This window comes from Pleurodeles waltl, chromosome 7 (genome assembly GCF_031143425.1).
Source record: "Pleurodeles waltl isolate 20211129_DDA chromosome 7, aPleWal1.hap1.20221129, whole genome shotgun sequence".
Taxonomy (NCBI): domain Eukaryota; kingdom Metazoa; phylum Chordata; class Amphibia; order Caudata; family Salamandridae; genus Pleurodeles; species Pleurodeles waltl.
This window is the reverse complement of record NC_090446.1, coordinates 178480896-178552984: the sequence shown is the minus strand read 5'-3', so window position 1 is coordinate 178552984 and position 72089 is coordinate 178480896. Positions and strand designations below refer to the sequence as shown.

The following is a 72089-nucleotide window of genomic DNA, read 5'->3' as shown; positions in this document are numbered from 1 at the left end:
AGGGCATCAAAGTTTAAATATGGGGCAAGGTTTGCGCCGAATGTGCGTCAAAATCTTTGATGCACATTCGGCGCAGACAAAGTATAAATATGCCCCTAATTGCTTCTTCTTCCACCTCACTCCATTATCTGCTTTGGGAAATGTTAGGGAACCGCCTTATCATGTGTGCATAGCATATGAATCTGCAGTAGATTTATGCTGTAATCAGAGAGTGTTACTTACCTGTAACAATCAGTTTGCAGCTTGTTCGTCTTGCAGATTTACATTGAACGTTCCTACCTCCTTGGGCTGAAATCTAAGAGAGGATGTACTTTTTAGCCTGGGCATACAGATCACAAAGTGGAACAAATGAACATAGCCTGAAGTGGGTCTGTGTCTCAGTGTGCTGTGGGTTTCAGGGGACTTGATCTCAAGGTTCTAGTCAGAAGCAAAAAAGCACTCAAAACCAATTACTAATATTCCAGGCCCAACACTATATGGCAAGAGAGTACATAGCATTTGAATCTACAGTAGAACAAGTTGCAAATCACTTCAATTACATTGTCCCGATTTGGCATGGATGATGCTTCAATTAGGAGGTTCCATGTTTGGCTCAATAAACGAAACAGAATCGGAATTTTATGGTTACAAATATAAACAGCTTCTTTGACCTCCCCAATTAACAGAAGTATAGCATGTTACACTGTTCTGGTCAGTATACTACAGATTAGGTAGTTACTCCAAATCCGTGGGAACTATACTAAAAAGTTGATTTCAACAAGTTTGATCAACAATGATGTCCAATTAACTGTAATGGGGAGGCACCTATGAATTGGACTGTCTGTGCCCCAACTTAATTCAAGTTTCGGAATAAGCAAACATTTCACTGGCGAGGATACATTACAAACTCTGGATTTTTGCACATGTAGCTCCCACTTTTTCTTTCTTTAAAATAGAGAAATTGGGACGACTGCTCTTGTTGTCAAATGGCATAAATAAACAAACTAATATTGCCACAATATCAATCACTCAGATCTAGAAATATGGCCATTATTGTAGGACATCACACATTGGACACCTGCTCTTGTTGAAAAGAAAAGGCAAAGATTATGAATTTTGGATCTAAAAAATATGTACTGTATTTTTTTAAGGCTGCCTATGTAATATGATTATATTGAGACAGGTACTCATATAAAAAAAAGAAAGGTGACTGGGCATTAACATTCCAGGGCCAAACACCAAAAGCAACACTTGTAAACTAGATCCAAGCAGCTGGTCATTCTTATGAGCTTACTGTTGAACACTATAAATGACTGAAAACGTGACTTTAAAGGTGAAAGAAATAAGCTCTACAGAAGGAATCCAAAAGGATTAACCTCTGTGAGGCAATGTTATCTAGGTGTAATTAAGCATAAGTGCCATATTGAGGACAACTTCCTGTATGCTGTTAAATTTCGGATTTAAATATTTGTCTCCCATCATTCCGAGATCACAAAGTAATTTGATTTTTCAACACCTCAATATTTAGGCCCATATTTATACTTTTTTACGCAAACCAGCGGCAAAAATTTTACCGCCGGCTAACGCCATTCCTACACGCCTTGCGGGCGCCTTATTTAAGGAATGACATTAGCCGGCTCTGCCTCAACCGGACTTGCGCCATTTTTTGACGCACAACCCCCACTGAAATTACTCCTGTCTTAGCAAAGACAGGAGTCATGCCCCCTTGCCCAATGGCCATGCCCAGGGGACTTCTGTCCCCTGGGCATGGCCATTGGGCACAGTGGCATGTAGGGGGGCCCAAATTAGGCCCCCCTATGCCACTTTAAAATAATACAAAAAAATACTTACCTCAACTTCCCTGTACTTACCTGGGATGGGTCCCCCCCCATCCATGGGTGTCCTCCAGGGGTGGGCGAGGGTGGCAGGAGGTGTCCCTGGGGGACGGGAAGGGCACCTCTTGACTCCTTCCATGGTCAGAGACCATGGACATGAGCCCACAGGTCGCTTAACGCCTGCCCTGACCCAGGCCTTAAAAAACGGCGCACATCAGGCTGTGCGCCGTTTTTTAAGGCCCGCCCCCTCCTGTGCATCAAAATGACGCTGGAGTACAAATAAGGCGCACAGGCCTTAAAGTCATTTTTTGGGCGGGAACGCCTACCTTACATGTCATTAACGCAAGGCAGTTTCCCACATCCAAAAAATGACGCACACTGAGGAATTTTGACGTCTGCGGGCTCGGGTGTCAAAGTTTAAATAAGGTGCACGGTTTGCGCCGAATGTGCGTCAAAATGTTTGACGCACATTCGGCGCAAACAGAGTATGAATATGCCCCTTAGATTTTGCGACCACTCCTATGTGTAGAACCTGCTTAGTCAACAGACACAGCCACAAGCATCATGGGAACAATGAGGCAGCCCATTTCACTGAACTTCTTGCAGACAGTTGTCCAATACAGTGAAAGGACTGTTCCAGTACTGCAAAGTGCTGATCCAAATTAATTTCCAATTGGAAGTGATCCATCTGAAACATGTCCTCCCTTCAGAATAGAAATTAGGTATCCTTTTGCAATGGAAAGAATTCAATGACAGGTAGGTAACTTATAGCACACTTTGAGATGGGGTCCACACAGAAGTCTCTAACCACTTGTGGAGCTGAGAACCAACGCCAATATAGGTCAGCCGAGCTGTTCTTGGTTCACTTTAGGAAGTGTGTGGGTCTCCACTTGGTTTGAGTGGTGGGATGCAAGCAGGAATGTAAGGACCCAGACTTTACTCTGAAATAGCCACGTGTGGTATCCGATGCTCCAAAATAAAACGATATACTCCTAAAAAATAAAGTAGACAAGCCTATAATTGTAAACGTAACACTATTAAAACAGGAGGATGCCAATCCTCGAGTGTCCTTGTCACTTTCTTGCAAAGCACTGGTGACCAGATGACTGGCCACTGGTGACCATTAGAAATAAATGTTCAAGTTATGGGTTTCGCATGTTCCACTGGCTGCTAGCTAGGCACACTTGGGAAACGAGTAGGCCCATCGTGCTAGCAGTTCGTTGAAAAACATGTTTTCCCCGGGCTCCAGTAATGATAAAGTGGGGGTCCACAGAAGTCAAAAGATTGGGAACCACTGTTCTAGGAAATAACAAGAGACAATTTCCTGCTACCAAGGAATACTAATAGAAGTTCTTTATCTACCCATCCGAGCTAGAGACCGGGGCCTACTGCCACACAACTGATATGCAGTACTGAGCTAAACTAGAATTCTAGTATTGAGATCCACTTCGGAGATATAACTAGCATTGGCAAAGTCAACAGGTCTAACCTTTGAAAAGTGTTAGCTATTTGGCTTTTCTATGTCTTGTTGCACATGCTGTAAATACAGCATCATCACGCATGTACTTTCATATGTTTTGATGAGCAGGCAATTTTGGCCCCAGTGTGATAACAAGTTCATGCATGTATCACTATGCCACACACACATAGGTAATGATGTGGTGGGCTTTTTTTAATAAATTTTAATTTACAGTTGCAAGATGGTAGATGCCCATCTTCGAACGGTAAACGTAAAAATATAGTACACAAAGGCCCTCATTACAACCCTGGTGGTCGGAGATAAAATGGCGGTAATACCACCAACAGGCTGGCGGTAATTACCACCAAACTATGACCATGGCGGTGAGAACTCAGATAGACAGCCACTTTACCACACCAAAAGTCAATGTTCCGCCCACCGAATTAACACCCTGCAATCCGCCACCTTTTCCAGGGTGGTACCAACGACATCAAAAGCCTGGCGGAAACACTGCACAGAAGTGAAATGACTCACCATTTGAGACACAGGTAACAACCACATCGCCATGGAGTCTGAGGTGCATGTCTTCCCAATGCTCTTCTACGTGCTGCTCAACCACAAACACCAACGATGGTGAAGACAACGATGGTGAGTACAGCCACCAAGCACGCAATGGAAGGAGGGAGGAAAACAAGAGTGACACACACACACACGCACGCAACACCCCCCCACCCCCAACACCATACACACAATCAGCTGCAGTAATAAAACATATATACCCTGTACCTCGGATGAAAAATACAAGGACAAAATGAATTTACCAAAGTGAGTGTAATAAGATCAACACAGTAGCAATAAGAAATATGCAAGGTAACTTGTATATACAAATGTACAGTTCAAGGGACACTGCCCAGTCCTCAGTGTGTGTGGGTCACAGGCCAAAGTCCAAGGCTCCACTTGTCACCTGCACCAACACGGAGAGAACACTGCAGGGGCATCAGTTGGTAAATAGGCAGGCAACTCAGGGGGGACGGGGAACGGGGGTACCTCACCTGGTAGATGGAACAAGACCACTGGTTCTGGAGGGGGCAACATGCCCTGTGCATGGTCCTGGGGACTGCAAGGCCATAGTCTCTCAAGTGGGTGACTTGCTCTGGAGAGGGCAAAATGCCCTGTACTTGGTGGGTGTCTCCCCCACTGGTTCTGGAGGGGGCATCGTACCCTGTGTTCTTGATCCTGGGGAGGCTGGGGCTGGTGAGTGTCTTCCCCACTGGTTCTGGAGGGGGCATCGTGCCCTGTGCTCTTGATCCTGGCATCCCTTGCAGCCTCGGGCGGCTGCCCACTGGTGGTGGTGTTGGGGGGGAATCTCCTGCCCATCCCCTGCAGCATCAGACGGCTGCACAACCATGGTTGGTGGTGGGGGCTCCGTCTGAGTCCCTGCCCCTGGCTCCTTGCCCTTCCTGGCAGCAGCTGGGGCTAGCTCCTTGCCCTTCTGGCCAGCAGCTGGGGCTGGCTCCTTGCCCTTCCGGCCAGCAGCTGGGGCTGGCTCCTTGCCCTTCTGGCCAGCAGCTGGGGCTGGGGCTGGCTCCTTGCCCTTCCGGCCAGCAGCTGGGGCTGGCTCCTTGCCCTTCCGGCCAGCAGCTGGGGCTGGCTCCTTGCCCTTCCGGCCAGCAGCTGGGGCTGGCTCCTTGTCCTTCCGGGCAGCAGCTGGGGCTGGCTCCTTGCCCTTCCGGGCAGCAGCTGGGGCTGGCTCCTTGCCCTTCCGGGCAGCAGCTGGGGCTGGCTCCTTGCCCTTCCGGGCAGCAGCTGGGGCTGGCTCCTTGCCCTTCCGGGCAGCAGCTGGGGCTGGCTCCTTGCCCTTCCGGGCAGCAGCCTTTCCTTGAGGCTACCTGGTGCAGGCTCCTTCACCCTCTGCACAAGTGCCCTGGATCATTTCCCACCACAAGTGGGTGTGGAGACTACTGGGCCAGTGGACTGGGTGGCTAAGGTGCTTGCCTGGGTTTTTGCCACCCTGGCCAGATATGAAAGACGGGGAGGGGTAGGGAAGTGGTCAATGGTGGAGAGGAAAAGCTTAGGGACACTGGGGAGGGAAGAGGGAGAAGGTTGGGGAGTAGAGAAAGAGGGGGTGATTGTAGGAGGTGTCTGCTGATTTTGGGTGCAGGTGCATGGGCTGGATGCTGTTGTGAGGTGAATGGCTGTTGGGTGTCTGATTGCTTGCATTTGTGTACTTTAGGAGGGGGACAGACAGTGGGAGAGGACACAGGGGATGTGTGCATGGCTGTTGTGGAGGTGTCTGCCAGTGGGGTGTGTGTGTTCTGCTAGGTGTGGTGGTGATGCTGGTAGTGGATGAGGATGTAGTGCATGCAGGTGTGAGTGTAGACGCAACTGGGTGGGAGGTGGAGGAGGGGGAGACAGTGGAAATGGTGGATGTTGGTATGTCTGCATGTGGATGGTGTTTGTGTGAGTGCCTATGGGATGATGTTTGGTGCTTGTGTTTGCCTGTGCCACTCTTGTGTGTTGTCTTGTGCTTGGGATAGGTTGGGGTTGAGGGGAATGGGATTAGGAAGAGGAAGTTGGAGGGGGAGTGTGGAAACGGGGACAATGGCTACCATCAGAGAGAGGACCAGAGCCTGGATCGATCTCCGTTGGGCCGTCGAGCCAGTGTGAATGCCCTCCAGAAATGCATTTGTTTGTTGCACTTGGGCTGCCGGCCCCTGGATGGCATTCACAATGGTTGACTGCCCTACAGAGATGGATCTCAGGAGTTCAATAGCCTCCTCACTCAGGGCAGCAGGGCTAACTGGGGCAAGGCCTGAGGTGCCTGGGGCGAATGAGATGCCCACCCTCCTGGGTGAGCGGGCACGGGCAACTCGATGAGGGGCTGCTGGGAGGGCGGCGCTGGTACAGGGGGTGGCGGATGTACCTGTAGCTGGGGTAGTCACAGAGGTGTCTGCCACCACCAGGAAGCTTCCATCGGAGGAGGTATCAGAGTCTAAACCATCCCCTCCAGTCTCCGCCGTGGTGTTCCCCTCACCCTTCGTCCCAATGGTGACCTCACCGTCGGTGGACTCTGCCTCCTGGGTCCTGTGGGATGCAGCTCCCATCCCTCACCGGTCCCTCTGCTCCTCTGACAGATAATGCTAATGCACATACACATAAGGACACGAAGACAAAACAAGAAGGGGGGAGAGACAAAGGATACACCTGGCCAATGGCTGCACCAACACCACCGTTGGCGTATACACCACTCTCACACACAGGGAACAGCCCTAGGCACACATCCCCCACCCGGATACCACCCTACCATGCGTAAGTTGTAATGATGGGCACTGTACTCACCCCCTTGTGGTTGTTGTGATGCCCTCAAGCGCCAATCCAGCTCAGGATAGGCCAACACCAGTATGTGGGCCATCAGGGGGCTCAGGGTTCAACGGGCACTCCTTCCTCATTGGGAGGCCATCCCCAGCTGGGCCTCCACCATCTTCCTTGTCCAACGTCTCAGGTCCTCCCACCGTTTCCAACAGTGAGTGCTCCGCCTGCTGTAGACCCCCAGGGTCTGCATGTCCTTGACGATGGCACACCATATACCCTTCTTTTGAGGGGCACTGACCTACAGAGGTAATACACACAGGAAAATAGTATCAGTCAGACAGTCTTGCCTGTTACAATTATGGCCCACCATACCCCTTCACATCCCCACTGCACACACATGGCCCAGCACACAACCAATATGCCGCCCAGAAGACATCCACCTACCCCATTACACGAGGCCTTCACACACACCACTCCACGCATTCATGCCACATGCATCGTGCTCAGTGTACTCACCAGTTCGTCTGGAGGCCCATACAGCAGTCCGTAATGGGGTAGGAAACCATCCACCAGTCACTCTAACTCCGCCGAAGTGAAGGCAGGGGCCCTTTCCCCAGTCACACGGGCCATGGTAGGTTCCAGACACAGGTCAGAGGCACATGCAGTGGAGGTCCTCTCCTGTTGGAGGTCAGGTAGCAAGTGATGAATATGATAGAAAATAGCAGTCATGTCCCCGGCGGTGCATACTGTCACCGCCGGCGTACATCTCCATTGGCCACTGTACCCCATAGGGCCCAATGTTAACCAATGAGGAGTTGCACGGCGGTTCCCGACCGCCTCCCGTAAGGGTGCACAACTTCAGCGAAATTACCTCACTTCCATCTGTCCCTCCATACAGGACAGGCGGACGCCATTTCAGAGGGGGGCAGGCCCTGGATAATAACTGCATCACAGTAAAAATTTGGACATACTGGAGAAATCCCACTTACCCAATACAAATTGACATAATGCATTGTACTGTTGTGGCTCCAATGCTCAGTTTGTGACCGGCTCCTCACTCTTTTGCCCCATAGATTGCTACCACTACGGATGAATAGGAGATGGAGACATACCCCCGTGTACAGACCCCTGGTGGACTTGGCAACACTGGAGGACAGGGACATTATCCTCACCTATAGACTTGACAGGGACACAATCACAGAGCTGTGTTCCCAATTGGAGCCTGAGCTGATATTTGCTATCCGTCACCCGGAGGTTTCCTCCCTCTTGTGCAAGTTCTACCAGTGCTCCATTTCCTGGCAACTGGTTCTTTCCAAGTGACAGTGGGTGTGGCAGCAGGAATGTCACGGCCAAAGTTCTCAATAATGCTGACCAGAGTGTTGTCTGCCCTGATTAAACACGTGCAGCTATATTGTATTACACCAGGTGGAGAATTTGGCCACAGTGAAGGCTGAATTCTATGCAATGGGACATATCCCCAACATAACTGGGGCGACTGATGGAACTCATATTGCATTTGTGCCCCCGTCACAATGTACAGGTGTACCGAAATCGTAAGAGTTTTCACTCCATGAATGTACAGATGGTGTGCTTGGCGGACCAGTACAACGCCCATGTCAATGCTAAGTATCCTGGGTCAGTGCATGATGCCTTTATCCTGAGGAATAGCAGCATCCCAAATGTGATATCCCAACTACAGAGGCACAGGGTGTGGCTAATAGGTGAGCCCTGGTTCCCACCCAGTTGGTGTTGGTGTATGGGTATGGTGTGGGCCATACGGTATAGTGTGTGGCTAAATGTTGTCCCTCGATATTTGCAGGTGACTCTGGTTACCCCAACCTATCAAGGCTACTGACCCCTGTGAGGAATGCCAGGACGAGGGCAGAAGAACGTTAAAATGAGGCACATGGGCGAACAAGAAGGATAATCGAAAGAACCTTTGGCCTCCTGAAGGCCAGGTTCCTGTGCCTCCATCTCACAGGTGGATCCCTGTGCTACTCCCCCAAGAAGGTCTGCCAGATAATCGTGGCATGCTGCATGTTGCACAACCTTGCCTTGAGACGCCATGTACCTTTTCTGCAGGAGGAGGAGGCTGGAGATTGCCGTGTGGTATCAGTGGACCCTGTGGACAGTGATGATGAGGAGGCAGAAAATGAGGACAACAGAACAGCAATGATACGACAATACTTCCAATGACACACAGGTAAGAGAGTTACTTCACATTTCATTGTCAATAATTTGTATATCTTTGGCACTGGCATGCTGTTATTTCCCAGTTCTATGACCACTTACTGTACCCTTTGGCAATTTATTTGACAGATTCTGGTGCCCCCCCTATCGCTCCTGCTGTGATCACTGCAGCCAAGTACAGGTCTTTCCTATGTGCACAATAACTGTACAGTTGAATTGAAATGTTTGAACCTGGTTAAGCGAATACATACTTTAAAAATGTAACATACTCCATACTTGTTTTTTTTCCAGGGGTGTTTATTGAAGTGCTAAGAAGAAGGGGGCAAGTTCAAGGGGATGGGGTGATGATGGAGGAAAGTCCAGGGTATTGTTCCAGTCTATTTGTAGCACAGGTGCATTGTCCATGGGGACATAGGAAGGGGAATAATGGCAGTTCAAAGTGGACAGGGTGACTGAGTGGGACACAAGGGTGACAATCAGGAGAGTCTAATTTCCTGGCAGGGGTCTTGGCAATGGTCTCTGGAATCTGCCTGGATCGCAGGGAATGTTTGCAGGGTGGTTCTCCTTCCGCAGGGGGGAAGGGTGCTGGTGGCCTGTGAGCCCTGTGGCGGGGCCTCCTGTCCACTGGCAGCAGTGGAGGTAAAAGGCAGTTCAGATGTCTGGCTTGTGGCAGGGGCCCGCTGTTGTGAGACTGCCTCCCGCATGATGTTGGCCATGTCTGCCAGCACCCCTGCTATGGAGACCAGGGTGGTGATGATGGCCTGCAAGTCCTCCCTGATCCCCTGGCACGGTCCCTCCTGCAGCCGCCTGTTCTCCTGCATGTTGTCCAGGATCTGGCCCATCGTGTCCTGGGAATGTTGGTAGGCTCCCAGGATCTTGGTGAGTACCTCCTGGAGAGTCGGTTTCCTGGGCCTGTCCTGCCCCTGGCGCACAGCACTCCTCCCAGTTTCCCTGTTGGCCTGTGCCTCTGTCCTCTGAACCGTGTGCCCACTGCCACTGACCCCAGGTCCACGATTGTCTTGGGTATGAGATGTGCCCTGGGGTCCCTGTAGAGGCGGACACACTGCTGATTGACATGTCCTGGGGACAGAGGTATGGGTACGCTGGGTGGGTGCTGTGGTGGTGTATCCTGATGGGGGAGGCTCTGTGGGGGTGTGTGACTGGGCTTTTGTAACCAACTGTCCAGAGGTACCTGATGGGCCAAGTTGGTCATCCAAATCCAGGCGACCAAAGTTGCTGTCATCACTTGCGGCCTCTTCAGGTGGGGGACTGGATAGTGCTGGTACCTCTTCTCCAGTGACATTGGCTGGGATACCTGTGGGGATGTAAATGAAGTGTTATTATTTCTGTGTGTGACATATTGTGCATCGGTAGGTTGCCCTCTTTGGTTGTATTTGCCCTGGCAGCTTTCACTTGTGTAAGTTGGTATGTGGTGGGCTAGCTGATTCTCTCTAGTGTGCATGCTTTAGTGATAGGTGTCCATGCAGGGCTGTGAGTGGTGTCCATGCATTGGTATGGCATGCAGGGCTTGGCATTGGGATGAGTGAGATGCGATGGTGGGAGGTGGTGGAGTGATGGGAGTGAGGGGGAGAGTGGGGGTATATGATGGCATGCAGGTAGTGGGGTAGTAGTAGAATAGAGTTGACCTACCAAAGTCCAGTCCTCCTCCTACTCCGGCCAGGCCCTTAGGATGCATGATTGCCAAGACTTGCTCCTCCCATGTTGTTACTTGTCGGGCGGAGGTGGGGGTCCACCGCCAGTCCTCTGTACAGCTAGTTGATGTCTTGCTGGAATGGAACGTATCTTCCCCTGTAGGTCGTTCCACCTCTTCCTGATGTCATCCCTGGTTCTTGGGTGCTGTCCCATGGCGTTGACCCTGTCCACCATTCTCCGCCAAAGCTCCATCTTCCTAGCTATAGATATCTGCTGCACCTGTGCTCCAAATAGCGGAGGTTCTACCCTGATGATTTCCTCCACCATGACCCTTAGCTCCTCCTCTGAGAATCTGGGGTGTCTTTGTGGTGCCATGGTTGTTGTGTAAGGTGTGTAGGGAAATGTGTTGGGGTGTGTGATGTGGGGTGTGTGAGTGGTGTATAGGTGTGAGTGGTATGTGGCTCTGGTTGTGTGAGTGGTCTTGCTTGTCTCCCTCTGGTGGCAATTATTTGTAGTCATAAAGGGTTGTGGGTAGTGTGGGTGTGTTTTATACTGCTGTGGGTGTGGTGTGTGTATGGATGTCAAGTGAGTGTGATTTAAATTAACCAATGTGGTGCTGTTTTGTATGTGTGTATTTTGAGCGCAGCGGTATGTACCGCCAATGGTTTACCGCAATTGAATGTCCGCCGTGGGGATTCGTGGGTCATAATGTGGTGGGCGTTGTTCTGCTGGCGTAATGGTGTGGGTTTGGATACTGCCAGTTTATCACTGACCTTTGGTGTGGCGGACTTGTGTCTGTGGCTGAATAGTGACGGATTGGTGTGTGTATATGTCATAATATGGTGAACGAATATCCGCTGTGGCAGTGGAATTTACCGCCAATGGCATAATGAGGGCCAAAGTGTGAAAAAAAAATGTTTGTGAAAGTAGTGAAACAGAAGCTAATTGAAGCTTCAGGGCGCTTGTTAAAATAAAAAAAAAGTACAAGTAAAAATAAAAATAAAAAAGATTGGAGAAAGGCGGGGGGACAACGGAGCATCTTTTGGGGTGACTTGGAAAGTCAAGTGAATGGTGCCAATGAGCAGCAGCGAGGAATGGGGGAGCTGAGGAGGTTGCACTTAAAACAGATCCAAACACAAAGTGCCAAAAAGTGTTGTTACAAAATATCTACTCACAAAAGTTAGCAATACCAGGACAGTCTGAAGCCTTGTGAGAGAAAGTGGCATCAGAGATGACCCCTCTAAGGCACGCAGAAGACAACTGCAGGCCTCTCTGGAACATTTGTCTGGGAGTGTAGTATATTCTTGGGAATGTACTAAAATCTGAATAAGCTGGTTGGCAAGTTTAACTTTCCATACGAGGGAGGGGAGAGAAGTGAGGTGGGGCAGCACCATGCACCATTTCTGGGAAGAGATGGGATGGCCAGAGAATCGTGGGGTTTATCTTGGTCTTCGAGAGTCTGTTTCTTACGGTCGCGACAACGGGTGGCCTTTAGTACCAGGGTTTCTGAATTGTATTGGTCCCTTTCACCCGAAGCCCTGCAGGATGCATGGTGGAGATCATGGGATGTCTCTGCTTTATAGGTTCCGGCATCTGGGGCCTCATTGAGCAGTGAACACCTACCTGAGCTCTCCAAGTTTCAGGGCCTTTTCATCTGCGCATAAATGTTATGACCTTCATCGAGAAGGAGGCAAAGGGATGCAGACAGCATGATTTTAGATGGGTGAACTATGCTGTGTGGATGTGTGGGCATGGATCACGGGAAGAAGAGTGGTGGAATTGGTCTAGAATAGGAATTGGGTCTTCAGAAACCCCAGTTGTGGGCTGGACTGCTTGCAGGTTTCTTTTAAATCAGGTTGCTCCTGAGTTTCCATCATGATGTGTTCATGCGCCTGTATCAAAATAAGAGGAGCTCAATTGCTCATGAGGTTCGATTGAACCTCCTGAACCAGAATCAGGTGACCACCTGAGTTTTCTAAGTTGGCATTGAAGTTTTATGGTTTGAAAACTTGGACTTTGCCAGGCCAGGGGTGCTTTTTTGAGCCATGGTCAACCGGAAGTGCTGGCATCAGCAAGGTTTCCGGGGCAGCCAATTATGAAGGCTAGCGCGAAGTCTGCCGTCCACCTATAGATTTTACAGAAAGCTCAGAATATGAAAACGTTTTGTTCTGCTGTGTTTGGTTACCACACGGATGATCTGATTCTCCACCAGAATAACTTATCTGAATTTTCCAATACGTGCATGTAATACATGTACTTTAACGCCTTGTTCATCCAAGGCATATTTGCATTTACCAGACTCAGGACAACAACAATGGAAGACTTGTTGGATTTAGCTGTGGCAGTGCAAGGAGTACAACCGAAAATGTGAAATGGATCAAAATTGAGCTGTCTTCGCTAATTAGCTCATATAGCTAAAGGCGTAATTTGAGGTTTGGAGGGTGTGGTGTCTATACACACATCCTTACAATACAAGGGGGGGGATGAGAATCAGCCTGGAATCGGGATGAAACAGAAGCAACCAAACAGGATAATAAAAATGGATTGTGTTCAGTTACATTTATTGCTTTTAAAGTACATATCTATGCATTTGGTACTTGGGTCTCAATAACAATGCTCGAAGCATCCAGGAGAGAACACACCTGGGAAAAGAAAATATATTTTTAGTTTAAAAAAATAGGCCATTAGACAAATAACTGGCTAACGCTGAAGCTGGCAATCTGATGCCAGTTACAGAAAAGTGGCAAATGGGACATTAACGGCAATATACATCACAGAACTCGCACCACTCAAATAAATAACACGGTAGTGTGAAAAGTGAACATTTCTCAATTATTTCACCAAAAGACACTACATTTAACTCCTTCAGACAGCAACGCTTTCTTCAGAGGTGCAGTGTTAAGAGATCTTTTCCATTCAAGTTGATTCTGGAACAGGTCCCAACAAGAATTTTTTTAACAAACACAAGAAAACGTAAAAATATAGATTTTAACAGTCACTTGATACATGAAGTCCCTTTTACTCCTAATCCCTTTATACATTTTTTGTGGGTTAGATCGATGCCAGCGCTATATGGAGATGGCAGGGCAAATGCTACAGGTGTGCTACAAGTGCTGACCCCGGCGTCCCAGCGGCATCACTGCCGCTTTCACTAGGGAGTATAATGCCAGGGACCCGAGACTACAACCAGTAACAGCCTCGGAAACCTTAGTGCAAAGAACATTTGGGATCAGTGTGTCGCGGAGCCACTTGATAACAGTGACACGAATGCCAGAGGCTAATGATTTCAGCCTCACATTCACCTTAATGTAGCGGTTCTAAAATACTTTATATGAGGAAAGCACAAGTGAGAATAGGCTGAGTAACCAATGTGTGGATCCAACGAGTGAGAGCGGAGCCAGGGGGGTCATGAGTCAGTCATTGAACCAGGGCTTACATATGGTCAAGCGATATCTGTTCAACTAGAGCAGGGGTTACTGGTGTCACAAACACTAAGCATTGTACCATGAGATCCCCTTGGTGCAACAGATGCTTTGGTAACCATGCAAACAATGCCAAAATGTATGTGTTGTCAGGACTGGGATAAGTGCTACCATTGACAGTGCCAGAAGATATCAGGCCGAGGAAGTGTTAAGGCAACCAGTGCAACGAGGTATCATTAACATCATGGCCATTGGTTGAAGTGTAACAAAGGTATCAGGAAAACCAGTGCAGGGCAGAGGTCAGCCAGGGGGAGGGATTACCATAACTAGCCTTAAGTGGACCCGCAGGGCATAATGCGGTGAGATATAGGGCTCTTAACATCTGGTGTCAATTAGTGCAACCAGCACCGAGGATTTTAGTTGAACAAGAGTAAAGCAATTAGGGTCATTCTGGTGAATCCATCACTACAGCTTATCGAGTGCCACAAAGGCATTTTTCTACCCATGGCAGGGGCGACTCAAAGAAGGCTGCCCACCATCAGTGGAGTGCAAGACCAGCAAGTCATCTAGCCAACTTGCACCAGAACAAAAATATTTGATCTAGTTACCATTTCTGAAGTACCCTGCATGTACAACATTTATGCCAGGCCTGCAGATAGAAGCCGAAGGTGCAAGTTCGTCCCTCCAGGCACGCTAGTCCCGCCACCACGTGCAATCCCTGTACACACCACCAAGCAGTTCCATAACAAACATTAACATGTAGGATACATGGGACTTGATTGGACCTATGAAGCGTGGGCTGCAAATGACTGGTGCTCAAGATCTAAGTGTAGGAGGTACTACATTGGCCAAGTGCATTTTGACTATTTACTTCTCACTCTACTCCAAGTGTGTCAAATGATTTTAAATAGAGAAAGAAAACATGGAGCTGGACTGTGCCTAGAGACTTCCGAGATCTGCCTGCCAAAGCAAGCGTTTGTCCAAGGCCACTAACTGGGCCAGTTTAGGTGAAAATCAGAAAGAACATTTGGTGCGTGAGAGTTATTCTCACAGAAACACCTTTTAAGTGAGGAACGAGAATGGCTAGTCCGCATTCATCTCACTTTCCAATTATGTCAGATGATAAATACAAAAGACATCCTTCTGGTGTAGCATTAGTGCTCTGAAAGGTATTTGAAAATACTACAAAAACTATTTTCATATCACATGTTATATGGGTATTTTCAACAGGAAGTGTAGCAGACCATCAAAATGTTTTTTGATTACTTTGTACAATGAGCACGTTCTCCTCTGCAGAATTTCTGTAGGCGCAGTGGTGGTCGCTTAGCACTTACAGGCTTCTACCTAAATACCTCTCCAGCCCCATGATAACCAAACAGCAGGACCCGAGAGGGTGACTGATCTTCCCCATCAGTGCTCAAGTACAAGACCAAACCTGCTTGCTTCTGTATTGCAACCAGAAGAAGTGTTTTATAACTGCGTTTATTTCGGTTGGTTGTACGTTTTAACTTCAAGAACTAAGCAATGAAGGCGATGGGCAGGCGACCTCTCCTTCCCTAAGGGAGAGGACAACCCACTATTGAGGTAGCTGAATTATCAGCCTGCTTACAAAGGCAGGTATTTGTTCAGCATCGTTGTGCTTCTGCTCAGTTCCAAAATCTAGTGGATCCTTGAAGCATCATGGCAGAGACTGCATCCATGGCAGCCAGACTGTCCCCAAGAGGCATGTTCACGTTGGTTAGCAGAATTCCTGAAAAATGACTTTGGGATAAATGTCAAGCCATGGAGGTTACCTCACAGATGAATCCAGAGTAACAGTTTATTACTCAGTTATGAACAAAACGGCAGTTGGTGGAACTTTGTGTATATAGTGGTGGTTCTTCTGCCCTGGATCACTTTTGAGTTCCTCTTAACTGTGCCTTTATGAAGTTCTTTCTTTCCATAGGAACCAAATTCCTATATTGAAATGCCATTCTGTCAAAGCTTACTTATGGCTTCTTTAATTTTCGAGAGAAGAGGTAAAGAACACAGGGACTTTTTGCAAAGTGATTATTAAGTCACGGGCGGCCTGACATATCGATGATCCAGAACATCATTCTGAATTTCAGTTCAGACTTGTCAGGGGCTTGCGAAGCATTTTCACTCCACATCTAGCTAAACAAAGACAAGGGTGGTGAAGTGGTCCACTGCAGTTCCAAAAATCGAAGGCCAGCGTTCATCATTGGATGGGTTGGGTGTTCTCCTTCTTTCTCAGCAAGGACCTTACAGTAGTTTTATCAGTTTAACATTTCCCTGGAGAAATGGGAAACGTGTTTGCAGTCAAGTATGTAGGCTTCCAGATGCTGACATGATGCAACTGGCCTTCTGCTGACTACCGTAGAGGGCAGTGGGTCTCTAGTTAGCCTGTCACGTCCCGCCTCAGCTGCTAAGTTGGTGATATTCGGAGCCTGACAAACAAGAATGCATAATACTGCTGCTTTCAGAAAATGTTGCACTAGTGCCCACTGTCCCACGTGGAGGAAAAAAAAAAAAAAGAGAGAGTGGTGAAATGGTAGACGGTTGCGCCCTTCTGAAGCTGCAACTCACTCTTTAGGCTAGCTAGGATCTCACTGGAACCTAGTCAGGCCACTTACATCTGGAAATAGTACATGCTGTCACCCAGAGAAAGCACAAAACACTGCGGCATCTGCAGGCATCTAAAGCAACTCTGGCTACTTCACTTGGACCACTATGGAGTGGACAGCGCATGAGAACAGTAAGAAGCTGTTTCAGTGTAACTTAGGAAAAACTGTGTGGACAGCAGTAACAGATTGTACATGTACCAACTGATGGGTACAAGCTTGTTGAAGAATCACCATGCACTTACCAAAACAGACAACTTTATATTAATAATGGTAGCAAACTACCATGAAACAATGCGTCTGGTGGTTTTACTTTAAGAAACCACTTTTTCTGAGAGGGTTGCATTAGTTCGATAAGTTCTAAGACAACCACAATATTATGGAAGGTTTTTAAGAAGAGGCAATCGCCCTCTTGAGACTATTCCTCATCCTAAAGTACTCTTTCCTAGAGATGTGGTGGGACAATGCAGAGTCTTAACTTCTGCCACGAATTTCTCCAAGTGGAAACTTTCAAACTTAATGGACTTTAAAGTGGAGGAGAGCTTATCACACCCACCAATTCCCCCTTTTGCAGTATTGCATGAAGGCAAAGGCCCCTCACTGATTCAAAGCTGTAACTTTACAAGGGCCAAGAGAACGACTAAACTCAAGATGCAACGGAGTTGTGTGTATGTGACAAAACGAAGCACAGGGTTGGAGATATGGAGCAGCGGTTTGGCTCCACATACAGAGTTTCATAGTGGTGTGTGCGCATCCAGTAGCCCTTCTTTGGGGTGGGGGGGGGGGGTGGGGGGAGGGGGGTAGCGTGAGATGCACTGATCAAGTTGGCTGGTCAGCTGGTTAATGGAGCAATTTACTGAAACAGGGGCCCCTTTACGGGTTCTGGCATTATAATCAGTTTTATAGGCGAAAACCAAGGAGTGCTCAAATGTAGCCTTTTGACATTTTCTATTGGTTTGGTCACACAATCTCCTTGTACTGGGTCTCTAGGGCGCACTGACTAGGTCTGGCCCTCATGCCTTACTCCTGCAATTATTGGGGCCTTCTTTTTATGTCATTCCATCATTTCTCAGTGAGCCTGCATGTGAGCAGAGTGTCGGTTCTCTTAAGATAATCTCAGTGCTGAGTAATATTTTCTGTTTTGCCTTTCTTGATATCACCAAAGCTAGGGACTCCATTTGGATGGGCTGGAGCAGGGTTGGAAAAGCAACGGATGTCGGGGTGCAGGGACATACGTGGGGTGTTGTGGGACGCAGATTTACCTTAGTTGTCACTAGATGTAGCACTTGCATATTTTTACCTAATGTGGCCGTATGTTGGGAAAACGGTAGTGACGTACTCAAGTGGAGATTAATGGGAAAGAGGACACTGCTCGTCCTCAGAGGACATATTGTCAGGAGTAAATTCATAAACCAGAGTCTGAATACAATGTCATAAACGGGATTACCATCGGAGACTGAACTTGCAAACCTGCGGAGGCATCTACTCTTCACACTGGAGTACTGCCCGAGCTGCCAGCTACACTTTCATCTGAAGTACTGGCTTCTGCAGTGTGTGCTCGAGTATGGAGTGTATCTTGTGCTGACATTTAAGTCTAAGTTCAAGGTAGTAACCTGAGCTCGTATTTATACCACCGTAGTATTACTGCTCTGTGCTATCAGGCTTTGAATCTGTGCCCGGTGCTGGCATTTACGCCTCCTAGCGGCAGCTGTGTTCTGTGCTATGTCTTGTATAAGGGTACATGGGGTTTACACATACGATCGGTATATAGTGAGTTGTTGGGTATACGGTTTCCGAAGCCGTGGTTCATCGGAGTCTCTGAGGTTCGTGTAAAGCAGTGAATTCCGCATGAGCTCAGCTCAAGGCCTCCTTAATAAGGATCTCCTTCAGGCTCGGCCCTTTCTGATTGTCGAGCTCAGTGTCTGTCAGCTTTTGGAGTTTTGCCTCCGACTGGCGCTTGTCCTTTCCCACCTTCCACGACAGGTGGATGTGGGCCCGCAGAAAGGCCGGCAGCAGTGGGTGCCTGTCCTGGGACTCGAGTCTCTGCACGGCTTCCTGGCAGAACCCCTGCGCTTCCGGCAGCTGGTCCACTTCCTGGTGGCAGACCGTGAGCCCTGCTAAGTTCAACAAGACGTGCGCGCTGGCGCTGCTCGCGCCCAGCTTGTCCTGCAGGTGCCACGCATTGGTCCACACGGCAAGAGCCTCGCGGTACAGCCCCGTGCGCGTCAGGCGCTGCGCCGCCTGCAGGTCCCGCAGGTAGAAGAACTCCAGGAACTCTCGGCACCGGCAGATGTCTGGGATGGCCGATACCTGGGACAGAAAGCTCTCAAAGGCGCGGCTGCGCTTTGCAATGGTTTCGGCGGCAAAGTTCTTGCGCATGCGCTTGCGGGGAAAGACAATATCGTGCATGTCTTCATGGAAAAGTCTACGCAGCCGGCGGTTCAGCTTCTCAAAGTCCGAGTACCGGCGGTAGATGATGGCGGGGCACTGGTCAAAGGTACCCGATTTTATCAGGTAGATGGTGTAGACCTGAGAGAAAGAGGGCAAATTGAGTAATGAGCATGTTAGAGTAAATACACGAAGAATAAATAAAATGGGTACAAACACAAGAAATGAAAAGGGAAACAAAATTAAAATGGTGGGAAACAAACTACAGACAGTCATGCTAAACTAATAGCGAGGCAAGCAAGTCACAGCGAGACATGCACATACTAAGGTCACTGCAAAACATGCAAGTATCACAGCAGGGATTGATATACTCATGCCATGGCAAGACACACTAACTACTGCCAGATATTCACTGCCGCACCAAGCAAGTGAAGATCTAGGGCAGACAAACTACACTGCTGTGTAAATCCTGCGGCACTGGTAATGCAATGTTATAGCGCAGATGTGCGCGTTGTAAAGGTTCAGCTGTCATCGTGGGATTGCACGTAGTAAGTTCAGTAACTCCTGCTTTTCCTACAGCACTGAAGACCCCTCCGCCTCTCTCGTCAGCGCCTTGAGACCCTCACGGGTGAGTAGTGCGCTTTACAAATTCCTCATTGATTGATTGATTCATTCATTGAAAGCCTCGCCTTCCTGCAATGTTTGACCCAAAGCAAGGGCGTCATGTGAGTGAAGAGAAGGAAATGAGTGACTGGAAAATGTGACTGTGGTGAGAAAAGATTTTATATCTTCTACACAGAAAATAATTTTTTGAAACACGACTGAGTAAAACTATGGATCCTTGTTAATTGCTCATTCCCTGCACATTACAAGTATCTGATTCCGTCACAGAGAAGCTCTCAGCGATAGATGTGAATTTTACAACGCCATAGGAGTCACAAACTGCTAATTTATGTTCCTATGCATATGCATAATTTGGTGGTTGCTACGAGAACATTAAAAATATGTTTTTAGTGTTTCTGCACGTCAGAGATGCCGTTAGGTGTTACAGTATAATTGTCGTATGACAAATGATCCACCTGACACGGATTGCCAGAAGGCCACGGACCGCTAGATGAAGGACGGTGGTAATCCGACAGAATGGTCAAAAGGGTGAAGTACAGCAATGCGTAAAATATTGAGTCCGGCCAGACAGCAAACTGGACGGTTGTGAAGCAGCTCTCCAGCTCAAGGCTCTTCCGGGTGGAGCTCTGGGTTTCGGCCACTCTGTTATAAGATCAGGGCGTCCCAAGTCACTTGCTCCAAATATAGACCCTGGTTTCACCACAATGTACTGTAAAGAGCCTGCAAGGTAAATCCGAGGAATATACGTTATCTCCTGAAATTCCCAGGTGGTATGTGGGGAAGACTGACGTATCTTTAGCGTGACATTGAAACTGACCATCTGCATCAGGGATTTGCCCACAGCAGGGCAGCGAGGGTTTCTCCTAAGAATAAATACTTACTTGTCTGCCTGGTGGTTAACAGCAGTGAAGAGAGAGATACTTTGATTTTCTTTACATTTTGAAAAGGCGTCTATTTAGAAAATTTGCTTTACGCCCTCTTTAGGAAGTGGTAAGTATGTAAAAGAAGGAAGTCGTGAAGTCTTGTGGCTTGTCCAGAAAACATAACAAAGTGTAGGTAATATTGTAGGTGGTTGCACAAGCACAGGGCCAAGGGAACTGGGAAATCTAGAAGTCCGTGGCTGTTGCGGATGACGGTGGCGCTTAGAGCACTTTCTTCAGGCCCGTGGCTTGGGATGTGCCTGGGCATGGCCGGGGCAAAGACCAGGCCAAAAGCAGGCCTGTTTGTGCCTCTTCGAGCCAACAAGAGGCTAGCCCCATCTCTTTCACCTGCTACAGAAGATCTTTTGGTCATTTGGGTGAGTGTTACTGTTGTTATCCATTAAGGGAAACAGAAGGCCGCAGGTCCCATTAGCGCCTGCAATGAGCAACCACTATTGATCGTATCCTAGAAAGGGCAGTTGAGGTGGTAACACCAGAAACTGCCCTGACGGAGCACAGTTGTTTGCATTTTATTAGTTTTTATAATAACTATTTGGTAAATATTCCAATTGCGAAGTTCCTGAATTTGTTTGAGTTCATTGATTAGCTTATATCAAAATACAATGTTGAGGGGCATGAGGTACCCCTGATCCTAGCAGGTGATTTTAGTACCAGACTGAGGCAGCATTCTACGCTGGAAGACCTAGAGCAATTTGCGGGTGGTGAAGACTATAGAGGCAAGGAGTTAGTGAACTATGTAGCTTCCTACAATTGAGCACCGTCATGGAATTAGGAAGACCTAGAGAAGTCCCACTGCCCACTTGCAGGGGCGGAGGGTGTGCCTCAGTAATTGACTACATCTTGATTTCCAGCGGTCTAATGTACTCACTACAGCATGGAGCTCTTATAGCCTCAATCGTTGGCGACCATAATCCCATCGAAGCAGCAGTGTCGGTACCATTTGGGAAGGCAACAAAAGAAGTTGAAGTGATTAGCAAACTCCAATCTTCTCCTGATGGCCTTAGGCTGCTATGGAGACTTCCCAATCCAAGCCAACTTCTTGAGTCTTTAATAAGAGATAACAGGGAGGTGTTCCAGCGCTGTTTGGAAGAGGAGGAAGGAAGGTACGGAGTTGTCTGTTCTTTCATTGACCTTTTCCCCCGAAGTATCTGCTCTGTGAAATCAGTATAAAGATGTTGTTACAAAGAGGCAGAGTGAGGTTACCACCCAGCAACGGGAAAAACGAGTCCAAGCAGCGCACATGAAGGACTTTAAGTCTTTCTTGACAACAGTAACCTCTATTTATACTTTGAATTACACTGGGATTCGACTAGTTGTCATATCTGCAGCACAGCCTGGGTTGCTCACTCCGCCAGAATATACTCCGTCAAGTCTCTTATTAAACAGTCCCCATCGCATCCGCAACACACATCTGGGTCTATCGTTTTCATTGTGAAAAGTCTATCCAGCAGAGTGTCAGGGAGAAGGTGCCGGGGCCAGGAGTCCCCACAGACCTTATACAGTGCAGTATTGATATTTAGGCTCCACTACTGGCCAATGTTTTTAATAATCTTGCGCGTTCCTCCCCACTTAGCTCAAGGTCCTTTTCTGTCAGTGTCTCGATATTTAGAAATTGTTTTGACCCTAGCTCCTACCGTTTAATCTCACTCATTGACACCTCTGCAAAAATATTAGGGAGAGCCATTTATAATAGAATCAGAGACTGGGCCACAGGAAAAAAAAAAAAAAGAGAACTATTTTACTTAGCTGTCAATATGGCTTTAAGAATCATGCGAGGACAACAGAGCAACGTCTGAATCTAAATGTCATTATTGGCAAGTACACAATGTCAAGTACACAATTGTAAACACTGCCCACTGTAGCTCACCTTCGTGGATCTATCCACAGCATTGGATTGGGTAAATCTCTCAAAGCTGTGGAGGTTTCTTTTGACTGTGGGCCTGGATGCGGCACATGCGCACATTGTAGCAACCCTGCATGAGGACATGGAAGCTAGAATAAGTTACTGGGTAGATGGTGAACTCTAAAGTAAGTTTGACATTTCCTGTGGTGTAAGGCAAGGTTGCTTTTTAGCATCTCTTCTTTTCAAATCAAGGCGGTGGGACTGGATCAAGCCACTGTTAAGGACTGCCTAGCATATGACAAGGGCCTTAGCATTCCCTGGGTAGCATATGTGAAAAAATCTTTCATGAGGCAGGGCTGTCTCATCATTTCCATGAGCCACGTTTTAGCGGGATGACTGGAAAAAAAGACTGTGACAAATAGAAAAAAAAGGTTGACAATGTTGCTGCTAAATCACGTCTCCTCACAAAGATTGACAACAGAACGAAAAAAAAACTCAATGTCAGGTTTTTGTTTTGCATTTGCGCAGTGCCGGTGCTCCAGGACACTGTGTGTTTACGGCTGATACTGTAATTTTCTTCCTTTATTGTCCCCTGGACTATCAAACAACCCTCAGTGCTTGTCGCTGTCCCTGTGACAATAAGTCCTCCCAATCAGTGTTGCATGTCTTTATCTTTTGTAAATTGTATATAAAATATATGTAACAATTTTACATTCCATTTGCTACGTTGCTCAATGTTCGCAGTGTGGACCAGCCTTGCCTTACCTCCAACAGCTGGAGCATGCTGAATGTTGTTTTCATGTAGGATCTTTTCTGACGCTAGCCGTTCGATTACCAAGCACTTTGAGTGATTTATATTATTAATTTTTCCGGCTTGTTATGTTGATTGTGAACTTTTTTAACGTTATGATTTTTAGTTTTAATTTTACGATATCATGTATTTATTTAAATTTTCTTGTACGATGTTCTGATTTTGGTTTTATTAGAAATATATGCACTTTTATGGCTGCTTAAATCGGAATCTGTAGGGGGTATTTGGTAACAGAAATTATGTGACTAAGTTCACTCATGACATAAATGACAAAACACGGTCTAAAAAAAATCACAACATAGTTGACTCTAGACCTTTTGCTTCATATGTACATTGCAAATGCCACCAGGAACACTGATGTCTCTCCTGCACAAGTCAAGGGGACTACGGTTCTATGTTGTTAGAGCTGGACCACTCCTACCACCCTGGGGGCTACAGCAATCCACTGAAAGCCCTGACTCGCTGTGTATAGAAGCATTTCCAGGAGTGGCTTACTGCAGGAGGTGGTTGTACGTTGCTAACACACATACGATATATCATTAACAATAGGTAACTATACACGAATCAATGTACAGTCACTGCTAGAACTTACAATATTAATAGCAATTCTATTTACCCGTGTGAACGATGGAGCAGTTAAAATAACAACATCTTCAAAAAAAGTGAGATCTTTCACTTTCTGGAGGTGGATTAGGACCCCAAACACCACTCCAGTTGTTAGAAAAATCTCTGTTGAGTGAACAGTAGGATTGGGGTACTTTAAGAGGTTCTCTCAGTGCAGTTACTGTCACCAAGTAATTCCCACTTACAAGGGGTATAGCTGCTGTTACACTGCAGTCAGGAGGTGGGTACAGATATATAGATAATAGTTGATGTGCCCTATTGTTCGACTCAGTATTGCAATTTCTCTCTCAGAAATTGTTGATCATATGACATACTGTGGCGTATGTTCTACTAACGTGCTGTGTTTCGTTTATTGTCTGCTTTAGTTAGCTATGAAAGAAATGGAGCTCTCCCAGAACTCAGACATGTTGCATTGTCAGGCTACCACCGGCATATTCAAATCTCTATATAAGGAGACTAGATAGTGATCTTGGGTTTTGGTGGTTAGGTGACTGAATATTTTGGTGAGGGGTGGACTTAAGTCACGAGGTCTTCGGCATAACATTCAAGTTTTTTTTAGTCTCCCAAAAATGAGTGGTGCCAGGCCACAGATTAGATGGGCTTGTGAACATAATGGCTGCCTCTGCCTTCCCTTGTTGTGCGATAGACTCTCCAAGGCAAAACATGCAAGCCTTGTATGTATGTATCTATAAAATGGAACACTTGGCACAGTGAATGGACACTAAATATGCCTTTGTTCAGCCTGAAGGAGAAACAATTTAAGTTTGTGGCCAGTTTTAAAGACAATCAATTGTGACAGAGTAAAGGAGTAAACATTTCACTTTCATCTCAGATGTTGGAACCCAAAATGAACTAAGTGCTCTGCGAGTTTGCCCAGCTCACATACTCTTGTTTAGACATCTACAGACCTCGCCATTTCACACGTGGCCTCTACATTTTTCAAGTGCGCAGAGTTTTGTGGGAAATACTCAGCACAGAGTTCTGCAGAACTTGCACAGCAAGTAAACCACAAAAGTGTGCAAAGGCAGCTCAGAATTATACGCCATAACCCGGGATCTACAAATGCACACAGCCGACCAGAAGCAGTTCAGACGATAATTCACCAAAGTGCCAGGGGTGGCGGAAGTGACATGCAGTTCTAATGACGAAACAGAATCGACCAACCCATTGCCCATCCTTAGCCGCTGAACAGCCTCCAACTTGCAGCTTGGTGGCCAGGAGTGGGGCAAGGGCTGGAAAGAACAGAGAATAATCGCCTTTGTAGATAGTAAGAGCACTGACGTGGGTACCAAAGCGCAAACCCGGGGCAGCCGCTGCGACACTCTCCTGCCCTTAATTGACAAGTATTTGAAACAACACAGAACAGCACACACGACTCTTGCACAGAAGGCTTTGCTAAAACAGAGCCCCACACACAGCGGATATCACTCTGCAGAAGTAGCAAAAAGCTTTGCAGACACAAAGCAGATAAATTTAAAAAAAAAAAATAATAATTAAAGCTGAGGGAAGCGAGCACAGCCGAAATTCAGGGTAGAAAACAGGAATCAACGTTAGAACGTGAGGATTACCTGAACAACTTCTTCTGCGGCAGCAAAAGGAAAAAACCAGAAGAAGCATGAACCCCACATTGCAACTCCTGGCACACGAGTACAGGCACAAAGGCACTTCACGCTCCTCATCAGCTATGGACACCAAGCGCTGCCTAACAGGCACAGGGCTGTCTTCTCAACAAGTGCACAACTAGTAATAAGGCTTGTCCTCCCCGGGCACTGGGCATACTCAGCACATGCACTTCTTTAATTTGGAAGGGATGGTACCAGCACTTTTCAGCACTGCACCAATGCCTTTATTGGGACCAAACAGGTACTCCGGGACAAGGAGTACCCACACGTCTAGATTTTATTTCAAGCACTGTTCGAAGGTGCTTTTTTTGTTCAAGGGCTTCCGGCCACACCTTTAAGAAGAAAGGTAGAAGCCTCAGATCCATAAATATGCAAGCTCTTCACTCCTCTGCGATGGCCAGGATTCGGGGGGGGACAGGGGTAGAACACACCCGCTGTCTCTCCCAAAGCCCCACCACAGGGAGCGCATCCCGTACCCATTTCTCCATAGTGGATATACAAATTTCAAATGAGCATAAGGTTTTCTCATATTCTATCAGCTGATTTGCTTCAGTCAAGCAAGCAGACCTGCCCACCCTTATTCCAGTCATCGACATCCACTGTTTTCAAAAGGGATCTTGTCAGCACCCGGCAGAAGAACATCTTTGCGCTTCTCATGAATAGCAAAGTCTTGCTTGCGTGATAAGTACCTCATGCAGTAGGTCATGGATGAGGCTGTTTTCGGGGTGGAAAGTTCTTGATGTATCATCTGTGATGGGACATGATTCTAATTACGGGCTCACAATAAATACTACACATAACAGATATAGCTATATGCATATCTCATACGAAAGGGCAGCACTTGCATGGTAGACACCCATCGCTCTTATGTGGATACCGCAGAGCTTCCAATTTGGACACAGATCTCTCACAGAGGGATTCTCCAGCCTTTAGATGAGATGCGCATCTTCAGAAAATGTTCTGCATTGTTTACACTACGGATTCAGATCTTCTTGAAGGGGATTCCACAGTGTAAACAATGGATGCAAAAACGACTGGAGAGTCTGCAGTTTACTCTTCTTGCGAAATCATGCAAGATTTACAAAATTGGATCTTCTGAAGATTCAGTATTTTTTTTTCAACACTATGCATGTGGTGTTCCTAAGACTGTGCGTTTTTGCACTCGGTATAAAGAGTTCTTCACTGGGGGCTCTACAATGTTCACACTATTGACTGATATCTCATGCAAGAACTCACATTTACTCTCAGTGCAGATCCTAATAAGGGATGCGGCTATGTTTAATCTGCTGATACAGATCTTCAGTCGGGATACTGCAGTATTTATACCAACGAGGCAGATTTCAGCTCAGGAATTCTGCAGTGTTGACACTGGATTGCTGTGTCCTTGGGGGAACACTGCGCTGTTTACACGGAGGATGGATATCGTTTCCGAAAGCATTCTGAAGTATTTACAAATTGGAGGTAATCCTCTTATAGGGAATAATACTTTTAAAGGGTTGGTCTTAAAATACCTCTGTAGGGATTTGCAGTTTTTTTTTTTTAATAGCTGTGAATTCCCAGGATTCTGGGATGTTTACACTTCAGCCACTCTAGGGAATTTTCTAAATTTGCATCTGCAAGAAGGCCATGCAGAAGCAGAATTCTGGAATGGAATTTGGTCCCAGTGTTTACAAATCAGATGGTGCTATCTCGTGGCGGTATATGAAGTGCTAGGATTCTTTGTCGTTTACACCTGAAATGCACATCTGCTCTCAGGGCTTCTGTGACGTTTACACGGTCACTGTGGAGTTCCTAAAGGGATTCTCTGGAGTTCACGTTTGAAAGCTTACGAGAGAGGAGAGGGAGGATATTCTACACGGTTTTTACTCCCAATGTTTACATTTGTTCTGCAGATTCTGCAATGGATGTAGATCTCCTGAAGGAATCCTCCTTGATTTACAAAACTCGATGTCACTATCTGCGGGAGGGTTAAATAACACAGTGTTTACTCAGTGGATACACACCCTCTGAAAGGTTTTTGAACCACTTACACCTTGGACTTATATATTACTCTGGAACAGTCTTCCTAATAGGGTTGTTCTTTTTTCTCATATAGACCATTGTCGGTGCCTGCCACAAGGAGCTTTTATAAAGCACCACAGGTATTTCTCTTTAGCCAGATAACACAATTCGGAGCCACGACAGGCATTGGTATAAACATTTGGTTGCCCTACTGGCAACTTGTATAAGAACTCCCCCACTGCCCTCCAGTGATTTTGTTTGCACATATCCTTTCAAACATGATGTTCGACTAGGCGACCTAAACCCATCTATTTCTAAACAACAACAAAAAACCTGGCTAGCTTTTTTCTACTATATTATTTTTAAACAATCGGCTTTTAATGAATGGCCCCTTGTTACTTCAAAAGGAATTTGTCGCACATTCTAAACCTAATGACAGTGAAACAAATAGAAAAGTAACTGAGTGCCCATGCTCGGTACACAGGAGAAGGAGTACTCACCACATATCTGGAGGCCTTGTCACGGACCACGCTGGCATCCGTCACGTCAAAGGCTAGCCTCTGCGGCATGGTGCGGATCTGCGATTTCCTCCAGGACTCTTGAAGCTGCTTTGTTAGCATGGATGCCTGGCCACATTCCCCACTTGTGCTTTGCTCTGAGGAGGAAAAACAAAAGTATGATAAGACTACCTTGCCCTCTTTTGAAAATCTTGGATGCCCCTCTCCCCCAACCCCTTGACCAGTCAAGTGTGAATCTGTCATCACTGCAAAGGAAAGCCCTCTTGAAGTAGAGCGCTCTCAGGCATGAGCTCCTGTGCAGTAATCGGTGCTACATGTGAATGTACCATGCAACAAAGGGTGTCAGATACATGACTTCAGTCCAAAGCTGCACAGCGTAGGAGAGAAACGCTGTTCGCGCGAGTGCTCAGACACGACACCAGTGAAAAAGTAACCATTACATTCAAACCATTCTATGCATGACAGTGAAACAAACAGGACTATGGCTGCATGAGTTCCACAGATTGCAATAATTTGTTTAAAGTGCAGAAAGTTGTACAATGGAAGAAGGCCAGGTTTCCACAATGCGCGTGGCTTGGCACTACAGGACCCCACACCGTGTACAAATGTGCACAAATACATTATGAACACAGAAAACGCACTAAGAAGGCCACGTGTACCCACATATCAGACGTCCTTTGTATACGCAAATCTGCTCTTTGTGAGTAGATACACTACAGAGAAGCCAACACACACACTTCAATGTTTGATTGGAGTCACCGCAAGATCTCATACCAGTTTTCTGTTAGAAAATAGGTTTTTGTGAAACAAATACATCATGTACACTTGACAACAATTCAAACCCCCTCACCATGTACAACATAGAAATGAATGAAAACTGTACAGCGCCACACAACGTTCTTTGGCATGGTCTGGCCCTCAAGTGCAAACTTTTACAGTTGTTAGGGGAATAGTGGCTTTCTTAAGGGTCCTCCCAGACTGGTGATAGACCTGCTTATGTACAACTGCACACCATATGGTGCTTGTACCAAAGAACTTACACGCTTACCAAGATGAGTTTACTGTTTTTACAGCCCTGAGAAAGCCTCTTGTTCTCAGATAATGAAATGTTCAGAGGACAAATAAACTGTCAAAACTAAGAAGAAATTCAGAAGATCTGCTAGTCTTTTGTGTAGAGGACTATACATGATTGGAATAGTTTAGCTAGCATCTATTCCAGTAAATATATGGTGGGCCACGTTATTATATATATATAGTATCTAGTCCAAGGGCTCTTTATTGTACTACAGAGAAATATTTCAAGCATCCTTTCATGGGGAGAGGCAGAGGGGTGTGGCTGGTGGAGAGAAGTGTTTCAGTGGACCCCGATCAAGAGCCAAGACAGGGGCAACTGCTGACCTACAGGAGCGGAAATCATCCTGCTTTCGGAAGTCCCTGATCCGCCATCCTAGCCATGGCCTATCTGTGCTCTTGGTGAAACTGTGTAAGTGTTGCTGGCTGGCACACAGCAGCGTGAGAACAGGATAGACACCCGAGATGGGGAAAGCAGCTGTGTTGTGGTACCCAGGCTCCGCAGTAAATACAGCCCAGCTCCTTCAGACGAGGGAGAAATGTGTTGGGAGACACTATGGAGCCAGTTATAAAACGTTAGAGTGCACCTCTAAGGAAAGGAGGTAATAAAATGTGGCGGCCCACAGGGCAGACAGAGAAAAATATGAGTTTTGGATTGGGGTTCCCTGCCTACTCTCCTATACACAAATATACATTTCAAAATAATTATTACAAAAAATAACGCTCAAACTAAGAACGTGTATTGTATAGAAACATTTAGCTGACAATTTAAAATCGTTATTACCATTTATGCAAAAGTAGAAACAGCAGAGAGACAGATTTTTAACGATCCACGGAAACCTGCAGAAAGAGACATACTATAATGCACAGAATGAACGGAGACAGTGAAACCTGCAGAAAGAGACATACTATAATGCACAGAATGAACGGAGACAGTGATTTGGTGAAAAGGTCCCTCTCACTCCCTTCCTGTGCAGGGAAATACCATATGTATAAGCACAGCTGGCACCGTCCTGTATACCCGCTCCCTGGCTGCTGAACTGGCATGTAGAGGCTGGACAGACGTCATACAGGTATGTTTAGACACCAGCTATTGATTGGACAGACTTGTCCCTATTACACACACGCACACTACAACACCAGGACTCCTCCATTACACAAGTGGCAGGACCTTCCACGCGTGGACCCCAGAAGAGCAAGGCGTATGTACCCACTGTCTCCTTGCTGGCCTCGGAGTCTTGCGGGAGCTCCAGGTCACAGGACACTTCCAGGCTTTGGCTGTCCAGGCCCTCGTCGTCGTCATCATCTTCGCGGTCGCTGTTGAAGCTGAGCGTCCCACTCAGTCGCATGGATAGACCATCTGTGTCATCCACCAAGTCGCGGCTCTCAGGACACTCCTCCAGCACATCTGCGTCGAGGACCCCAGTTTCAGCCTTTTCTTCATCCTTTTCCTGCTTTGAGATGGTTCGACGAAGCCGGTGCAGGATCCTGGACGCCATAACTTCTGGCCCAGACCTGTGACAACAACATAAAGTCATAAAGAACAAATGCAAAGATAAGCTCTGTGTTTCCATCTCACACTCCTGCCCATGGTAAAGGCCACATAAAGACTCTGCGCACTGAAGGAATTTGGTTAAAATGATTCTGTATCCAGTCAGAAATAAGCATTTACTTGGCAGCCAACATCTCGCAGCTGACATCCTGAAAGCAACTCCTAAAAGCACAAAGATCCATCCTCCCCCTAACACAACTAAGCTGAAGGCTGAGCTTCTGCATACGTTTTGCAAAACAAGAGAGATACATTCTGCCCACTCATAAGGACCTTCAGAGTTAGGGATCTCATTGCATGAAACACACGACCTTGAGTTGAATGCCATCATGGAATGAAACTGCAGTGCCTGGATCACAGCCCCACCCGAGTGATGCAAACGAGACTGACTAGGAGAGCGTGCCTGGCATCTCAGTCCACGTCTCGGAGTACGAGCCGCCCTATCAGCAGCTTAAAGGTGAGAGTCCGGGTTGTTTGCCTCCAGCTTGGAAGTAAGAGTTTTGCTTTCTTCTTCCCTTTCTGGTTCAGAGATCAGAGTCTACACACTTCTTTCTGCAATGCAATGTAGTGTTCCTGGCCAGTCTCCACCCCCTGTGTGTGAGAAGTTACAGTTTAACCTAATTTCCTGGTATTGAAGTGAAGTAGTCTTTCACCTCAAACTCCGAGATCTGTAAGGTTTCATCTTCTGAAGGGAGCTAGAACAGCTGTGACTGACCTGTCACATGAATAAAAGCTGAATACTTACCACTATGAAGCCACGTTGTGCTGAAGACAGACACTCCCAGATACAGGAACCAGCACGTTGTCCAGCCTCAAACAACCATACACGAACACCCTTCAGTTTTACCTGTTTACCTCTGACCTGGACTACAAGATTTTACAATCTTCCGGATGACCTTGACTCATGTTTATGACCTGCCTGCTGGTATGTCTGAATACCACACTTCCAGGCTGTGCCCGGGCCTTTCTGCTTCAAGAAGAATCAGAATAAAGAACTAAAACAAACCACCTGTTCCAGTATTAACTCCAATAACCCATACACTCCGGTCTCGGAGGCATGTGAAAGCCATGAAAATGGACCTCCATCACCTGGGTTAACAGTGAAGGCAGGGAGTCCTGCCCCGACTCACATATTAGAGGCATGGAGTCCTCCCCTGACTCACTGGTTTCACCTCAGCAGCTTTGCTGATGTCAGAATGTGGCTCCCTCCACCCCCTGCTCTGAAAGTTAGATTGCTGCCTTTTCCTCCTTGGAGGTCAGAGTCCAGAGTCCTCCTCAGTCCTGAGGTTCCTGGTTCTGGCCTCTTTTTCCCTTTAGTTCTAAGAATAAAGTCCTGTCTCCTTAAGTCTCAGCTTGAAGATCAATTTGAGGCCTCCTCTCACTCCAACCCTTAAAGCAAATTCTCGTTTTCTTCTGCCTCTACTTGGACATCAGAGTATAGCATCTTGTCCCCGTACAGATCTACTAATCACTCCCTGGAATTAACCCTGGTTGCCGCCAGAACTAGTCTGTACAACACAGAATCATGTAAAACACAGATGGGTGGCCAACTCCGTGATGAGGTCAGTGAGGATGTGCAGTTCTTGTCAGGACGGCAACAACAGAGTATTGTGTAAAATCATTTTATTGGGTCCTCTCTTGACAATTACAGAATTAACATTAAAAAGATAATATCACAAATCGTACTTTAAAAAAATGATGAAGTGTTTCTACTGTCATGTAGATCTTAGCTATATGGACAAAAAAATTGTATCACGGGGATATTAGATCTTTCTTAAGCGGCTTTTAAGTTTAATGTAAAGATGTGAAAGTAAAGGCCTTATATCTCACCGTTCTGCATCAAGGGTGTCCAAACTTAAGTCCTGGAGGTCTGGATCTATGCCACATTAACAGGAAAAACACTGAATGGGGGTAAGTTATCCCCATTTTTAGTCTTAATATGAGAAAGTATCTCGTGTGACTGACCTGAAAAAATGTTATGGTGGAGTAGGCACTTAAACTCTGCAGAACTCTCAACAGTTCCATGTGCAAGTACCTAATTTATTCCAAGAATTTTCCACAGAATTCTGGGATTTGTAGTCCTATTTATCCATTAGTACAACTGGGACAACTAATCCTTCAATTTAAATACAAAATCTGGTCTGGGTGAGCTACCACGCACGGACTGGGAACTTCTGTTGCTGCATAAAAGGGTGAAGTCTTATTTCATAAGGCAGAGTGGTGGGTGATACTTACTGCTCTCTGGTATCGTCGGGTAAAACTTTGAGGGGGATCTCTCAGTGAATTCACTGCTAACATCCTACGCAGGAACCCTGAGACTGAACTCCAGATAGCTTCTAACACCCTACGAGAGATGCCTAAATCCCTGCACCCACGACCAGGGGAAGACTCACTGCTCCCTTATATTCTGAAGGAAACTCATTCTTTGGTGACAAACCCTAAGACAAGCTGGTACTAAAAGTGAATGTACTGCTCACTGGTACCATGTGGAGGATTCCTGAGAGTCTTTGAGTGGACTGACTGCCCCACAGCCTTATCCTGAACTCCCAAAGTCACTACAATATAGCACCCAATATTCCCAGATCCAAGCATGAGTTGGCAGAGGTCTAGGTTTACAGTATTACTAAAAGGACTTCAGATCCCAGAATGCAATGAAAAATTCTGGAACGGGTGGGAAACGTACAAATGGTCCTTGGGTACTTGAGAACTGTACTACACGAGGAGGTGGTTCTCTGCTTCAGGAAAAACATACATGGTAGTGCGTGAGGAAAGGTCATAAATTTGATCTGTGCATCAGGGGCATCTAAGTGGTCCTGTTAACAACTAACTGGACAGAGGGATCTGAGCCAGAAGTCAAAGTGGTTGGGTCCATTTTAAAGGCATTTCCATGTTTTTTTTTAGTACACTAAAACCATTCCTATAAATTTCTTTATTGTAAACACAACTGTTCCATAAACTGTTGGTGTGGCCTTGAGGTGCCTCAAACTGAAATGGAAGTAGGATTTCTCCTCCGCTGTGAAGGGAGAGAAGGGACAGACAGCAAAAGGAGAAATGAGCCTTCTCTCAGGAGTGACTGCTGCCTCACCGAAATGTAAATGACTGCGTAATTCTTTTTCAGAGGTGCTGTAAGGGTGATCACTATTTTAGAATGTGTCTTTTTTACTGAAACCTACAAACAGGTTTGCAATAGTAACGCCTGGCTGTGTATTACTAAAAACATGACTACAATGCACTGGTAACAAGGCGGATGAGACATCTGCAACATTTGTGACAGGGTATCCTGTCCGCCCAACACTAAATTAGAACACTAATATTTTTGCGCACATTTTGCAGTAGCTTCTCTAATATGTTCGCAGCCTATCATATACTGTGTGTAATACTTTTTTAAACTGTGGCACCTTACTTGATGCTAAATGAAATGCTTTTTTGTACTAGTGACTTACATAGTCACAGTGCTTTCTGACAAAGGCTGTGATCTCACTATTACCTATTTCAACAACCAGGCTTCAAATCAGTGTCACTCCGGTTACACACAGATATATGAAGTGATCTTATTAACCAAGTGAGCTTACCTATCAAAACAATACATTTACACAGATTAGTTTAATTTGCTATTATTTTTCAATTAATGTGCGTATATTATATGCAGTGTCACCTGTCGGAGAAATGCCAAAAAGAGAGAGTTGGGATATTTTGCCCTCTTTCGCCGCATCTCTGACCCCCAAACCTATTGCATCTCCGGGGTGCTTTCAGTGTCACTCAAACAAATGACGAAAAGGGGTGGTGTCCATTGGGTCACTGTGGGGGTCCGATGATCATCTAGCGGAGGGGGACCAGTGGTTAAACCTGAAAGTCGTATAATGGGGGGGGGGGGGGGGGGGGGAGGGAACTCTATGCTCGACGAGAGTGTCAGTCACCTCAGAATAAAGTACGAAGTGGCCAACAGAGTGAATATATAACGATATGTCACCCGTGGCGGGGAGGTCGCACCTGCCAATCTCCCACACCAGCCACTGGTATAGGCCAACATTAGTGCAGCATGTGCAGCGACACCGGCACACCCGGGTCTAAGGGTCACAATGTACTGAAGTTACATTTGCTTTTCACTGTTAACCCAGGTGATGGGGGTACATGTTCATGGCTTGCGCTGGCCCCCATAACACCCTCGCCACGCTCTTGTCAGTTTCCGAGAGGCAGCGGTCTCCCCTCCCTGCACCCCAGCTCCCCCCTCACCCTCACTCACCGGTGCGGCGCTAGGCCGCCTCCTCGGCCGGGCTCCGGGATTACGATGTTTCTCTTCCCGGTCTCTCCCAAGCCTCCCTCCTCCCTTTCCGGGGCGGCTTATAGCTGAAACCACCGTGCCCGCCCCCTTCCTCCACGGACTGGATGGACAGAGCCCGCGAGAAGGGAGAGGACGGGGGCGCGCCCGCGGAGACCAGCCGGGACCCTGTGAGGGGTGGGGTCAGGGGGGAGACTAGAACGGGGGGCAGTAGCGGCTGCAGGGGTGAGCCGGTATTGGGGGCCACATGCCAGTATTTGTAACAGTAAGAGTAACATGAAGAGAACATTTCAGAGGAAACCCGTTGGCTGGAAGGAGTTCGAAACGAGAGAAAACAACAACAAAAAATTAGCTTAAAAATCGGGAGTTTTGACATGTATGCCAGCGACAAGAAGGGGAACCAAACAAAAAGTGAAGCCAGAGTTTGTTTGTGGCAATATGTCTAACCGCACTTCCGTGACATGCATGTGATCTGCAATATCCACTCCATACCGCACGAGAAACCTTCAAAACATAGGCAGTGAAAGCATGATTGAAACGTGCATCCATTACAAGTACAGTATGAGTACCTTAGGTCTGGGACAGAGCAATTTCTCTCGGTGTTTAAGTGGGCCGGTGCTGTGAGGTACGGAGTGCCCGCATTGCTTGCAATTCTCAGCAGCTGTGCAATACTTGCAATTAGAGAGTCACGATACTTATCCGAAGCAAGCAGGTTTTCTGGTATGGTGTACCCACGGGTTTTTCTATTTCGTTTCTTAGTGATGATAGCCTGTCTGTGATGGCATCTGCAGGCTCCCAGTTCTTCCAATCGTTGGGTTGGTATTGGGTCCTTCTAGAGGTGGGCAGCCAACAAATGAACAGAGCCGAGCCAAGGGCTGACTCTGGCTCTAAGAGCTGGAGCAAAGCCTGAAAACATCTGGCATGTTAATGATGCCACAAACATCATGTAAGAATATAAAAAGGTGTCCTCAAAATTAAAAAAAAAAGCAAAAAAGCATTTCTTTAGCAGGTGGAAGTGTTTTACCTCAGTACATCAGATTCATTGATAAGTATTTATTAAAAGTGAGGTTCTTAAACATAAAGAGAAAAAAGTTCTTGCCCCAGCCCAGACGACAATATCAGTGAACTAAGAGATGAGTCAATTTTCGGACCTCTAGGTCCTTCCATCACTGACTTTATCCAGATGGAGACGATGTCCCGCACTAGAGGTGAGCCCCTTTCTGAGGAAAAGGATGAAATGCCCTGATGGTGGAACGGGCGGCAAATTAGAGGGGTATTAAAGAGTCTAGTGATTGGACTTGAGCGGCAAATTTTCCAGGAAACTCGGACTAGAACCAATATATCTTCAAACCATTACTTGGTAACATTTCTATCATCATTGTCTTATTTTGTTAGAAAAAAATAACAATCGTATGTGAAAGCACTTCTTATTTAAGTAGTAGATGCCAGACTTAAAGCTGTAAAATATGCGTTTTGCTTTCAAAGGGATCACATTAGCCCTGCACTCCATCCTTAAATGGCTGCCAATTGAGTATCACTGCACTAGGAGTACATCCTGCGTCATGATGGCAATATCCTAATATGAAGATAGTTGATTTTCTGTGTAAGACGCAATGGAAGGGATGTTCAAAATGTTATTGTGGCACGTTAGGCAAATGCTCTACTTACTGCTACAGTGGAATTGATGGCAGAACTTGGGTAGAAGGAGTAACAAGGCAGGTATGGAGTAAAGATGGTGAGACCCCTGATATCAAGCAGAACAGTGTTGTACAAAGACAGCACCAGGGCTATACAAGATTTTATGATAAATGGTCAGCTTCTTGAAGATGACCCTTTATGGACTTAGAGCTAATACAGATCAGCAACTCAGTGGTTTGGCGATTTAGGCCCGAAAAGAATCAGACTCTGCAGTATTTTGGGCCAATTTTACTTATAACATCATACATTTGGAGAGATCCAAATATATAGAATTAATGTAGAGCAGACAAGATGATATAATGGCTGGATGACAGAGTTCTGGTTATTCAAAGCAAAAGTGGGGGAGAATGTCCCCTAGTTTGACTGTTGCTCTAGGCAAGACTGCTGGTTGAAGGAGGACAGTACTTATGTTTGTAGGTGACTATGCCTGTCCTACAACAAGTTGCAACTGTCGTCCCAACCCTCCCGGCTCACAAGCAGTACCTTACCAAAAACCCAAACAGTAAAAGGTGATTTGTGGCAGCCTTTACACATGGACTCAAGACTTCGACATCTCAGAGTGTCGTGGTTAAACGGATATTACCCCTTTCTCACATTCATTCAATCAATCAATCAATCAGTGTATTTGTAGAGCATGCTAATCACCAGTGAGGGTCTCAAGGAGCTTTGAGGAGGGGGGGGGGGCTGCTACTGCTCGAACAGCCAGGTCTTGAGGAGTCTCCTGAAGGTCAGTAGGCCCTTGGTGTGCCGTAGGTGGATGGGGATGGTGTTCCAGGTCTTGGCTGCGAGGTAGGAGAAGGATCTGCCGGCGGATGTTGTCCTGTGGATGCGTGGGACGGTGGCGAGGGCATGTTCCGTGGAGCGGAGCTGACGGTTCGGGGTGTAGAAGGTGAGACGATCATTGAGGTATGCTGGTACAGCGCTGTGGAGTGCTTTGTGGGTGTGGGTTAGGAGTTTGAATGTGATCCTTTTGTTGACGGGAAGCCAGTGTAGGTTTCTCAGGTGGGCTGTGGTGGGGGATGTAGAGGATGAGGCGTGCTGAGGCATTCTGTATCTGTTGCAGTCTTTCCTGGAGAGCTTCCGTGGTTCCTGCTTAGAGAGCGTTGCCGTAGTCCAGTCTGCTGCTGACGAGGGCCTGGGTATCCGTCCTTCTGGTTTCCGTAGGGATCCACTTGTAGATTTTGCGGAGCATGCAGAGGGTGTTGAAGAAGGAGGACAAGACAGTGTTGACTTGTTGGGTCATGGAGAGCGATGAGTCAAGGATGAGACCCAGGTGTGGCTCCCCCGCGAGGGCAGCCACCAGGAGGCGTCCCAAGGAGAGCGGGGGTTGGGGCAGAGGATGAGGACCTCTGTCTTATCTGAGTTAAGTTTTAGTCGACTGTTCTTCATCCAGTTGGCGACGGTCTTCATTCCCTCGTGGAGTTTGGTTATGGCTGTGGCGGGGTTTTTGGTGAGGGAGATAATCAGCTGGGTGTCGGCGCCGTAGGAGATGATATTGAGGTTGTGAGATCGGACAATTTTGGTGAGCGGTGCCATGTAGACGTTGAAGAGTGTCAGGCTGAGGGAGGAGCCCTGTGGTGCGCGGCAGATGGTCTTGGTGGCTTCAGATAGGAATGGTGGGAGGCGGATTCTCTGTGTTCTGTCGGTGAGGAAGGAGGTGATCCAGTCCAGGGCCTTGTCGCAGATCCCTGTGTCGTGGAGGCGTGTGCGCAGGGTGTGGTGGCAGACTGTGTCAAAGGCGGCCAAGAGGTCTAGGAGGATGAGGGCTGCTGTTTTGCCTTTGTCCAGGAGGATCCGGATGTCATCGGTTGCTGCGAGGAGGGTGGTCTCGGTGCTGTGATTGCTGCGAAAGCCAGATTGAGACGGGTCCAGAGTGTTGTTTTCCTCCAGGTGGTGGGACAGTTGCCTGTTGACTATCTTCTCGAGAACCTTTGCCGGGAATGGAAGCAGGGAGATGGGCTGGTAGTTTTTGAGGTCCTTGGGGTCCGCCTGGGGTTTCTTGAGTAAGGTGTTGATCTCGGTGTGCTTCCAGCTTTCTGAGAAGGTGGTGGTCTTGAAGGAGCCATTGATGATCAAATGGAGTTGGGTGCGATGATGGAGTTTGCTCTGTTGTAGATGTAGTGCAGGCAGGGGTCAGATGGAGAGCCGGAATGAATGGTGTTCATTACTTTGATGGTGTCTGCGTCGTTGACGTGTGTCCAGGAGAGCAGGAGGTTGGTGTGGTTGTGGGGCGATGAGTCAGAAGTGTTGGAGGCTGCTAGTGAGGTCATGTTGTTGAAGCTGTCGTGGATGTCAGTGATCTTGCGGTGAAAGAAGGTGGCGAGGGAGTCACAGAGGTCTTGGGAAGGTGGGATGTCGTTGGTGATGGAGCTGGGGTTGGAGAGTTCCTTTACGATGTTGAAGAGCTCATTGCTGTTGTGCGCTTTGTTATCGATACGTTCCTTGAAGGAGGATCTCTTGGTGGCTCGGATGAGCTGGTGGTGCTTGCGGATGGCTTAACAGCATGTCTCAATCAAACACAGGCAAAGAAGAGATGCAGTAAAAGCTTAATAGGTTATTATTAATAATACTGCAATCTACAATAAATTGCATGGGCTGTAATGAATAGGATAATGAACAGTACAAGAAGTGCAAGAAACAGAATTGTGAAAACGAGAGTCATTAGTACGAAGACCCCTACCACCTTGCAATCACATGAAATGACATGAGAGATGAAATATGTCGTAATACCCTAGCATGATAAACCTAACCCCTAACCTAAAGAGAGCTAGGTGTGATAAACCTAATCTGCCAATGTGGTGTCCATGAGAAGAGCCCCCCAACCCTTGTTACCTTGGAATGAGGTCTCTAGATCAGACTCCGTGGGGACACGAAGACTGGGTCAGTGTACAGGCGACGTGCAGCATCAATGGCATCTGGTCCGAATCCTTCTGACTGTCTGTCTGTGTGAGATGTATATATACAGATCTGATGGGACCCCTGACGTAGGTCTATTCCCAAACAATAGATAACAAGTTATGCTTGGGACGGCAATTTATATAAACAATTCAAGAGGGAAAGTACCTAAAGTGAATACCTCCAGCTTGTTTATCTTTGTTGCTTGATAGTGACGCCTTAGCGAGGTAGCACTGATAATGTGAAACTAAAACATTGTCCTAACTAGAAACAATGAAGCCATCTTGAAAAATATAATTAAATAAATGCGCTAAAACAGAGCGAACTAAGGTGGGTAAAAGTCTCTGGGTGACGGGGGCACGAGTCTACAAGCCAGAGGGCTAAGCTAACTCCTGCTTCCCATTAAAACAAAATGGGATTCACTACAAATGTTCCCAAGTACTTTAAGGCATGCATTGCAAGTGGTAAAAACTTTCCAAATGTGAGATTTAAAAGACAGTTTTAGGTTGAAGATGATACCAGCATGTATTTCCTAGTAGAAGAGAGACACCACCAGGGGTTTCTTTTAGGAAAGTTTAGTGGCCTGCCATACGGCTATAAAGGTGAGATATCCATGCAAAATTAATGAATGAATTAAAACTGAATCAACCGATCAACATGGCCAGTGGCAGAATATAGACATTAAAAATAGTGGGGATAAGGAGGCTCTGTGGTTGGCACCACATGTCAAATGTTTCTAAGCAGAAGTGAAAGTTGCGAAGAAGACTGCTTGAAAGCTGTCTGCCAGAAAAGAGCTAAACCAGGCCAAGGCACTTCCCCTCACTTCAGCGTCAGCTAAGAGTTGCAGGGGGATGGGATGAGAGACAGTGCCAAAAGCCACTCAAAGATCTAACAAGAGTAACGTTAAGCACCCCTCACAATACAGATCACAAGTGAATCATCTAGGGCAGTAGAAAGAACCGACTGACTCAGGGAAATGTCTTGGATGGAACCTTGTCTGTGCCAGGTCAAGCAAGGAATTGACTCAAGAAAATCTGACTATTTATATCTATAACATTTAGATGCTAGACACAGAAAATAAATAGGGTGATGGCTTGACTCAAAGGATGGCTCTGCAATAATTATTTTTTGCAAAGGTTGTACTAAAGATTTCATTAAACACATGGGTGCTAGTAGAGGCAACCAGTACAGTACGCTAGGAGGACAAGCCGGTAAAGGGGAACACTATTTTGAGTTGGCAGGCTTAATAAGCATAAAGTGTCTTTGTGATAAAATTGCACTATATCTGAATTAAAAAAAAATATAACAACAAAGTGGCACAGTGAGTCTAAGAGCCCCCAAGATAAAAGGGAATCAAAGACTAATTAAATATCATAAAGGTAATCAGAAGTTGCAAGGAGGACGTGCTGAGCAGCAAGGCTGCAAGACATCCACCGCAGAGGTTTAGAAATCCCCGCCACTGGTATAGCGCCATTCCGTGGTTGCTGGTCTTTGGCTGCACTGGTTTGCCAGTACTAGGCAGGAAAGGAGGGACTGTGGGGTTCTCTTTACTGCTGAGACAACAAGGGGAGCAGCAGATGCGGGGGAAAGAATGGTGTCTCGGGGAGGGCTAGAAGAAAGTACCACAGTGCTTCAGTTGCAAGAAGACCTCTTCTCACTGGGCTGACACTGCTACATCTAAGGGATTCCACTGCAGGAGAGAATTGGAGCGAGCAGAGAAAGCTGATCTGTCTTGTACTGCTGTCTTCTAGGGTTGGGCTTAGCAGTAGCAGTGACACTCGAGGCCCAGACAGACAGCTCCCTTCTTGTAGTGAGTCCTCAAGGCAGTACTTCACAGCAATTGAATCAAGTGGCCGATTAGATGTGTGCAGGCAGGTCCTCAGTTTCTCCTTTTCCTCAGGTGCAAGCAAAAGCTGCCTTGTCTTCCTTTGTTCTGGGGCCTGGTCCTGACTCCTGCAGCGAGAAGGCCAAGGATCCTGTTCCCCATTACTGGCCCAGGATGCTCTATTGAGTCAAAACTTTAACTGATATTTTGAATCATAGGGTCAGCTCTTTTCCTTAAACACTGCTTGTTGAGGCCACTGAAAACTGGTGCAACAGATGACATTTGCGAAGGAACCAATTAAGTCCTAGTCCTACAGTAAACAGCATCCTTGAATGAACCGTGTTACTCCGGTTTCATGATTGTGGCAGGTGCCCATAATGCTCACAGGAAATGTGTATCTGTTCTCACAGTCCCTCAAGCAATCTGTGAATGTTCCTCCGGTTGTAGCCCTTCTGCCAGAGACGGACACAGATAGTAGTTGGGGGAGGGCACTTTGCAGGTACCTTTTTTTCAGATAATAGCAGGTGCAATGACTTTGGCTATGGTTTTTGTAAAGTCTTACACCTCTCAGGCTACAGTTCTGGGCTGTATGGAACTGCTTGACCTATTGAGGTGAATGCAGTCCTTCCATTGAAAGTTTTGTTGATCTGAACCACACACAAAGACCTTAGCTGTATAACCCATACAAGACGGGGGAGTGAGGGGGTCTGCAAGTCATTGCTTTGCGGAGGGACAAAGGAAGACAGCCAACTAAAGGTCTACACTGCCTATCCTGACAACACAGCTCCTTGGGGTTACACCTATACCTTGGAACCTCCAGCCTTAGGTACCCCGGCCCCTAGTGTACACCACATCAGACTAAAAACGCACCTCACGCTCTGGGGGGAGGGAATGGTCACAGTCATGACAGCCCAGACAGGTCCACAAGGAAGTGTCAGTTTGCCCTTTTTCTAAATTGGAATCCAGGGAAAAAAGAAAAGGCCCGTACTCTGTGCTTGTCAATCAGCTGTCAACGACTTCTACTCTTACATCCTGGGCATGCAGATGGCGGGTGGTCACCCACATTAAAAAGCGCATCGGTTTGGAGGAAACCCAAAACTGAAGCAACTTGTTGCAAAATGTAATGTAGATATCCCAAAAGTGCACCCCATAGGAGTTCCTGTACGGGAAAACATACCAGACAGTCCGAATATCAACATGAGGATTACAGCGGCACACGTATACTCTGCAAGGTACTTTTGAACCAATCAGCCTCGTTTATTTTTTATAAATCACCCCAAAAACTTTTACAAATAATATTTACCCTTGATGTCCACAGGGGTATTGTGCTAAATATAGCATTATTGCGCATGAGGCCTTACATGATTTTTGGTTCATTTTTGTACCCATGCTATAAAGCTTTACCTGCAATCCGAAGGTTTTAAAAAGAGAGAAGCCTTAAATGAGGCCCCTAATGCCCCTTCCCTAGCTTGGGTAATAATTTCTTCCGTGATAATTAGAGGATAGCATTTATTGGTGAGAGTCAGCTTCTGAGGAGAGGCACATAACAAAGGTTCAATCTGCGTCATTTCTGCTAAGCCAATTGACATTCATCCAGCTTAAAATGCCTTTACACACGTTTTGAAAACAGGTTAGGCCGAGAGAAGCATCTCCTGTGAGCTTAAGTATGAGTTGGGTGTTAGCAGCATACTTAGAGATATGACTGGGGGGACCTCAGTTGCAAATCCGGGACTGATCTGCATAGATGTTAAAGATAAAAGTTAGAAGCCGTGATGGGGGCACCAACAGAGTGGAGAATAGTCTTATAGAAATTAATCTCTGCCACTTCCCAACACAGTGTCACCGTATTCCACCAATCCAAGAGCATTTGGTGGTTGATAGTTTCAAAGGCAGCAGACAGGTCTAGCAGCATCAACATTACTGCTGCCTGTTGGTCCATTGCCTCCAAAGAGACCACTCTGATTGCCCAATACAGTGGTCGTTCTGACACCTCCTGGCTAGGATCTAGCATAATATTCACGTAGACTGGTATTCTGATCAAGGTGGGCTTGAAACTGGATAGTGGCCACAATGTCTTTAATTTTCAGCTGGAATGAAAATTCATTATTGACATGTAGTTAGCAGTTTGTGTGTTGTCTAGAGACTTCCTGCTAAGCAACAGAGGGCTCCATGTGTGCTTTTTAGAGCACGCAGCATCATTGCAGCGTGGAAAGAGCTGCTCATGTTCACCACAGGATAAAGTACGCCAACCAGATCCTTAATGCGTGAGGTGTAAAATATGACCTGTACCTGAGAGCGCTGACTACATTGATTATTTCCTCAAGGGAGAGATCAACAAAGTGAAACTTGTCCTGACTTATTCACTCTGCTCACTGGTAAATGGGATCGATGGCACAGGTCCAGCTCTGTAGAAGAGAATCTTCAGTGCCAACTAAATCCAGGTCAAGCTATCAGTAAAATCAGGGGCTAGAATATTTATCCAGCCTCGTGTTACCACTCATTTAAACCATGGTCTACAGGTTCTTGACATTGATTTCGGGTACATAATTTAAACCCTTGGGATGGAAGAAAAAACGTACATGACGGATTTAAGATAAACTCATGTAACTGTGGCTTTTTGCTTGTACAGAAGATATTCTTGGAGGTAGGCTAGGATTTCTCACCATTCCTAGATTTTGATTGTACCGCTTATTTAGGTGTTAATATGGATTTCACATATCTCCATTCTAGTGGGATAAAACTCTTGTGGCCTTTGTGGAAGTGTTTTTTAGAATAGCTGGACTAGAATTTTTATGGAATGAGGCAAATTGAGGTAGGGTTATAGACACACAGACCTACACTCTCAAAATACCTTTCTTCATAATGACTTTTAAACTGTTGGAGGACTCTGCCTACTGCGCAATCGAAACACATAAATAGGATAGCATTTTAGTCATCACAACCTGTGACATAGTTCATGTGGCTAAGATCCTCATTTTAGGTATCAACCTGATCACGAGTGATCTGCTGAATATGAAAGGCAAGCACAATATCATATTTTCCACTACATTCCGGTCAATTCTTGTCACATGGCTTGCATGCAGTTGCCATTTTAGATTCAGCTCCTTAAAGTTGACATCGCCTGTCTTTGAGTGAATGTGCTGTGTGTGCATTTCTGACAGGCACTGACACCTTGTAGTCTGAATGGCTAGATCCAGGATTGCACATTTGAGAACATGTTGTCACTTGTTTGCTTTTTTAGTGCACTCGTTAGGAGACAACTCATTTCAGCCAGATAAAATGAATAAGCTGCTCTGCGCCTCTCTCACATAAGAACAGTCCTTTATTACATAAACTGCTTCCGTGTTATTAGTTGTTGAGATGAATACTTCTATGCCCGGACTGTTATGGAACCTCTATGAGCTATGACTGAGATGTAGCCCTGCTGACTCTGACTTCCATCCTGGCAAAGGGGGATAACCTGTACGGGCTTCCAGGCACCTAACACCAACGCATGGGGCTTAGATCATCCCAGTTGATCTGTCAGAGGGTACTCACCCATGCTCTCTTTAGTATAGTGTCAGATATAGATAGGAGTATACAAACATTAGCATTAGCAACAATTACCCTTTGAGGGCCAGTGGGAATTCTTCTGGACCAAAAGTATTTCCCTAATCTACACAGGGTCTTAGTGTGTAAAACACAGAAAAATATGCTTAGAAGTGGAAAGTAGTGTGTCAGAATTTTGCAGAAGAGGAATTGCTCACAATGGAGCCATGTTATGCCCCCTCAGACCTTTATGAACAGTGAAGTAGGGAGAAGCATACTACTGCATTGTTCTGATTGGGGTGGATGTGTGCTGGACTGCCAATTTCCCTTCCATCCCTTGTCTTTGTTATGGATTTTTATTTCTTGACCACAAAGTGAATGAATGCCCTATTGATCTACAAAATGACAAAAAATGGTAGCATGGCCCCAGTTGGAGCAACAATAAACTGGTGCGCAGCAGTTACCCCTACTGGTCACGGTGCTGACACTAGATGGGATCCCATTGGCAGGACAGACCTTATCAAACACTCGAAAACCAGCTCCAGGTTCGATCAGCATGACATACAAAGAGTACTAGAATAGATACATTTACTGTGGATATACAGTCACCAGATCTGTGAGGTTCCGGGAGTCTGGGGTAATGTGTTGTGAGCCACAACACCAGGGTGAGCCATGAGTAAGGCATGTAGTTCTCCGATAGGCTATTATTCCCAACGCCTTCTTAGCATGTCATATTCACGAAGGACAAAGCCTCATCCAAACCTCCAGGAGTCTCATGCACAAATACACATGGGGGAGCTATAGAACAATTTTATCTTGCTAGACAAGTCACCTCCAGCAACTCCATCAGCACAGGCTGTTTGGGCTGTGGCCATAATTACAGACAAAAATTCCATCGGTGAAGGCTATGTGTGCTGCGGCAAAGGTAACGGCTAGTAATGCCTTCCGTTAAGGCTACGTGTGCTATGTAGAAATCACTGCCAACAACTCCACCGAGAAGGCTAAGTAGGTGGTAGCAACAGGCCGGGTCAACAACTCAATCCTTGAAGCCTATGTGGGCTGATCTAAAGGAAACAAGTTTCCAACTTTTCATAATCGTGTACACATTGAGAGGATTTTAAAAATGTGTCACTGTTGCGGTCATGCCTCCAACTTCTTCCCTTGGGGCCCTATACATTATAGATGAAGACGTGATTAGACCACCTCACGGTATACGGCTTTGGTAGGAAACTTACACCTCATAGCTCTTACTCCAGGACAATGGGTCATATGACACGTGCAACAGATGTTATGCTCATATGACATCATCTAATGGGTTCAGTCGGTAAGTAAGTGAGCCTTTGGAAAATCGCAACCCCATGTCTTTCTTATCTGATTAGATAAGCCATTTTCTGCGAGCTCTAAACATTTCAATTAACTGGTGGTGTGGCAGGTCGACAGGCATTTCAGCGCCTACAAAGGCGTGGCCCAAAGAAGTAAGCGCGTAGTTGCTGCATGTTACCCGAGACCCTTCACTGCACTGAGGTAAGATGGCGGCAGTGATGCATCGAAGTCAGCAGGAGCAGGAAGACATCATTCCCACCTGCCCGTGCTGCGATTTCACCTACCTAGGAGACAGCAACCAAGCGTATAATATAATCTGTCACGAACTAAAGTAAAATTAGTAGTTGAAAGCTCTTTAATTCCACAATAGAACATAGAAATATTTTTTTCCTGGAAGCGCATTAATTGGAAACAAAAGGAAACTCTTGTTTACTGAATATACACTGAGCTTGAAGTATGTTTGTTTTTCTTCATGATGAGCTTCTTATTTTTTGAAAATTGAAATGCGTCTATATTTCTAACACAACACCTGTTTCTGAATACATTTTTGTTCAAGATGAGCTGTTTTAAATGTTTTTAAAATTCAAAACGTGGTATGTTTTCAGTAGTTTGACCAGAATGGACATCAGGCCATGGTATTCCAACCGTCCTATCCCGCTACTCAGATGCTCTGATCCCATGCGTGACCCAGGCTATATCCCCTGCTCCTCCCACTTTCGCTAATGTTTGATCTTCTTCCCTTTGAAGCGCTATGTAAGCTTGGTCACTCCTCCCCTTCCTGTGCTCCTGATCCTTCTTGGCCTTCCTTTAGGGCTTCAATCCATCGCAGCAAGGTGAAGGGTGTTGTAGAGAGCCACCCGGCCTCTATAATACTTTGTATCCACTTTCAATCTGAGGGCCCGGCACGGCCTGAGGATATAAGTAAATTGCATAGGGTCGCTTGTGGCCTTAGCTGACCAAACTTAAACAGTGTGTGTGTTGTGTCATTGGCGCTTCAGGTACTGAGGCCTAGTTACTACCTTGTGGCCACCTTCTACATTGGCAACGAGGCTAGAGTAACCCAGCAAGACAGTGGCGTAGCGTGGGAGGTGCAGGGGGGGCCGGCCGCACCGGGCGCAACATCTGGGGGGGGCGCGCTCGCGAGTGCTAAAATCCACGGGTTAGGGGGCGCAAATTACTTGCCTTGCCCCGGGTGCTGACAACCCACGCTACGCCACTGCAGCAAGATTATGTGATTTCCCCACGAGCACTGTACTTCTGGCTGTGACGTTGGCATTGCTGCAGTGGCCATCTGCTGCCCCATATACCTTTTTGCCCACGCGTTGCATAGCCCCTGAAGACAGCATATGACTGGGATGAAGAGCCCCCGCTGAGTTACCTGAGCAGGGGCGGCTCCTCCACTATGGCAGCCGCTGCAAATCTTTAACAAGGAAAGGATAATAAACATAGTGTATAAACTATGTTTATTATCCTTTCCTTCTCAAAGGATGGACCCGTGGAGAATGACAGGGACGAGTGGAGTGCACTGTGCATGTGTGTTTGGCCGCCTGGCTAAACACACATGCGCACTGTGCTCTCTCCAGACCGGAACTGTGTTGCCGGGATGGAGAGAAAAGGCATAGGTTCCCACTCTGCCTGGGAGCTCCCTGGCTGGGTGCTCCAGCCGATCTTAACGCTGCTCTAAGCAGCGTCAGGAATGACCACAGGGCAGGCTGGGAGCCTCTGCCTGCTAAGAGGACGGGGGAGCGGTGCGCGGCGCTCAGGTAAGTTTAAAAAAAAAAATTTTTTACATTAATAATATTCTCCCCTGGTGCACGTCCCTTGTAACCCCCTTGAGCCTCGACTGCACCCTGGTGGTGATGAGCATGCCCCAACCGGCATCAGTGGAGCTGCTCTCACCTGCTCTCTGGTCACCTTACCTGGTTGGCATGTGCTGCAGTATTTCAAGTTCTCCGCGTCAGCCGCAGCATGGTCGGAAGAGGCCTTTCTAATGGGCCGTGTGTTCAGCTGCACAGCGCCCCCATCTCCGGTGCAAGAACACCTGACTTGGGAAATCATGCTCCAGGCCCTGTGCTTCGGTTCCCCGCAAGGCCATTTTCCTGCCTTCATCTGCCCTGCCCAAGGCCGTTTGTGGCTGCCACATGGTCTCCCCCTCCTTATATCGGAGAACTGAAGTAAGCGGACTGCTTGTGGTCCTGACATGTGCTTGCACCATCAGAGCTGATTGACTGTGTGGGCCCCCTGCCTTTTTGTCTGTCCTTATGGAGGAGAAAGTACTTTGAGGAGCTGCAAATCCACTATTTCCTTTGTATCTGGACAATTTAAAGGCTATAAAGTGTATCTGACTGCTGAGTATACAGAGACATACAAAACAAAAGAGATTTTCCGTTTGCCTTCAAGTGTAAGATTGACACCAGGCAGCCAGTCTCCATAACGCTTGCCAGTCATACCAACACCGCATGCCCATAGAAGCTCTGCCACGTCCAAACAGCAGCAACACCCAGCACATCCTTCTCCAGCCCTGTATGCTCACACTTCAGTGACTCCACCCCTCAGCCAACTGTCAGACCCCGCCACGGCGGCACCCAGGTAGAGGTGGTGGTTTCGATAGCTACAACATTACTTTTGTGCCATGTGGGAAACAGACGGCAGGGTAAAGAGATTTGTATTGATGCATTTGAGAGGCGATAAGCTATATGAATTGTTTGAGACTCTGCCAAACAGAGGAGATAACTCTGACTATGACGCGGCCGTTGCCACCCCAAACAGACATTTCGATCTGCAGCTCAACCAGGACTATGAATGCTTTAGGCTGCGCCAGGCGAAACAAACGGATAGTGTGTCTGTCGACATGTTTAATGCCCGTCTATGAAAATTAGCCAGCACGTGCACCCCTATTAACTAACATGAGGAGATACGCGCACAGATCATACAGGGCTGCAAGTCGCAAATGCTACAGCGACTTATCCTCAGACAACCAGGCATCTCGGTCGATGAGATCCTGATGCTGGCCCGCTCACATGAACTGTCAAACAGTCACATGGAGGATATGGAAGCAGCTGTATGTAAACCTGCTTCCACCACTCGACTCAGAAGGCGATAAGCTTGAAGGAAGAACGGGTTGATGCAGTACGGAGGCATCAAGGGCCGTTGAGACTGGTGGGGAACACCAGATCACCAAATGGAAGTTGTGGCAACTGTGGCCCAGAGCAAAAGAGCCCTAGGGTGTGCCCTGCAAAGGAAAGACCCCCTTGAAGTGCGAAAAGGCCAACCACTTCACAAAAGTATGCAGAGCGGGAAACAACGGTCTGGGGGACAATACCCCAAAATAACCACAGCAGCTCTGCACCATGTAGAATGAGAGCAAGAGTGGGCACTGGTGACGTACGCTTTCATCCATCGAAACTCTCTATGCTCAAATCGAGCGAGAAGCACTTGTGATCAGGTAGGCCTGTCATCATTTCCATCTCTCCCTTTGTGGTCACGAATTAAGGGTGGTGACATACCACAAGCCCCTCATCCCACTATTCACTGGCACTTCATGCCTTGCCCCTCTAAGGATCAAGAGGTGGGCAGTACAGCTCCAATCATATGCCTTCCAAGTTGTCTACTACCCTGGGGCCAACAACCCGCTGACTATTTGTCCAGGCCAACTTCCCCGCACAGATCTGACATCTTGGCGGAATTAGAGGAAGGGACGAAAGGATTCATACAAATTATTGTTGAAGCGGCATGACTCAAAGCGATAACACTTAATGAGATCTGTGAGGCGTTCAAAACGGATGGAGGCATAGCAAAGGCAAAGGAGGCATTAGCCCAGAGGCAGTGGCAGCACTTTCTCGACGGTGCAAAGTCATTGAAGCCAGAGGAACAAATCGGAGACTCACCCCTCAATGACCTCAAGCCAATGGCAAGGTTAAGAGATTTATGAGGACCTTGAATCGAGCCCTTCGCATAGGGGTCGATCAGAGAGACGATAAGGAAGGCTGTTTACACAATTTTTCTGCAAGCATGCAAACTCCCCACAGCACAACCAACTGTGCTGCTCTGCCAACACTGCTGTTCAAGTGCACCCTCTCCCCCCTGAAGATAGCATCCTGACAGACCCAGATTGGCAGCCCGTTGAGTTAGCTGTGGAGGCGGCCCAGAGGCAAAGGCAGAATACTAACGAGAAGGCCAGCCGACATCGGTAAGCGAAGAAACCCAACCTTCAGGTCGGGACCAAAGTCATCATGAAAGATTGACACCTGGGTTTAGGACACCCTATGAGCCGTAATTGTGGGAGGTTGTCGAGATCACCGGTGCAATTGTCACAGTACAACGCAAACACTGCAGCTGTGAGAGATATATCATGGTTCAAGGAGATCAGTGGAACCAATGGCACCTGAGAACATGGGTCAGGGGAGAAGCTGGAGACACCTAACCTTCCACACCTCGAAGATTCAGCTGCCAAGAGGGTGTGAGGGAAGATGAAAGTGACACTACCACCAATGTACTGCCATCAGGTGTGCACCGGGAACCATCAAGTTCCCCTGGCGCCCCGTCCCTTGATGGCTTAACATCGCAGCCACTCCAGATTCAATATTAGGGTGCCACCACTATAAGCAAGCATTGACAAAGTCAATAGGTCTCGCCTTTCTGAGGTATTTGCTTTTCCAATATTTTTTATCCATGAATATTACACATTTTATGTAGAGCAAGACAAATGTTGTTGAATGATCAAATGCCCAAAATTTCAAACATGAGTTCAAGATGCCTGTGTCATTAAAGTGTGCTGTAGTTCGAACTGGGCAAGACTCAAACTCATTGGTTGCTGCTTGGTGTTTGTTAGGAATGTAATATAAAAATAAAGAGCACTTTTATGGAATTCCATAGGAGCATTCTTTCGAGACTAGATGAATGGAGATGAAAAATTCCTAATAAACTGTGATACTATGAGTTAGTGCCTCTCCGACATTTATATAGCTCAAAGTTGGGGCTGACGACAACCAGCTCTTGGAAGTGACCACAACAAACAATGAGGGGTAGCTTTGGAACGTGCAGTATAGAGGTGGATAACTGTCAGGCTGAATCTTGGTGCATTGCATATGATGGAGACCGGAATTATGTCTAATGTGTACAGTTGGTGTCGGATGATGTGTTAGTGTGGCTTGCACTGGAGGCACTACGGATCTAGCAAACAATGAACTGTCTGGATGGATTTTAGCTGATTAGTTGCTCCAGGAGTTGATTCCCACTCACACTGGCATGTGACAGTACCCTTATGTGCAATGACTTGAAGGGAGATAGTGATAGAATGGTTGATGGATCATGCTGAACCAGAAAGAGGATAAGAGACACCAAATCCGATTCAACGCCGACCCCTCCGCCTACCCCAATCCACCACCGCCTTTGAGTAGGAAAGCAGCAGCAAGTGCGGGCAAAGGTTACACAAGGATATCTGTAACAAATGATTTAACCACTAAGCTATCTTAATTAAACCTCAAATGTGAGATCGGACATTGCTTGTAATGCTCAGGTGCAGGTACATTGACCAACCAAGCTACTTTAAGAGGATTGTAATTGTGATCATTGACCTGGCCAGTGTTTTCATGCCAAGGTACCTTAAAAATCACAAAAACAATAAAAATGTGGTATTTTTCTGACTTGAAATATTTTGAATGCAACAAGATGACAACACATCAAGAGTATGTTAGAGCTTTCTGGGCTGGTGGTTTTTAATCTGTGGTTCAAGGACCCCTGAGAGTTCATGGTGCCTACTCAGGCGCCAGTGACTGATATACAAAATTAACTAATATTAAAATGAATAAATTATAATTAATAAAGTATATCCAACTAAAGAAGCTAAATTGAAAACTTAAAAACGTTCTATATTTGATTGTGAAATAATCAAACTATTTAAATATTTGAGCATTTGTTTGATGTATACTTGTTTCTATATTTTTGTGTATTGTTTTGAAGTTCAAAAGATAGGACCAGTCTACCTGAACCACCACGTCTCCTTCCAAACCTTCACCAGATCCCTCCCCTCCACCCAGCTGGCCCTGGCCATCATCCTTTGCATTCGTAAAAACCCCACGGAGGACAATCCTTCACCTACATCGCAGTAAAGAGCGGGAACAACCCCTCCCTGCACCTTATACAAAGTCCATCGCTCACCATCTTCAGGAAGAACATCAATACGTGGCTCTTCGGATGAGCCCCCCTCCCCCCCCCCGCCCGCAGCACCTTGGGACCCTCATGAGTGAGTAGCCGTGCTTTACAAAAACTGATTGATTGATTGATAGGCTAACTCAGTGGAGGTCCAGTGATTCTAGTAATGATTCAGTGAAGGTCCACAATAGTCAAACGACCTGCTTTAAGAACTGCTGGGCCAGGCTATTCCTCATTAGTTTAATGAAAGCAGAGGCATAAGTTTGAAGAAAAATAATACAAAGGGTATTTAACAAATTGCATCCCATGCACCATTTCCTGGTTATTCCATAACCCCAGAATACACAGAAATGTCCAGTACTTTTGTATATCGAAGGTGACAATCCTTATGTAGGTCTTGAAAGACAATTTGAAAACCACTGAATGCTCACAATTGGTTAGAATCCACAGTGAAATGCGCCCCATGGCACCAACAGACAGGTCCACAACAGTGGGTGTGATCAATGATCTTGACTTTGAAGGGCATGTACATCCACCTGATGGGCAGCAAAGCTCAATAGATCTCTGTGTCCCGGAAGCACTGTTACCAAAGCCCCTCAAGAATCCTGCCACTGCAGAGTGACTTGGGGTTACCGTATGTGTACTTGGAAATCCTCCCCCAATAACCGGAGATTCTATGATGACAAACATGATGCCTTTGATCTCACACTGTGACTTGGCCTCTGCTGGTGGCAAAAGAAGCTTGTAACAAAAATAATAAGAATGAACCATCTCAGAATGATGTATAGCATGTTATTAATGAGTATATTCCATCTTTATGTTAACCATGGGCCCCATTTTATTTAAAGTGTTATTTACAGTGCTTCAAAATGACAAAACACAGTGTGTCATGAGAACTGGTCATTGGAATGTTAATGAACTTTCAGTAAAAGTACCTCTTAATGCTGCTATTCCCAATGTAATTATGGAACGACCACAAACACAGGCCCGGTGACCCACTTTCAGACTGCAGAGGCGGATGGAGGACAATCCACACAGAGCCTAAGGGAAGCAGGTGGTGCAGTGCTGGTGGCTTTGAACATCCGAATAGCATGTTTATCCTGTGTATGATACTTCTCAAACACACAAGTGACTCGGACAGAGGAAAACTGATGCTGCAGCAGGGAACACATCATTTAAGAGCTGATTTCAGTTGCTGAATCATTGTGTCCGAAGTGTCAACGCACCACACACAAGGCCAGGGGGCTGTAAAGGTCCAAATCTATGCATTGATCAGATCACTCTGGTCATCATCTCAGTCAGCCACAGCTTTAAGTGGGAGGAAAACGGTCTCCAAAAGGGGCATTGGCAGAGAAGTGTAATCAGGGGTCCTTTCCATGAGGAATGGCCTACGTAATTAAATGTGTAGTTTGACACATTACAACTAAATTCTTGTGCTTCACAAACCATGCTGCCTGGACAGTATATGGGTGTCTGTAAGTTTTATGTTATTGCATCCAGACATATAACACCTCAATTGACATATGTCTAAACACAAGTCTGGACTACTGGTTTTGCCAATGTGTGTTAGTAGTAACAACACAATGAATTTGTTGTGAATAATTAGAATTGAAAATGTTCAATTCTGAAAAGCTGAGAGTGAGTAAACATTCTAATATCTGTGGAAGGAGAAATAGAGGGAGAAAAAGGTCTACGTATCTAACATAGTGAGAAACATCAGAAGAAAATGTCATGAAGTTGATCAGCTTAACACCCCATGTGACCAACCCACTAACTCAGCTTTAAGCAATGCATTTTAATTTTCTTTAGCTCTGTCAATATTTTGACAGATGTGAACCTCCTCACATTTTCCTAGAAAATCGCAAATACAATAGGCACATATATGACCATTGCACTGTGCACTCTGTAGAGAGTCCAATGATTGCCTGTGTATGAAGTCTGAACATTTTTATGACTCACTGACCAGCACTGTTAGAAATTAAGACTACCTTTAGACTCATCATGAATACTCAAGTGCAACTGGAAATTGCCCAGACGTTGACAGGCACCTCATTTCACATAAATGAGTCTTATGTCATGAACAAACTATAGAAACGCAGCACATGGCAAAAACCAAGCTCTTAGGGAATGTAAGATGAAGTTAAAATAAAATGTAAATTTGGACACGTTGTTGTTAGGGAATACCTCAAGGCAGGGTATTATAGTTGTTTTTGCCCTAAATTACATTATTTTTGGACCACCAGGGACCCACTTCAAACACAGTTTGTAATTACTGCTGAGACCTGGCAGGACCTTAACAACCTAAAGCTGTGCAGGCAGCAACCTGATTTGGAGTGAGTGACTGGCAGAGGCCCAATCAAAATCGGTGCTGTTGGCCCTACCTGTGCATCACACATATCTTCGAAGTGCATTCTGACATCCCAGGCCCAGTCTCGAGGTGGGTGAGCCACTGAAAACATGAGTCAGGCTATGGTAAGATGCCTGGATCTGGTTCACCTAACCCTTGTGGTTTCTGCCTGTCTCCACATTCTGACCACATGCACCAAGAATTAAAGAGTAACAGTGCCTTTTGATGTAAACCAGGTGAGTTAAAGGGACACTGATCTACTGGCTGAACTGCACAACATGAAACCCAAAAATATTAGAACAATCCCGCTTCTCTGCTTGAACAGATTGTGTAATCCCACACAAATATTTTATTTCACAGAGCATCCATTTTCTTCATCATTACATATAAGAGTGCCTTTAAATGTGAGAGTTCAGGAAGTGCTCTGTAGAAAACCCTCTTGTGTTTGATTTAACAAACTATGATGTTTCTCCATCTATAGTTTGAATCACAGCCACATATACAGTAGGGTGCACCAAGCTAATGACTTGCCTCTGATTTGACTAGTGGCATTGTCGTCAGGGAGGGGCGGATACGTGGAATTTCATGTTTTAAAATTTAAAACTATCCCTTTCAATAAATGCCTCTCAAGGCAGGGATATAGGGCCAGATGTTTAGTTTTAGTTTTATGGTTTTATGAAGGTAGGTTCCGATTTGCGACTTGCAAATTACGAGTCCGAGCGACTCGCAATTTGCGAGTCGCAAATCAGAATGTAGGATGGTGTCCCTGACACCATCTGCGACTCGCAAGGGGGTCGCAAAGGCCCAACTCATGTATATTCATGAGGTGGGTCGCATTTTGCGACCCCATGGAGACTCGCGGCACTCACTGGGATGGTGGCCTGCTGGAGACAGCAGACCACCATGTCTATGACTGCTTTTACATAAAGCAGTTTTTTTTTTGTAATGCAGCCCGTTTTCCTTAAAGGAAAACGAGATGCATTACAAAACAAAAAAACGAGACGTTTTCGTTTCATTTTTTCAGAGCAGGCAGTGGTCCATAGGACCAATGCCTGCCCTGGAAAAATGTTTTTAATGCCATTCACAAAGGGGGAGGGGTCCCATGGGGACCCCTTCCCTTTTGCGAATGGGTTAGCACCCATTTGAAATGGGTGCTAACTGCGATTGTTTTGCGACCGCTTTCGCGGCCACAAAACAATACAACATTGCGCTGCGACTCGCAATTGGGAAGGGAACACCCCTTCCTAATTGCGACTCGCAATCTCATTTTGCGATTCGGTAACCAGGTCACCGAATCGCAAAATGGGGTTTGGGCATCGCAATGTGTTTTTTGCACGTCGCAAACAGCAAAATTCGCTGTTTGCGACATGCAAAAAGTTTAGTACATCTGCCCCATCGTCTGATGTATTAAGTGAAACACTACAGCATTTTAAGAAATATACTTTTTTTGTAAATTTGAAGCAACTTTATCTTATTTTAAATGATCTTTGTTACAAAATCTTTTGAAGGTGAATCTCGTGCACAGGCACTTAGAGACAAACCCGCCCTTGGCTCGGTCTTGGATCAGCTCTCCTTGTTACTTTTTGGCTGGCGTGCCACTACTCGGTCTGCAGCAACAGTGAATCAATGTCCCTTTTGCTGCATAGAATAGATCTGACCGTCACTGCCAGGCCATGACCCGACTATGAAATTAATAGAAGGTTGGGGGGTGTCCCACCACATAGAACCCCTCTCCCCTACCATCAGAAATAGGGACATGAAAAGACACGCGGCGACAGGTAGGAAGGAGCATAGATAGAACAGACAGGGAGAGAGACTGATGGCAGCAGAGACAGACAGATTAGACACATGAAAGGAGGTACAAAGGGATAACACACATAGCAAGAGATGGAGAGAGCAAAACAGGTCTAGGCTGGGTACCGAAACATGGACACCCAAGGAAGGAGATGCACAGGGAGGTGGAAAGAGGCGGGTATCCACAGAAAGGAACGGGGCGAAGAGGAGAGAGAGAGAGAGGCAAGTATTTAAAAAAAAAATCTAAGCACTTGAAAACGGGCAGACACGCAACAAAAAAGGCAAGTAACTATATACAGGACCCTAGTTAGTTCAGCACAGAGGATTTCCGCACACGCTTTCCTCTCACTTCATCTGGAGTTTACCAGCAGGATACTGCAGCTGAAATACACCTGACCTCTAAGATCTGTTTCAGGGCCCTTGCTTTAGCACCGGGGGCGCCCTGTGCAACAGTCTTTTTTGGTGCCCCTCACTCCATGACCACCTCCTCGGATTCCCTCACTCCCACCTGACAAATGTGCCCCTCATCTCTCCATAGCCCCCCGTTCTAATACATTCATTAGTTTTCAAATTAAAGTGGTTATAAAAGTTGACTTTACTAATCTAGCCAGCTAGCCACATAAAATATAGTTATGTTCTTTGCAGAAGGCATATTAACCCTCTGTGCTACTTTATGGCGAGTCAAAGCTGCCGCTAGACAAAACTCCCATCTCTCTCCCTAGCAGGAACATTAATCACAAGAGGCATCATTACATCTTAATTGCTTCCTGAAGGCTGGACGCACAAGGAAATTTTCAGCAGGTGCTTTTAAACAGCAAGTTTCATAACTCGATTGCTAATCACAGCGCCCCCCTGAGGTCAGCGCACCCCAATCCAAGTAGGCGCCAGGTGAAGCTGCATCGCTCGCACCACCCTAAAGCAGGCCCTGGGTGGGTGTTTGGGGGCTGGGGGTGCAAGAAGGAAGAAATCCTGCTTTTGTTACTTGGGGCCGATACTGCAGCACAGCCGGCCCCCACCCTTCCAGCCTCCCGGGGAAACGCCCGATGTCCGCTACGGCCAGTCCGGCCCTGACTGTGAGCAAGGAATCTGCTGTAGCTCCTGGTATTATAGAGATTTTGGCAATAAATCCTTACTGTATTCACTCTTACAATGTGCCCAGAGCGATGTCATCTGACCAGCAGGGATACTTCATATCATTCATGCATACATTGTATACAGTTGTTCCACATAGCAAAAATCATGGCGTTGTTACGTCGAGCATGCCAACCTCAACACCACGCCATTTCACGTATTCCCATTAATTTTATTTGTGCTCCAGTTTGTTTTGTTACTGAAGATTTGCACTAATTGGCACTAATTTAGGCTTGACCACAAGCACTTGCTCAAAGAAACTTGGGTATTTCAAAAACAACCTTCAAAAGCTAGACCTTCCCTTTCTCCCACTGGACTAGCTGTTCCCTCATCCTTTCTGCTTTCCAGGGTGTTACCTGGGAAACCTGCAGACGGACAGATGCGAAAGGGTATTAGGACAAAGAGCAGTTGGTGGCGATGATCCAGGGGAAGAAAGGCAAGCTTAATACATATGTGGAATGGAAAAAACGGACAGGGGAAATGTAACTACAAGTGGGAGAAGTGTAGGGAGGAGGCAGAGAGGTAAGGGTAGGATCAGTGTTTAAATGGGCAAGCACTCTATGGTGCTGAGAACCTGCACTTCTTCAGTTTGAAAGGGTGAGTACCTGTACTTTTCAGCTCTGCTGCAATACATGTAAAGGGAGAGTACTGCCACTTTAAAGGAACAAACAGGTACTCTAAAGAGTGAGTACCCGGACTTCTGTTTTTCCATTTAAAGCACTGGGTAGGATTTGCTCTAAAATGAACTGCAGGTGGGGTTGAACCTCAGATTGCCACTCTATGGCATGTATGTGAGTGCCAGGTGGACAATAAACATGGCTGTTGAAGGCCGACATAATAAGAGTATGGATGTCAGGCTCCTTACAGCCCCACCTTTGACCAGGCACCATTGCCCAATCCCAAGCCCACACTGCTCACTTGTGTCCTAGGTCACAGTTCCTCTACTTTTTCTTCTGCACTTTGACAACAGCTCCATGGGAATCGTGACCCCAGTTAAAGCACGGGCTAGATTGCTGCCTGCGCAGTGAAAGACACATTGGCAGTTTCAATGAGCCGGCCCACATCTTCCTCATGCGCTGCCACATGGCAGGTGTAATATTGCAGATGCTCGGGCGCAGTGCAGTAATAGTTTACAGATACTCATTCTGCGGCTCCAATTAAAAGTGAGCCCTGGCCCATTCCAAAGCAGTACGCCCCAATCTATATTATGTGCCCTGGTGTTTCATTTAACGGCTAATGAGAAGATGGCAGTGGAGCGCAGCTACACCTTCTCGGTGACCGCTGTCAGACTGGAACAATTCAGATGCAGTCGGAGGGTGATGATTGAGGGCATAGTAGTGGACAGCTTATCTAGACTTCTTTATGGGCAGAGAGGATAAAGTATGTTGTTAGATACACAGGGTGTGCACAAATGACTCAAAGTGCCTTATCTTGGATGATGGCCCATTGACCTTTTCAATTTCTTGTAGGAAACATGTGTGGCTTGCATATTTTCTAGCTTTGGAAGGCTAGACTGTAACAAGGAGTTTATCACTTCCATCCCCACCAGTCTGGAGAACTCATCAGCCATAACCTGTGGCTGTTTTCCAGTTGCGTTGTTACAGATATTTACACCAACCTTCACTTAGATTTTATGCTGAGGACCTCCGACATAATTTTTGCTAGTTTTCCCAATTGCTGCTTTCATGACATGGAAGACCCCTCAGGATCATGTCTTCAATGCTTGAATCCAACGTAGGCAATTGGACTTCCTGTCTGATCCTTGCGCTGGTTTTCATAACTACTTGTTGGCTATCATGATCCAGGTGCCTGTCATGCCTGATAGCAACTTAGGGATTGCAATAATATATTTTAAAAAAATCAACGCCAGACACTCCTCCTTAGGATCTGCAGGTTCTACTTGGTCAGTGTGATTGTTCTTTTAGGTGTTTTCCATCTTTTTTTTTTTACATAGACCTTAGGTGTTTCCAATTAATTTTCTTACCAGTTTTTCTGTCTCTTCAGCTTTATTTTATTTTGCTGTTGTCGTAGACCTTGGATATCACTGAAAATAGTTCAAAGAGTGTTTTAAAGTAACTCACATCCACTACACCTCACGGCTCTTGGTGCTGAGAAGTCACCGAAACATAACACATCGATATGATAAATCTGTTATTGGTTAAAATGTTCTTCTGTTGCTCAGTGGGCCATAGAGAGGTTATTGTAAACTTACAGGGCCTGAACTTAGAATGCACCTCATTTGGCTCTGACCTTTTTAGGTCTAATAGTTTTAGCTGTCTGTTGGCAGACCCATTGTTTCTAAAACCTAAAAATACTTCGAGTGAGCTTTGGACCAGCCATTTACTTATGATTGAAAGGCTTCATTGTCTCTTTCAGACGTCTGCTTTTGATTCAATGGTTTTGCCCCCTAATCTTCTATTTGTCCCACCCAGGAGCATTTCAGTCTCACAGTTTTCAAGGCTGAGTGTATCCATCACTGCTGACTTGATGTGGTGTTCGTTCTCGATGGGAGTACATGTGTTTCCCTTCTGTCTCCCACTTCTTGTTTCTGTGCCCTTGCGAGTCCTATTTTACTCCTCCCCTGGTCCGCAATGCTCGCCCCCCTTCATATTTGCATTTATTTTTTTATTTTTTTGGACGGTCAAGCAAATACAAAGTGCTGATGATCTGTTTGCTACTTTTTTTTCACTTGCATCCACTTTTACTTTTTAATTTTAAATTCAAATATGACGTGCCCACCTGCCATGTTAGACTGTTAAATTAAAATGGCTGACATGCCTTAAAAATATGCATGTTTACAAGTGTCAAATACACAAGTCGTATGCATCGCCAGTAATATTGGAATGGGTTTTCCATAATTGTAGTTGTATTTATGTAGTGCTTACTACCCCTTAAAAATAATGAAGCACTTTACATTGGGCAGAACGATGTTCCGGAACCCATTGTTAGTGGTTAACCCAGTGTCATTTGTTATTGTTATTTACGGGGATTTGTCTTGTGCGCTCAAGCAAAACCATCAGACGCATTCACTTCTGTTTGTCATAGGTTAAATTAATAGGAGTTAGGTGTGATCATTAGCAGGGCTGTGGGTATGTGACTTCAAGGAGGGGTTAATTGATGTCTAGAAGAGGTTTAGGTATTGTAAGGTTGTAGGGGCATGACCTTCAAGGAAGGAGAGTTGTGATGCTTGAAATAAGTTGAGGGAAGTTTGCAAAAATACATTAATAAAGATTAAGGCAAATATTCATGTGACTCCGAGAAGGTCCTGCTCAAAGAACGGAAGGATGAAAAGGATGGAGAGGAGCGAAAGGGTCATTTAAAAGAAAAAGTAAAATCGACAGTCACAATTTTTTAGTGATGGTCAGTCTTCATGCTTGATTTTAGAAATACTTAGGAAGCTTTCTCAGATAGCCTGCAGAATGAGGATGCAATACTGTAGAAAGGAACATATTGTTTGCATGTGAAGGTAATACAATATTGGGTAGTTTTGATGGGCACCTGGGCCCTTGTGTGCACTTAAATGTCCTGCAGCACATCAATATATGAAACTTAATGCTATCTTTAGCCATAAACGTTTTAGTAGTGTAATGCTTCAGAAGATAGTTTTCAGGCATTCACCGTTGTGTAGTAAAAAAAAAACATTGCAGTATTGTTGCAACGTATTCATCATGGTTCCACATGTGGCCTATAAAAAGCCTTTCTAAAACCCAATTGCTCATCCTTTTAGGCTCGAGGTCTACTGCCTTTGCAAATGTTCAGTTTTCAGTTGGCTCCGCAAAGAGGACGCAACTCATGTTCCTTCACTAGGGGGCGCCGAAAGGCCACTCTACTAAACGCTGCTTCTCCATGTACATCACCTCTCTCTCCACCACCCCATTGCGCGAGACTCGTCTGCTGGTGAAGTATTCTCGGTGAACGGGAGATCTTTCCAAGAAGAAACTTTGCATACCTTGTAAACCTAGCAGTGGCAAACATCACGTCGCACTAGCAACGTCGGTTCCTTGGGTTTGATTCACGTCTATGTACGGAATGACAATCAAGGAAAGTGGTCCGGGATCACACAGCGGTGGGTTGGGGGGGGGGGCTTCCCATGGAGAGCCAGGCCTCAAACTCGTGAAATCCCAAACCAGACCTCTCTGCCAAGCAGATAGAAAATACCACGGATGTAATTTATTTACACACACACCTGAGCATGGTCAGCATAAAGATGTATGTCCCTACTCCGGAAGAGACAGCCTGCAGCACCCCCCCCCCCCCGCACAAGGGGATGGATCCATTGCTGCTTGCGGGGACGTTGTGCGCCACAGACTTTGACTTGATGATCCTCGAGCGCTGCCTTGGGACGGGTCCAGCACACACAGAGTAAAGCGTTCGTTCGCACTCACCCTTGGCTGTCCTTGATGCAGATGTAGGTCCGTCGCTGGAAGCCCTGCCTCCTGGCCCCTGCCCGCACCCTCCGGCCACATTCTGCCTCGGTGGCCATCCTGTGCGAGTGCACCTGCTTAGAGTGGAGTCCGGGGCCTTCCCGCGCGCCCAAGGTGCCGGGGCCTGGGTGTTGCTCACCCGGGAGAAGCTGCGGTCCCAATGGGCGCCTTCCGCCCACCGGGCCTCTTGTGAGTCACCGCGCACTCCCACGCCAGGAATGAGGCTCTTACCACATCTCACGGCGCTACCTACTCCGAGCATTCCTGCGGTAACCCTGCGGTGCTGACCCACTTACACGCGCCCGTGGGAAAAGGGGTTTATTTTTGATTCACCTGCAGCAGCTCCTCACTGCCCGTAACTGCGCACGCCCCGGCATATTCAGTCTTGGCACAAGAGGCAGTTCCCATGAGTGCTGCCTACACCTGTGGGGATTTCCCTGTATGTTTCACCCACGCCTCTTGGAAATTACACGTTTATATCACGCACCTTTATAGGAAATTATCATCTGTTTAATGTCATCCGAATTATTCCCGAGTCGGGTGCCTTTGTCCTGGCCATGGCCGGGCTTTAGCATGGGCGAGCTGGACCCACGCCCATGGCGCTGCCCTTCAGAGGGGCGCAGGACCCGCCTGCCATATTCACCCTTGTACCAAGCTCCAAACATCATGTGCTTACACAGTTTTAGGAAGTCTGCTGGTACCTGGGTCCACATTTCGTTTGCTTTATTCTCGTGGAGCCCCTTAACAGTTCCCACCTCATTATATCCCTCCAAAGTTTTTTAACACACAAATAACTAAAGACTAGTGAGAGAGCGCAAAATTTGGTTTCACCCAGGGCGCTATCTAAGCAAAGGCCGACTGTTGCCAGGGGAAAGTATTTGCCTAGCGCCAAATGCCTTTACTGCGCTCACAATACCACCATTTATGTGCTTGAACCTTCGATGGGCATAGTCGGCGTAATGTATACTTCTTATTTGGGCCATCAAGTTATTTTTCACCTTTAAAGACACCACACCCACTTTTTCGAGGGCAAGTCCTATTTTGTTTTTAGGCGGTGCCACGCACTTGAGTCCCGGGCTATTCTGAGCTACATTGCCCATTCAGTGTGTACACGTCAGCGCCGAGTACCACGTTTACATTTGTGGGAAATCCCAATTTAAATTTACAAATTCCTCGAATGACTGATTTATCCAGCTTTGACACACTGATGAGTAACAGTGGCTGAAGTTATGCGAACGTGGGAAATTCATTGTTCTGTACAAGCATGTTAGAGATTTTATGCACGCACACTGGGTGGTTGTACTTATAAGACAATAATAACTTTTATTTAGCACTTCATACTACACGTCTCTCCGTTCTAAGCGCTGTAGATAATAGACGTTACTATTACTCAGTGCAATGGTACACAATTTACCGACCTCGGCAGGATGAAAGGTCATACCTAGTGCTTGACGTACACATGCTGAAATCAGCTGCTTAATGCAGGTATACGAGTGCTGAGTTATATTCAATCGGTGTTACAAAATCTATTTGTTCTGTACAGGTGGCTTAGGCCCGTGACATTTTAGCATTTGGAAACCGTGCACGTTTGGGCACTATATTGTATTCTATTTACGAGATTTCTTGTGAGCTGTAGCACATTCATCTTTGTGGTCCGGCCATTCTGGCGGCCCGTGGGCACATGCCGTGCTGCACTTTGGAAATTCGGGAGATTTTCCCAACGTCCTGTGCATCTGAAATGTCAGAGCAGTGTCCAGGCACAGGGAGCACCGTGTGACGCCACCTGCTGGGGATGGCGTGTAAAGGAAGTGGTCCATGGCGCCACCGCCTAGAGATGCCCTGTTAAGGAAAGTGGTCCATAGCGCCTCCTGCTGTGGGTGCCGCGCAAAAAACAAGCAACGACGAGGCAGTAGTTCTGCGTTTAAAATGTCATCACGTGAAAAAAGGGCATTCAGATTTTTTTTCTTACAATCACTTTGAAGCCAGGCGTATTGTATATGTCAGTGTTTGGTGGTGTATATGGTAAGGGACGGGTCTTGCAGTCAGCGGCACTTCTACGCCCGAACTAAAAACACAAGAAAATGGCACGAAATATACCCCGTCTGAAGGCCTAGGATCCCTTGAGGGTGCAACTTTGAAGGTGGGTGGAGAGAGAGGAAGGGGGTTGTGAAGCAGATATAAGGATCTGAGCCAAGGAATGTCAGAGTCAAGTTTCCTTCTCAAGTACCGCGAGATCTGGTCGTCACAGAGTGCAGGCAGAGGTTGAAGTTAAGAACTGTGAGTCGTCAGACTGTTTCTCCTGTTGTGTATCTTCTATTAACTGGGATGGCATGGCGAATTGCAGCAACTTTGTGAAGCAGGGAGAGAGCCATTAAATGGAGAGTGCCGGAAACAGACACGTTCCGAAATGTAATAGTGAGAATAGATGATGGTAGAGTTCATTATTCACAAAAACCTCACAATGTTCAGACACTAAGTTCTTCAAATTTTCCTACTCCATTGTGTAAACTAGCAATTATATCATAAAAATACGTTAAAAAGTATCGACACTAATAACGAGTGCTTGTACAATTCACACTTGTCTCCTACTAGGTGCTAATGTTTAGAGGGAGGACGTTGTCTCTGTGTCCATTTTCAAATTATTATCTGTATCCAAAGAAATGCCTGAATGATTTGTCTGGAAACGCACAAAGCATTAAACAGATCAGCACTGAGCTCTCTTCAGTCCAAAGTGTCAACAAGGGTTACTTTTAAATAGACGAACTGAAGAATTAGAGAGAACAAAATAGCAGCAGAAGGTAGATTTATCAAAAACGTCGTCCAATGTAATGCAGCAACCAAAGCGCTGCGCTGCCTTGCACAGGGGGAAATCCAGCATCGAGCAATGCCTCTTGCGATATGGTGCTGTTTTTGTCCTCTCTTGCACTGCTGCTGAAACACAATGCTGCGCGCATACCCAGTGCTTAATTTGTGCTTATTGTTTCCGGTGCTGGGCACTGGCACTTATTTTTGAGGGCCGGGGCTGTCTACTGCCTCAAGCATTTGCTGCGAGCAAAAGACACAAATGGGAAAGACAGAGGAATAGAAAAACGAAAAAGAGTCACGAAGGTTGAAAGCTGCAAGAGTGAGCTGAAGGGGCAGGGAGGGGCTGTAAATGGATTGAAGAAGCCCAAGATGGCTTCAGGATTACGCTGCCTCGGTATTCCGTGCTCGCACATTTAAATGCAGCAGCCACGTGTTTAAGGGGAGGTCTTTGGGCACCAGCACCTTCTTATTTACAAATTAAGCACTGCGCATACCTGTGCAAAGCCGTGTGTCTGAAGTGTAACATAGGTTTTGTATTGGCACGGTATTTTTTTCATTGAAAAATAATATGCTTAGACTAACGTTAGCACTTTCCCCACATTATATGAGTGCTGTACAGTGTATTACACTAGAAGTGGGGCAAAAGTTTGGAGAATTTAAAGGATGTCTTTAGCTTAACATTTGTCTTGAGGGGGCATTTTTGTTTAGCAGAAAGGCCTGTCTACACAATTAGCAGCAAGAACTTTGCACCAAAATCTATGGGTGGTAGAATGAAAATGCCAATGTACCACCCTCTCACACCCTCATCGCAGTGTAGCACAAATAACTACTTGTATTATTTTAAGGATCAATTATTTTTATTCTTATTAAATAAGACCTCTATTGGTAATCAAAAACATACACAGCTAGGTTCCTACAACCCAAGGGACGGCAGCATGAAGTAAATACAGGTGGTGAATAACAAAACTTTACGCCTACAACCCTGAGGCCGGCACCAATGCAGAGGTAAAAGAACAAATCAAAATGACAACAGTAACAATCACAAACCCCCCCCCTTTTTCTTCTATTCAAAAACTGCTGTAAGGTCCATGATTGTAACCTGTGCCAGTGGGATCCCACATAACGACCCCTTTTAGTGAGTATGCCTAGATGAGGTAACATCACACTGAGAGAGAGGTGATCTGGGGAAGCAATCGAAGTAGTTTTAAATAGGCAGAGCAAGTAAACTCATTGTATACTGAGGACTATATATTTATGATTGGTGCCCAAATGGTTGCATAGTCACCCCTTTTTAGGGTAGAGCCTGCGTCGCATGTGCTTGCGCATGCGTTTCGCTAAGCGAGACGCTTCAGTTATTAAAAAGGGCTTGGAGCCCCGTCCACGTCACGTCAGTGTCTGTCATTGGTTCGTGGACTTGCCTGTTAGAATCTGCTTGATTTCATTAGTGGAATGCATGCATACGTCATGCCTTTTCCGGTGGATAGCCCTCCTCGAGCGCATCAACCAAGTACAGAAAACATGCAAGGCTCGCTGTTTTCCGTCAGGTTCGTGGACTACTTTTTCTCTATTTTCCCAGCGCAATCTCGCTTGGCAGAAGTCGAGCGCTTTACATAATATCAACCCTGTTACACAGTTAATTGCACTTTTTCTGGTTAGTATATAAATGCACTTTTGCTGATAGGTTTCATTACCAGTGAAAAGTCGGGTTAGGAGTTTACAACGCTATCAGCTCTAACACAAGCAAACATGAGACCCGTTGCATTGCAAATGCTTGTTTGATTAGCCATCAAGGTGATTGTCCCCATCCCTAATAAGAACCATAGTTTGTGGAGCTAGGTCGTATAGTCAGGGATCTCTCTGCTTCCCATAGGGAGAGGATTACCTGATGTGCTGCTCCTAAGGATAAAGACATCTGATTCTCTGGACGATCAAAGCAGGAAAGTTTAGGTAATCCCAGAGTAGTATAGACTGGTCTCCTGTTAGGGGGTAACCAAGAGATTTAAAATTTGGGATTTCGCATATTCACTTTGAGGCCTGAGAACACCCCAAAGAAGCGGAATTCGGTGACCAGAGCCGGGAGTGAGGTCATCGGGTTGGTGACAGCTAAGATTACATCATCAGAGTAAAGACTGATGAGATGATGGTTCCCTCCAAATTTGATGCCTGAGATGGCTGAATTGTCCCGGATCCTCTGGGCTAGCAGCTACATATATGGAGCGAAGAGGAGAGGGGAGAGTGGGCACCCCTGTTTAGTTCCACGCTGCATGGGAAAAGATGGTGAGGAGATCCCTTTCACTCTTACCGAGGCACAAGGTGCGCTGTAGACACTTTGTATCCAATGCCTGAACTTATCCCCCAAGCCCAGGAGTGTAAGGGTGGCAAAGAGATTTGGCCATTGAACTCTGTCAAATACCTTTTCTGTGTCGATTGACAGAAAAAGCCTCCATCCCAGAGCTCTGCACCTTGTCCAAGAGGTGTAACAGGCGCTCAGTGTTGTTTCCACACTGCCAGGGGGGATGAATCCTGCCTGATCGGAGACCACCAAGTCAGGCATACAATGGTTGAGATGGTGAGCTAAAACACTGGTAAAAAGCTTGACATCTACATTGAGTAGAAAGGTAGGCATGTAAGAGCCGCAACTTGTTGGGTCCTTATTCAGCTTCGGAATAACTGTGATGGTGGGTTCAAGCATAGATTTGGTGAGTGTACCTGTGTCAGCAAAGGAGTTATAAAGTTGTGCCAACAGTGGAGCTAGCTCGGGACAGAAAGTTTTATAGAAATGTGGGGTGAAGCCATTGGAGCCAGGTGACTTCCTCAGCTTCCGTCGGGCGATGGCCGAGATGACCTCCTCACGGCATATTGACTTCTCTAATGACTCAGTGTCGGTGGGTGGGGGTGAGGGCACTCCCTGCCAGGTAATCTGTGTGGAGGTGCAAGGAGGGGCGGCATATAGAACGCCGTAGTAACCTTGGAAGGAGGTTGCAATGTCATGGTCAGTGTGTGCTTCTTGGGTTGGGAGGAATTTATGACTTGAATGAAAGCAGCCTAGGTGCGAGCATGCAGCCTGTGCGCCAGCATGCGGCCACAGCGGTAGCTCGCAAGGAAGAATTTCTGTTTCAGTCTAGCCAAAGCATACTCGGCTCTATCTAGGTCTAGCCTTTTGAGCTGGGCACACACCCTTTCCAACTCCCTCCACATCCTGGGGGCACCCGTTCATTTGTGGATGGTTTCCAGTTCCAGAACTGCTTGTTCTAGCTGGTGCCATTTCTGCCTGCAGTACTTATTCTCAGCCGCTGAAAGCGAAATAAATTCCCCTCTAATGACTAATTTCATCATCGTCGTTATTGGCGAGGTATTCTTTAATCGTGCGGCGAATAGAGTCTGTGGTGGACTGAGATAGGAGTATTTGTCCCACAGTCACCAGTGCGAGGGCTTGTGTTGGGTGCTGTCGATGTGTGCTACCAGGGTTAGTGAAGCGTGGTCAGAGAGTGCTCTAGAGGCAATGAAAGTGTTGTGAATTAGTGTTCGGAAGGCCGGGGTGTCTAGGAAGTAATCCATGCATGCACAGGTTTTACGGGCTGCCAAGTAGATGGTTTAGTCTCGTGTGTGGGGGTGTGCCTCACACCATATGTCAGTTAGCCCACAGTCTGCTAATCATTGCAACCCAGGAGCAGAGACGGCGCCAGTCTGATTGTATCATTGACCTGACCTGTCCAGCGTGTTGTCCTTCACTAGGTTCTTATTGCCCCAATAAGCGTTGCTAGAATAGGGCGCAGGCCCCGGTCCTTTTTTGGGTACCAGAAAGTAGTGGGAATAACAACCATGACCTACTTCTGGCACAGGGATCCTCTCTATGGCTCCCTTGGACAAAGAGTCATAACTTTCTAGCGGAGAACTGCCAAGTGATGCTTCATCTTCCAATCATAGGATGGTGGCATGGACATGGCCTAAGTCCTCTGTGATAAATTGTTCTTGGCACTCATTGGGGACATAACTGCTCACCCATGTGAAGGGAAAGGGTCCTATTCGGAGTCTGTAAGCCAGCAGTCAACCCTTGATTTCAGCTATTTTGGATACAATCTTACCTTTGAATTTGCTGGCGAGTAGAATGGCCACCACCCGCCCGTGCTTCACTTGGGGGGCCAGGGCTGTTGAGGGAACCATTTGGAGCACATTCTATGGGGTGAGTCTGGGGAGGCAGTGGGTCTCCTGTAGGAGGCAAATGTCATTCCTGGATCTTTATAGTTGAGAGAGGACAGCGGCGAGCTTGATTGGGTTGTTGAGGCCTCAAACATTAAGGCTTGCAATTCTAAGGTCGAGACGGGTTGCATGAGATATGGATGCTTAGCAATGTGGAGGAGGTACTATGGTGTGGCCTGGCACTAAGAGTGGTCAGGGACAGGCGCGGACCCAGCGGTGGGCCACTGGCCCCAATGCAGGACCTGGCATGGAGAAGGAAGGGTAACTAGAAGAAACCACACTCAACAGTAATAAATCAAGATTGAATGAGAACAAAGTCCTAATTGTAGGATGGTACACTGCGGGGTCAGGGAACTGTCGTCTGGTATTAACTGGTAGCGAGAAGGTCTGCGAAAGGCCCCAACCGCTGCCGTAGGCCCAGCTATTCAGGAGGAGGCTGAAGAATCCAGGCGTGACTCTGCAGCAGGTTTTGGGACAATTTTCATGTAGCTGATTTATTCTGGTGTAAGAGTTCAACATGTTCATCGCAGGACGTCTCGTTGTCCTATAGAGTGGAGACCCACTCGCCGATCAATGTCATGTCTGGCCGAAGGTCTCGCAATTACTGGGAAAGGTCTCTTCCCAAGTCCTCGATATCGGAGTTCAGGGAGTTGAATATGGAAGTGAGAAGCCATTTTGTAACAGGGTCCACTCTCCCCGAATGAGGGAAGAGGCTGGCGGCCCCACCTCCATAACGTGGTCCGAAGTAGTGCGGGTCAGCATCTCACAGACCAACTAGTCTTGTTTGCTCTTCATGGTAGCCATGGTCCAAGGTGCAGCTGTTGCAAGGTGAGTATCTGGGTTCGGTAATGTGGAGGCTGCCCGCTCCTCACCTCTCCAAATATCTGTGATACAGTCACTGTCCAATAAGCAGGTGTAAATTCCCCTAGTCCAGAAGCTCCCTGGCTCTATCCTGGTGGAGACATGGGTGGTGCCCAAGATACCAGGGTCGAGAAGGGAGAAGCTGGCACAAACCCCAAGTTAAGATGAACCTGCTCTATAGTAGTCACCTAGCTCTTGGCAAGATGTCCTGGTATGGCAACTTCCACTGGGCTTCCACAGGCTGTACCTCTGATAAAAGGTCGCCTAGATGATGGGTTCTGAACTAATGTCCTAGAATGGCCACCTCTGTACCAGCATAGTCAATCATGCTAGACCAGACCTGCTTGTGGCTGGGCTGGGTCTTATCTTTGTAGATCCGTGGCTGTCACCTCTCTCACTAGGCGGCACCCCTTGCCCACTGCGCCTGGGTGCCAGTGTGGGGGAAAACACCCACTGCAACGTAAATTAAATGGAGCCCGGGGGTCGCCGCGCCTGGCCATGAAGTCCTATGCAGGGGTGAGCTAGTGTGGTCTAGGTGGGGGGGCCCTCCAGCCGCCCAAGTCCACAGATCGATATGGATGGGCCTCCACTCCGAGCTGCAGCAGAGTCTTTCTCACTCCACCCCACACTGTGCTTGCTCCACTAACACGGTCTGTTCCTTCTGCCACAGGTAACAGTGCTGATGCCCCTCCTGTTGGCGATGATCTCTGGGGCATGGGCCCCAGTCAGAGAAGTCAGATGCTGTCCTGCCCCAGATGTTTCCACTGCCACCATGTCGCATGTGCCCGGCCTCCCGTACTCCGCCCCGCCCAGGGCCAATGCGCCTTACTCGAGCAGGCCTCTTTAGTGCTGCATGGAGCGGCGCTCTGCCACAGGTATAGTCGCTCTCGCCCACCGTCACCCCAGGGTATGCTGTTTCCCAGAGGAGCCAACCCTATGCGTCTTCAGGGAGCCCACGACCAGTGCTTAATTTGTGCTTGTAGTTGCCGGTGCTCTTATTTTGGAGGACCGGCACCTATTTTTTTGCCTCATGCATTTACTGCGAGCAAAAGACACATATGGGAAAGACGGGGGAAGATAAAAATGGGAAAGACGGAGGAAGATAAAAACAAAAAAGCGTCCCAAAGGAGAAAAGCAGAACGTTGCAAGAATGAGCTGAAGGGCAGGGTGTGGTTGTATATGAATTAAAGAATCCAGAAATGGCTTTAGGATTAGGCTGCCTCAGTATTGCAACAGCTGTGTGTTTAAGAGGAGGGCTTTGGGCTCCGGCACGTTTTTATTTACAAATTAAGCACTGCCCACAACATTCCAGCTCGCTGAGAGCCAATGGCTGCTCCAGGCCACTCAGCAGGCCACCATCTGAGCCCTCGCTCACTCTCAGACCAGAGCGGGGGCTCTCGCCACACCATAATGCTCCGCTGGTGTCCGCTGGGGTTACGCTTCACCGGGCCGTCATGTCCACGGTCGTTAACCTCCAGGAATTGCTGCTTTGTTGGGCCCATGCGGCGGCGGGTTGTGTTGAGAGTCTTACTCCACCACCATCTTCTCCCAACCTAATTTTTGTGTTATTATTATGCTACTTTCCAGATTGCATAAAGGTTTACACTGGAAAATAAATTCTATGATCATAATTTTTGTGGGTTTACCTCAATTTCCATGACTGCACCAGTGCAAAATCTTCATAAATCTGCCCCAAAAAGTATTTAAAGTCTAGAGAGAAAAGAAGAAGAGACCATGTGTGTCACAGAGAAAAAGGGAGAAAGTCTGAAAAGGAAACATGGAATATATCTTGTTTTCCCAACAGACCTCACTGCCACAATTCAGTCGCATCGTAGCTCAGTAGGTAACAGATTTTTATTGAAAACTAGTATTGCTCAGTTTATCTCAAAGTCCGAAGCATGGAGGTCAATGTTTGAGCCAGGTGCATTGACCCACTGTGCTTGAAAGATTACAAACAGGGAACACTGTGAATTTGGTGCATTAGGAGCGGAGATCGGGTTAAGGCCAGGTTTGTGAAGAAGAGCTCTGTGCGGATCACGGTTCTAGAACAGGGCTGTAAGTGAGTCAGGATACTGGATATTAGTGGTAGAGTGACAAATCACTCTGATTGTTATGGCAGTGATCTAAGTGAGTCTGCATGTTGGGGCAGAGCACTTCGTTTCTCTTGGTTTTAGGGGCAGAGCTTTACATGAGTTTGGGTGTTAGGAGGAGCGCTTTAAGTGATCTGGGTGTTATGGGCAAAGCTCTGAGTAAGTCTCTGTTTTAGAGGCAGATTTCTGAGTCTAGATTTAGAGGTACAGCTCTTAGTGACTATGGGCCAGATGTAGCAAAGGGTTTTACCCATTCTGTGTCAATGGGAAAAT

General features: G+C 46.6%; 1 protein-coding gene across 2 annotated transcripts; it reads right to left on the bottom strand.

The window, feature by feature from the left end:
* Positions 1-12972: 12972 nt before the first annotated feature.
* Positions 12973-62049, bottom strand: SNX21 (sorting nexin family member 21). 2 transcript variants are annotated; one of them, XM_069243503.1, is made up of 4 exons: positions 61822-62049; positions 30125-30429; positions 27826-27980; positions 12973-19000 (listed from the first exon to the last, which is right to left on the bottom strand). In XM_069243503.1, exons 1-4 carry the CDS (start codon positions 61917-61919, stop codon positions 18326-18328), a joined length of 1233 nt encoding a protein of 410 aa, XP_069099604.1. In that variant the 5' UTR covers positions 61920-62049; the 3' UTR covers positions 12973-18325. The 2 variants fall into 2 exon arrangements, with proteins under 2 accessions (XP_069099604.1, XP_069099605.1); XM_069243504.1 differs by lacking the exon at positions 61822-62049 and adding an exon at positions 34707-34792.
* Between the last annotated feature and the right edge of the window lie 10040 nt (positions 62050-72089).

Bases quoted from the DNA above. Each gene is read 5' to 3' on its own strand.
- SNX21 (XM_069243503.1), bottom strand. From the start codon at position 61,919: ATGGCCACCGAGGCAGAATGTGGCCGGAGGGTGCGGGCAGGGGCCAGG. The intron at 30,430-61,821 runs GTGAGTGCGAAC...TTGTTGTCACAG, and splicing joins TGCATCAAGGACAGCCAAGG to GTCTGGGCCAGAAGTTATGG. The intron at 27,981-30,124 runs GTACATACGCCT...TTTCCTCCTCAG, and splicing joins GGCCAGCAAGGAGACAGTGG to AGCAAAGCACAAGTGGGGAA.